Raw genomic sequence first — 60948 nt, forward strand, 5'->3', positions numbered from 1 at the left:
CACCTCTGATCAGTGGTGTCACAATCCTTTCACTTCCCATTAGGCTCCTCACACTGAGGTAAATGGTGAGAGCCGTAAGTCTTCTGCCAGCGACCTTGAAAGTGTGTTTGTGTTTTTGTCAGTGTGTGTGTGTGTGTGATTGTGTGCGTGCACTTGTTCATCCATGTACAATAATTCCCAGTCTGTACGTATTATGTGTTATCTATTCCTCTTTCCTCCACTTCTTTCTCGACAAGGCCACCGGTGATCAGTGGAGGCTAAAAGTTACAAATCACCCTTCCTTCTCAAACATGCCCTCCAACACACCACTACAACAACCCGCACAACTGCGTCCATACACCCGCCCAGACACGAGCCTCCGGGGCACAAAGCTCATTCATGTGACGGGCCGAGGCTCCTGTTGAAGGTCCATCGGGATCAGAGGCAACGAATGGCAATTACTCTTCTGCTTTAATTGCCATTATCATTTTAGCCGGCTGACAGAGACAGATCGCTTGGTGCGGCTCAGTTGGTACTGAAGCAAGGGGATTGTCCATTGAAAGAGTTTGAAGAGAAACATGGTGTAAGCCTTGTGTAAGAATGGGAGAACAGAACATATACCATATATTTTCCAGTGTATAAGGCGCATTGGAGTATAAGGTGCACCCCCAATGAATGGTATATTTTCAAACATTTTCCATATATAAGGCGCAACAGACTATAACACTTTCAATTAATGAACCGAGTTTTCCAAACATAATATATAAATATATAAAGGTTTTCCAAATATAAGGCACACCACCTTATAGGGCACTTTAGTAGAGGTTGGGATTACGCACTACTTCTTCTACGGGGGGAAATGGAGTCGGTGGGTGCTGACAGTAGTTGTGAAACCCATTGTGGCTCAATATTACTTCGCATATAAGGTGTACCTGCGTATAAGGTCATCTTTGATGGTGTGCACGGCTTTTGGTTACGCCTATTTTAAGGTGAAGACGGAATAAAAATGGCTTGAACTTGGTCAAAGCCATCAGATTTCAGCTGAATGCACATGGAAAAGATCATTAAGAAGACACAGTTGTCTGGTGTTGGATAAGAATTTCATTCCAATCCTTTCTGAGATACATATTTTGGAAAATGTAATGACAGTTATTGTGTTCACACTTTGTGGGAATAGTTTGCATGCAGCTCTTTCGATGAGAAAAATGACACAAGAAAACAACAATTAAAGAACGTGAAACAAATATAAAAAATGTAAAGTCTCGTTATATCGATATCGGGTATATCGATAGTCCCGGTTATATCGATACTATTTCTATGCACGCACGGAGAAAATTACATGCAAATAGGGTCGGATATATCGATAGTCCCGGTTATATCGATATTTTTTCGGACTCCCTTGAATATCGATATAACGAGACTTTACTGTAAATGTTGAAATACGTTTGGATTATACATGTTCCATGTGTGGCGGAGAATTTAGTAGAAAGATAAGGATGTGCATGCATAGCCTACCCTAATTGTATGCATGTCTGTGCAGGGGGAAAGGGCAGAGCAAATGGGAGGAAGCATATTAGTGTAACCTACTGTGAAGACTAACAAGCAACACCACTGTGCCGCCATAATTCAGGTCCTGTAAAACTGTCAGTGGAATTAAGAGGACCCCATTATAGGTGGCCGTGCGAATGCCTCAATGCAAAACATCAGGGTCGTCCCTGGGGCCGGCAGCAGCAGATACATTTAGTTACTTAGTAAATCATCTTCAAAGCTCAGTTGGGCTTAGTTGAGGTTACAAACAGACTTTTTATAAATTCTCAAACTAGGTTCATCACATTTGATGCTTTTTAAGGCAGACTACATTCAGTGGCGGGCCGTGGATTTCATCGCTAGGCCTTCAGTAGTGCTATGTCTGAATCAATCCAGGCTGAAAAAAGTGTGCTGTGATTTACTACAAGTCCACTTGAGGTCCACTTTCTTCATGATGTCCATTTTTTCTTGAAAAGTCAGTCTTGAAAATGGTTTTAACAGTAAATCTTCAGACAAATACATTTCTTCTCCTCCTTCAGCCATTGTGGGTTGACAAAACTGCTATTTAATAAACACAATATATTTGCTTATGCAGCTCGCTACCGAAACAGTGTGCTAACTCTGGCTAGTATGCTCTTATGACTAGCGGCTAGAACGTGAAACTAATATAAAAATAAATGTTGAAATAAGTTTAAATTATACATCTTCCATGTGTGGCAGAGAATTGGCTATGATTGGCTAGTGACTAGCCAAGCATGTGACTAACCAATCATAGTTTGGGAAAACTGTCGTTTCCAGCACCTTCCAGCAGGCCTTGGGTTGCCAACTCGAAATCTGATTGGTTAAAGCAACAGTTTCATCGAGACTTATTTTATGCTCCAGAGCTTGAAGAACTAATTGTGAAGGTGTCCAGGTAGATTTCTGACCTTGTTAACAAATGATGGCAGAAATGCGATTGGTTCAAGGCTTAAATATGATAACAAACATCTGGAAGCAGCGCAACAGGGGAAAAGTAATATAAGCTGAAATACAATGTAAAATTATTTAATAAGAATTCATGGACAAAATATGATTAACAACGGTCCGTGATTCCGATATTTTTAGGTCAGCAGAGAGGGTTTTGCAGGCCTTGACGGTCAGCCACTGGCTTCAATGTTCTCGCATCACTATAGTCTGAAATTGTGACAACGAGGCAGATGATGAATGAAAATATATGACCAAGCTGTCCGACCTGAGTCATTGGTTTGTTTGTTGATAATCTTCTATGTTGCCTACTGGCATTAAGACAAAATCCATCAGGACTGTTGACAAGCAAGGGATTGTTGATAGAATATCAAGGGGATTGGATACTGGTGGCTTGCTTGGTGGTTTGAAGGCCTCCGCCTCTTTTCGAGTAAAGAAGATGCTTGAAGGGAAGTCTCTGTTTTATTTCCAATATGTGAAAAATGAAAACTATAAAAGGAGTGATAATAAAAATAGCACTATGAGTGGACAGGCCCGACCAGTCCATTACTCAAATCTACTTTGGGCGGCGTAGTAAAAATGTGCTGCTCACTGCAAAAGCATGCATCACCGCCAGCTCAAAACAAATGGGCTGTCTCCCACGTGTTTACCTCCAATTGTTCAAGCATTGGTGGGGAGAGCTACGACCCGTCCGAACGACTCAGGCCTGTCCTTCAGAATGACGACAGACTACTTTTGAGGAGATAGCATTTGAGAGAGACACCAGATGCATGCAATAACAACACCGACGGGGGCTACTGTTTTTCGGGGCGGCATGACAGACAATAATGGTAAAACATTCTAAACGAATTGCATCTTGTATTCACATTAATTCATTTTATTCCCAAAGTCAATTCAATAGTTGTTTTATGGGTAGATGAATTTGAAGGTGGAAAGGTGTAAAATTACAGTGGATATTTCTTGACCTTTTTAAAATAATCTTCCATCATTTCTGTCTGATTCAAGGCTAGACTTTGACAAGGCCGCACAAAAACATTTTATTTTTCAAGCCATTCATAAGTTGCCTTTCTGGTATGTTTTGTCCTGCTGAAGAACCCAGCCAAGTATGATTCAGCCACAGGTCACTGAGGGCCAAAAACAGTGGCGGGCCGTGGATTTCATCGCTAGGCCTTCAGTAGTGCTACGTCTGAATAAATCCAGACTGAAAAAAGTGAGACTACCATTAGCCAGGAAATAACTGACCAACCTTACTTAATGATGTCCATCTTTTCTTGAAAAGACCGTCTTGACAATGGCTTTAACAGTAAATCTCCAAACAAATCAATTTATTCCACTCCTTCTGCCATTGGACGTTGACAAAACTGCTATTAAATCAACACAATATATTTGCTTATGCAGCTCGCTATTGATACAGTGTGCTAGCTCTGGCCAGTATTCTCTTGACCCTTGTCACTTGTGATCAGATCAGTATTCATAAACTGTGATTGGTTGGCGACTAAACAGTTTGTACTACACATTTGATGTGATAGGGCCCGCAGAACTGATTGTGAAGACGTCCATGTAGATTTCTGACCCTGGTTACAAATGATGGCTGAAATGTGATTGGTCAAACGTGTTGGATTTTTGGTATGCTATTATGCCAGCAACAAGACCTTCCAAAAAGTTCAGCTTTTGCCTAGTCGGTCACTAGAATCTGTATTTTTTTATATTATATACAGTAAAGTCTCGTTATATCGATATCGGTTATATCGATAGTCCCGGTTATATCGATACTATTTCTATGCACGCGCGGAGAAAATTACATGCAAACGGGGTCGGATATATCGATAGTCCCGGTTATATCGATATTTTTTCGGACTCCCTTGAATATCGATATAACGAGACTTTACTGTATATATATTATATATATATATTTTTTTTTTTCTTTGTACTTTTCCAAGGTAAAACGAGCCTTGATGTTCCATTTAGTTAGCGCTTTGCTTTCCTCAATTGAAAAAAAAATCAACAGAATGTTATGTTACAGATGTTATTTAATGACATCTTGGAAAATATGCAAAAAAAAGTCCACATTTGAGAGTAGATCAAATACCTTTACATAGAATAAGAAATTACTTTCAATTTAGCTGAGTATTATTTGAGTGATTAACTCATTCACTGCCAGACATGCAAAAAATTTGTCCACTGCAGTGCTTTGTCATTGTCACTTGAATTCCAGGACCCACAGAATATTGAGTTTAAGGACTACATAAACATTCAATACAATGTTAGAAACCTTAGACTCTCTTTTTTCATCAGATAAAAAAAGAGTTAATTCCTAAATTGTATGGGTCTGGAGTTATATGAGCTTGAAATGAGGGTGACTGTCCAAAATACAATGCAATAAATACACATTGGTTTATATAGCGCTTTAACAGCAACTGTCGCTGGAACATAGTGCTTATATGGAAAAAAAGGAAAAGCTGCCCCTTGTGGAAAAGAAAAAAATGCCAGATGCCATGGCCAGCGCTTTACCGGCACCCAAGCATGAAAAAACAAAACCCGAACAAATTCTATGTCATATTTTCAATTCCTGAATAAATTTGTGAATGGCAGTGAATGAGTTAAAGCATGAAGAGGAAAAAAAGGAGTATGTAAACACATCAGACAAGACAGACTGTGAGAGGGAGTGTCACTGCCCTCCCTTGTCTTATTGACTTCTTAGCTTAACGGTCCCTGGGAGCGGGTGATTGAAACATAAAGCATTGGTTCTTAATTTAATGCCTCTGCATGTTTTCCACAATAATCAAGCTAGCTGTGACTGTTTTCTTTATTCTTTATTTTATTTTTTTTCTCAGAATGGGCCATTAGTGGATCATTGGGCCTCTGCGCCGTTTGAGGCTGTGGCCTTTGCCGCCGTCATGGCGCAGCTTTACAGTTTAAGACGAGCAGTATCCTTGTGCGACACAGCTGGGCTTAATGACACAGATTCACTCTCAAACAACACTCTTGATGAAGACGCCTTCTTCGCAACGCGTCCGTTCGTCTCCAGCGCGGTCATTAGCTGGGATGGGCCGCGCTAATGACGAAGTAGTTTACAATATGGCACGGCGGCATAATCACCCTCCTGTCGTCATTTTGTGAGAGAGGAAGCTGCCGTTTTACAGCCTGTAGCTCTTTACACGTTATCCATCTGAAAGATGACACATTGACAGAGATAAAGGAACAAAATTTCTGTAATGGGGATCTTTAAGTGCGGATCAAATATCTCCTTACATCAAAACCGTTCGCTGGAGGCTAAATGAGTGACACCTACTCTCACTATAAGGTGCTGACGGATATACATGTGTACAGATACAGTGACACCGATACAGTGAACCCCTGCTTACGAACCTTATTGGTTCCCCGAAAGTGAGTGTAAGGCGAAAAGTTCGTCTGCCAAACATTTATTTCCCATAAGAAACCATTAAAAATGAGTATAATCCGTTCCCTGGTCCCAATAAAACATAATTTTCTACTAAATAAGCCTTTAAACTACACAAAATATACCTTATTGTATGTATAATAAATGTGCTACTGTATTGTAATTAAAAAAATAAACTGGATAATAAAGTTGTTTGATTTACCTTTGTGATGGTCATTGATGTAGTTGCCTCTTGATGATATCCAAGTGAAGGTGTCGTGTTTTCTCGATGACAATATCCTCTCTCACACGGTCCCCTGCTAGCTGCTTTTCGTTAATCCAAATCAACAGAAGTTTTTCTACCTCTTCTATTGCCTGAGACCGTTGCTTAGACAACACAGAAACACCCTTAGCCACACGTAGCAATGGTCTATTGGCACTAAAACGCTAAATCACACAAACGCACACCTCGTTCGTGTTTCCCGATGATCTCTTTCTTCTGCTCGACCGTAATTTTCTTTTGCGTCCTCTTCGGCTTTACACTAGCCTGTGGTGGGGTCTTTTTCGGTCCCATAGTGTCAAAAGTACTCCACTCAAGAGCAAACCGCATCTGCACTCAAAGGGGGTGTCGAAAACTAGTCCGCCAGCCACCGTAGCGCTGTGTGGTTTGGTTCGTTTGCCGAAAACTTTTTTGGTATGCCAAAATTATACACTCGCGATAAGAGTCACTACATCGGAAATGAAACGATGAAAATACAATGTACAAAATACAATAAAAACATCGAAAGGGAAAAACAATTGTGAGAAAATCAGTGAGATTAGCATGAGATGGAATACGTGTCATGGACAAAAGTGGCAGTGATGCATGAATTTGGTAGTGCATTGAAATAAAGAGAGGAAATGTATATATTTTATTTGAAAACATTCAACTCGGAGTGATATGGCCAACATCAATCACACATTGACAAACAGGCGGCGTATCTACCCCGTCAAGGATGACGCCTCATACTGATGTCCAAAAACGTTTATGATGGAACACTGTGACATTTATCTTTATTAACTAATGTGTGCGTGCTGAGAGCACCTTTGTTTTCACCGAAATGATAAAACATTGACATTCATTCTTTTGTGTCGCCTCAAGGCATCAATAGACGATCAAAGCACATACGAAAACATGTGATCGTATATTGTTTTAACTAAAGAAATTTCTCAATCCCAGGAAATCCTCCATTTTGTACGACTAAAGCTAGGACACAGCTGGCTAGCTAGCGTTTAGAAATGAAGGAGAAAGGATGCCCATTTCAAGGTAAGATCAGAGCATTGTCATCAACTGGTGAGTATTTTTACTTTATTTGAATGTTATTGTGCCGATGTGCCATTTTATATTTAATGTGGATGGGTACAATTCCGGGTTGAGTAGACGCTAGCGCATCTCGCTGCTGATGCTAACCTGCAGAAAAAAAATGTTTCTTATCCTGTGCCTGAAAAGTGTCCTTGACAGTTTTGAAAATCACTTATAAATACGGTAAAATCTCGTTATATCGATATTCTCGGGAGTCGGAAAAAATATCGATATAACCGGACTATCGATATATCCAATCCTGCGGGCATGTAATTTTCTCCTTGAGTTCATATAAATAGTATCGTAATAAGCAGTACTATCAATATAACCAATATCGATATAACGAGACTTTACTGTATATATATATATATATATATATATGTAGGGCCAAAACTAACAGCAAATTGTAGTTTGCTGACGAAGCCTCTTGGATGAGAAGCGAAACGTCCGACACCTTCAAAGAAGTACAGATGACGGCTGAAGAAACCTTTTCATTGAGAGAAACATGAAACAACTTTACAATACAACATGCAAATAGATTAGAGCAAATAAATTATATTTTTGTTGTCATGGCAACCAATGACTTAATATTGGCACCAGTTACAGGCGGGTTAATACATCTAGTGGAGAGACACCCCCCCCCCCCCCCGCCCACACACACACAAGTGTAAAGTGCAAATATAAACATCTTGTTCTGCTTTCTTCATTCAGAAAGTATGGAAAACTTTTAAATCATGAATTAGACTACACCATTCTTTTTTTTTTCAACATGAATGCTTACAATTTCCAGCGTCCCTTTGGTGGCTTCATTCTGACTAAACATTTTTGCCAATGTGGTGAAATCTCTACATAAAATTGTACAAAAAAAGCTTTTCTGTATAACGGGTATGTGTTACTGAGTGTGTTTGTGTGTGTTGGGGATGTATTGGGGGCATCTTTGTGGCATCTCGTCGTCCAGATGGATGACTTGTATGGGGAATGTATTTATTTTGCAGCAAGGCGACATCGGGAGATTTGTTATTCCCTGGCATTGCCGAGTTGTTCACATTGCTCCACATCCATGAAACCATATTTCATCTGCGCACCCCCAATCCCAAAACAGATTTATTTACAGAAACCACCCCCACCACCCGAGGCACACATGCACACACACACACACACACACACACACACACACACACACACACATGTGTGTGTGTGTGTGTGTGTGTGTGTGTGTGTGTGTGTGTGTGTGTGTGTGTGTGTGTGTGTGTGTGTGTGTGTGTGTGTGTGTGTAAATCCCTTACACACCCTGTCCCCACCATGTCGCAAAAACGTGCAGTGTGTGTGTAAATCCCTTACACACCCTGTCCCCACCATGTCGCAAAAACGTGCAGTGTGTGTGTAAATCCCTCACACATTCTGACGCCACCATGTAGCAAAAACGTGTTGTGCATGTGTATGTGTGTGTGTGCGCGTCTGTGTGTGTGTGTTAGCAGGACCTCTTAAAAGCATTGAAACAGGAATGTGTGTGTGTCTGTGTGTGTGTGTGTGTGTGTGTGTGTGTGTGTGTGTGTGTGTGTGTGTGTGTGTGTGTGTGTGTGTGTGTGTGTGTGTGTGTGTGTGTGTGTGTGTGTGTGTGTGTGTGTATTAGTCACAAGGACCTCACAAAAACATTGCAACATGAATGTGTGTGTGCGTGCATAAGTGTGTGTGTGTGTGTATTATTTTCATTTTAATGGTTTCCTGTGGGAAATTAATTTTTGGGATACACACTTTTCGCCTTACACACTCTGGGAACCAATTAAGGTCTGAAGCCAAGGTATCACTGTAATTCCCAAGTTATATGTCAGAGAGTATTTAATTTGACACTTTATATTTGTTCTTGTGATTTGGAGTGAAGTAAAATTGTCAACTGTGTCATATTGCATCGTGTTTATGAAGCACTTCACATTTGCCATTCAATGAAACTATCAGAATCAGGAAGCCTTTAATCATCCCTTCAATGGGGAAATTTGCAGTCCGCAGCAGCAATTTGAAAGGGGATGATTGGGGGAGGGAGATAAAAACAAGATATTCTAAGCATAATAAAAATTGTCAGAAAACTGAGGTGTATACTGTAACTGTGCAAGACTGTTTCATTAAACAAACTGTACAGAATGCACATAATATACAAACTATGCACAAACTATTCAAAACAGTTACAGGTAACAGTAGATCTAAAATTGTAACAGACGGCGGTCTGAGGCTGTGTTTCCGGAAACAATCAGCCAGTAAATAAAAGTACCTTTGCATTACATGATGTAAGTGAACATGAGAGCTGCTCCTGCGGCTTTAGAGTAGGCTGGGCGTGGTCCAGTGGTCAGGGAAATGGCCGGATGACCCGAGCTATGCTGAGTCATGTCCCAGGTGAGGGATAGAACTGCATCCACTGGGCTCCGGGACGTGCACTTAACCTGCAGTAATTACTGGAAACAACACTGAGAACATGACCAACATGGACCTGGTGGGAGCCGGATGGAAGTTTTCAAATTTGCCTGAACTACTTGAGGCTCGCCGTGATGATGAGTGACAGGATTGTAATGGCGATCGGAAAGTTGTTGATCAAAAGGCTTTCGATACGTTCGGTATGAGAAATTGGCATTGCGTTTGTTAAGATAATATCAAAGGATGGCCTTGTAGAAATGGGGGCCTGTACCGTTAATATCACAGGTGTTAAAATCAAGGCCCGGGGGCCAAATTTGGCCTGCCACATCATTTTATTCGGCCTCTGAAAGCGAATTAAGCATGTCAAGTGCCATGATGCTTGTTAAAGTCCGAACTAACATTTCATTCATCAAGGAGGAGACTCTGCTGAGAAGTTGCGCCAATTCGGCAGCACGAATATGCCAGCACTGTTTTTGATTTGGGAGAAATGACAGTGCCATTTGACTGTCATCGCTGGACAGCTCTGCGGCGATTGTGCTTTTTTTGCGCCTGTAATGGGCAGCATTTTCACAGCCCCGCTTTGTTCAGCGGAAACGTCAGTGCTGTTGGACAGTCGGCGGCTTGGAATTGAAGCGGATTTACATGGGAGAGGAGATGTGGGACAGTCTCTTTTTGTCAATGGATGCTACAGCTTCGTGTAGCAGATGTGCACATTCCACCATGACGTACCTGATCCACTGGTGAAAATAATGCTTTGATCCTCTCCTCTTTCATCTAGAACTGCTTCATACCAGAATGAGGGTGCAGAAAGTGCTTAAAATGGAAAGACTGTCTGTGTCTTTTGTGTTGTGTCACATTATTTGTTATTTAGCTTTTTTTGGTTGTTGTTGTTTTGGCTTCAAGATGGCGCCACGAGCCTTATAGCAGGTCCTGTAGTTAGTTTTTCTACTTCTTCCTTTCCTTTCCTCTTACTTTCATCACTTTACTGTTGTGAAATGTACATTTCTCGAGTGCGAGACTAATAAAGGCTAATCCAATCCAATCTAAATTGTTGTATGTAAACCACAATAAGAGTTATTCTTGACTTGGATGGATGGATGGATGGATGGATGGATGGATGGATGGATGGATGGATGGATGGATGGATGGATGGATGGATGGATGGATGGATGGATGGATGGATGTGTGTACATGCCTAGATAAAGCACATTACGAGTGTGATTCAAGTGGAGACAATCCCAGATGACTTCAGGCAACAGGCGCACTACACTCTGAACCAGTTACCTCACACATACAGTCACATACAGTATACCGTAGAGACGATGACCAATGATACACACATTTACCCCGTCACCGAGAGGGAACCGATCCCAGGCTCCCCGCACACAGGTGTACACAGGTGTACTGTATCAGTACTGTACCCATACACGTATTGGTATCAGTATTAAAAAAGTGCTGTTGAACATCACTAATATTGATCATAGAAAATGAAGACAGAAACATTACCCTGTATAAGGAGATGGAGTATGAAAAATGGTCTTAGGCAGGAAAAGGGAAGCATTACGAGTGGCAAAAAGAGAGGGCAAAAGAGAGTAGAAGTCCCTGGAATAAGAACCAAGTGGCTGCTAAAAATCATTAATCTTGTGGGGATCTGTGTCAGCGAACGGCAGCGACACAAAGAGCTCTCGGAGCAGCCAGGAGAGCGGCTCACTGACCCGGACCCAATTGGCTGAGAAAGGCCCACCAGGCTTTAATAGACTTTTGCTGATCCGACACTTGTTTGCTGGGAGCCACAAAGAGGCGATTGCGCCGGCTGACAGGGGCCTGCAGGCCCGTGGGCTCCCTTCCTGCTCCATGATAAATGACCTGGGGTGGGCAGGGCCAGGGCCGGAGGAAAGGGGTGAAAGAGTGTCGCGGCGAGGAGGTGACCCACGCAGCCGGTTCGCCGTGGTGGACACGGGGAGCGAAAGATCAAGAAGATAAGAGAGGAGAGCATTTAAATACTGTATTCCAAAATGAAATTGGAAGAACCTAATATTTGGAAGTAGAAAAACATGACTTTGTCAGAGTGTCCACTCTGACGAAGTCCATCCAGACTGTCTGTAGATATCAAGTAGACAGGATGAACGTAATACAACTACACAGATAAAATTATAAATAATAAAAGAAGAGATTCATCTAAACAGAGAATGTGATTTTAAATAGGTGGGTTTTAAGACGGGATTTGAAGGTGGGAAGAGAATCATATTTGTCTATGTTGGGAAGTCCACGACGGTTTTGTACTGGAAACAAACCAGACAGTTATGCACATTATTTTCATTTCTATGAGTGAAAAAAAAACTACAGCAAAAATACAGATTTGTTGTTGCTTTTTCTTTTTACTGATTAAATAATAAATAATAAGCCAACACTGTATGTGTGCATACCTGTCAGCCTTGGCTAGTAGTTGCCCTTATATATATGATTACAATACTCATATAAAAGTTGTAGTATGCTGTACATTATTTGAAATGATAAAAATAGCTAACACAAACAAAAATACAGACATCATATCGCGCATGCACACGTTATACTCTTATTAATCTGACTGTAGGCAGTGATTAAAAATCTATACGATTGATTATATGATTGATGATTGCTGCTTCTTTGCCGTGACAATAGTAACGATTATTAGTAGCGTTATTATTGTCGTTTGCTACAAGATAGTTGAGACTAACTGGATTTGAGCCAAAATCGATCGGATCACAATTATATTGTTTTCCCCTGTATAAAAGTTGTATTGCGCCGTACATTATTTGAATTGATAAAAAACATATACAATACGGGGGAAACGTATAAGTTGACAGGTATGTGTGTGTGAGGTTTATTTTATTATATTGATAAAAAGACAAGCAAAGCTATTTGAAAAAAAAAAATATCCATTATAATGTCATCGTACCCTCCTATATTTGTGCTGCAAAATGAGCACGACTACAATAAGATAATGTGGTGGTGACGTTGGAGGTGCATGCATGCACGCCATTAAGTACCACTCATCATTGAAGTGCTGGCAGTGACGAACCCGACCACTAGGGGCGCCATGCCACAAGAAATAAACTAAAGCGCTCTTATCCAATACTGTATGGATAATCGCTTAGTTGGTGGCAGCAAACGTGGGCTCGAAAAACAAAATAAAACAACAACAAAAAAAGAGAAATTATCTTTACCCTTTAATCGAAAGGCGTTTTATATTAATGAGTTGGAGCGAATTTGCACTTATCTCACCTCTGCGTTGTTTCGGTATAAGAGAGAGTCGTCGTTCGTCAATTAGATCTGATGCGGCTTGCAGTCAGTCGGCAGACTCGCCCCTGTTTACACAGACGGCGACTTAATAATGCATGTTTTCACAAAGATGGTCGATCAGTCTGGAGTAAACAAGAAAAGCCCGAGTAAGTACACGCTGTTAATGGCCAATTAAAACCATGATGCAAAAAGGGGGATCGTATATAGCTAGCGGTAAACTCAACTTTTAGGGATTGGGCGTGTATCTTGTTACCGGACAAATAGACTCGTGATGCCAATGAAGAAATTAAATGAACACGGGGGGCGGGGGCGGTCATTCATATTATTCAATGATGTAATTTATTTGTCAGTATATGGTGTTAAGGTTGACAATAGTAAATACATTTTGTCCCGCGATGTTTACTTCTCTAGCGTTAAAGCAACAAACAGTGTGTGCAGCGGTTCGTCGTGGTTCACCTGCCCGACTCTCGGCCTTGAAACTCGGCTTCCTCCGGGCGTCGGTCGGCTTGCTGTGAACGGCCATGAGGCGACCACTTTCACACCATCACAGCGGTGGAAAATATGACTGGAAGAAGAAAAAAATCAAGTATTCCTTGTAGCGATAACAACCTGGAGTATCCAAAATGGTTGGCGACTGTTTGTGTGCCGGTCAGTCAAAGGTCCAACTTCGGTGCTCCCCAAGGGGGGGCCTGTGTTACAGGTGCGTTCACGGCACATGTACGATGTGAGCCCCTCAGTCGCAAAATGTCGAATGGCAGCGGCAGCCTCCGCATCTTCAACTGCTCAAGGCAATTTTAAGGCGGATTTCATTTCGTGTTATTCATTCCTAAAATCAGTAGGACGGGATTGTAATTAGGAAGCGAATAAGCAAGCATCGACAGTTTTTTTTCACCCCCCGCTGCCCATAAGCACACACATCACCTAATAGATCATTAACCACCGATGTGATGCTGACACTAATGTTTGTTTTTTTTACATCTGGTCCCCGTATAACGGCCACTGTTATTACTGGGGAGGGAGAGTCTGTTTCAGACTCGCCTCCACGTCGGACCGTAGTTGGGGAAACCTGGACCACCAAAAATATAAAATCAATAAATAAAAACTGGGCCGTCGCCGGTTCGGCCTTGTGAAAACGACGTTTGAGGTCTACGCAGTTTGATGCTTTTCGTCGGTTTGTTAATTACGACGCACGCCTGTAGGAGCCCGCAATAAATTTAATTACCTTGACTTGTGTGAGTGTGTGATTCTAAGTGTAGGAATTAATGCTGTTGTTTTTTATTTCTTTATAACATTTTAAATAATAGTATGCTAAACAAAAAATAAAAAAAGCAACGTATTCATAATGTAGCACGATACTGGATATGGACAATTTACATAGTCTATCACCCTAGTTAAAAGAGCCAAATATCATACATAATTTGTCAATAAATTTCCATGAATGATTGTAGTACGCGATGTGATGTTTAATCAAATGATTCAGCGTGATTTAAATTATAGTTTGAAAACTACAGAGAAGTGAACTATCAATCCTGATTGTTTCAAACTTTAATTTCGATTTCAACACATCTAATAAAAGAACTACTTTGTAACGAAATTAGTTAATAAAATATTAAAATGCACAATATTCGAAATGTGTTATACAAACCAAACTAATTCGTGTTTTTTTTCATTGTTAGCTGTGAGTCTGTTCAAACGTGCCTTTTTGATCTCACTTGCTCGGATGCGTAGGGATGTCGAAAAATATAATTGATAATTAATTGATTTAGTTTATGGACATTAATTTCTAGGATCAAGTTCAGCAGACATAATAAATATTTTCATGTTTAATGTTGACGTGACGTCATGACACGGCAATATGTCACGCCCAATGTGCGACACTTATGAACTCGCGGGATACCGAGATACGTGAGATAAATTCGTGAAAAAAAAAAACGAAATCAAGTGCACGATTAGTGCGTCTCCATACTGCAAAATGGCTGCTCCGGTTGTCCACGCAGGGGCAGCCTTGAGCCTGAATTCGACTCACAGAGTGGCCGAGTCAAACTGAGGGTTGACGTGGGGATCACTCGAAAGACACGTCCGGAACATCATCACGACGCCGCCTCAAACTCATGCATGAAACATGTATGTGTTTATTAGTCCGTGTTTGTTAGTAAAACTGACAGACAGACGGACGGACAAACGTATGGATGGATCGATGGATGGAGACATGGGTAGGTAGATAGATAGATAGATAGATAGATAGATAGATAGATAGATAGATAGATAGATAGATAGATAGATAGATAGATAGATAGATAGATAGATAGATAGATAGATAGATAGATAGATAGATAGATAGATTTAATCGAAGTCATGCAGGTGGCGTCATTTGTTATTGTCATAATTGCCACAATACTTATGTAAGGTGACCATCGTGTACTTTTGCTAGAATATGAAACAAGCAATAGTAATATAATATTAAAGGAGTACACTAAAGGTGACAATCGTTGGTCCGAAAGTTCATCAGGACGTGTTATGAACCTTTTTTGTTTTTGTTTTTTAAGGTGAGGAGAAATAAAGCAAACAAGAGGCGCTGGTGCCTCTGTCCCACCTTCTGGCCGCTCGGTCAGCTGACTGTTCCTTTCTCTCCTCCTCCTCTTCCTTCGTCCTCTTTCCCTTCCTCTATTTCAAGTCAGGGTCCGGCTCTCATTGGAGGGTGGCGCGCTACGATCCCGCCTTTGGGCGCAACGTCACCTCGCGCTATAAGGATAAATCGCTGGCTGGCTTCAAGCGCAGTCTGCTAGATACTCGAGTTGAAGCGGGGGGGAGAGAGAGAGAGCCGCGTGAAATCTCTGCGGTGCAGAGCTTCTCAGCGAAAATCAGACGCCCTATTTAATCTGCTTACTCGTTCCCTTTATTTTTTATTTTTTTCCTGGAGAAAAAAGAGGATTTGCCAAGAAGTTGCAACGAGGACTGGTTTCCGTCTCGGCGAGAAAACTTGGTATATCTTTCGTGTTCTTATTGATGTTTTGAAAGTTGTTGTGAATGCACATCGACTGAAAGGGACTGCTTGTGCACAGCGGCCGCTTATTTTTGGTTCTACTTTTCTGCTCGATTGTCAATGCCAGAGCAGACGTCTACATGATCCAAACAGTGAGCAGAACTTAGTCTGAAAGTTTTTTTGTCACCCCCGCCCCTCCTGCGCCCTTTTCACCCCTCAAGGTGTTTCATGCTACAGCAAGTCATCGCGCGGCGTCGGATGATCCAAAAGAACAACTGCATGAAACAAGAAAAGAGAGAAGAGACGCTGATTCACAAATCCGTTTTGGCGACGCTCGCAAGCTCCTTTGCGTCCCTGCAAAAGAGTCGCGACGGCAGCATGAGCGCAGAGATGAACATGGGCCCGGAGTTACCCAGCAGCCCTCTGGCTCTGGAATATGTCAACGATTTTGACCTGATGAAGTTTGACGTCAAGAAGGAGGGTTTGGCCGGCCTGGAACGCGGAGGAGTGCGTCAATGCAACCGCCTCCAACCGCAAGGCTCCGTCTCGTCCACGCCGATCAGCACGCCTTGCAGTTCGGTGCCGTCGTCGCCCAGTTTCAGCCCCACGGAGCAAAAAAACCACCTGGAGGAGTTGTACTGGCTTCCCAGCGGAGGCTACCACCAGCAGATGGATCCCCAGACTCTCAGCCTCACTCCGGAGGACGCAGTGGAGGCCCTGATCGGGGCGACGACCCACGGCCACCCCGCCCCTCCACACGTCCAGCAGCAGCTGCAGCAGCAGCAGCAACACCAAGGCGGATTCGAAGGGTACAGGGGTCCGCATCACCACCACAGCCACCACGTCCACGGTCAGCCCCACCACCACCACCCGTACGCGGGGGCTATGAGCCACCACGCCGAGGAGTTATCGGCTCATCCGGGAGCGCACAGCCACCCGCACGGTCAGCATCATCATCACAGCAATAACAATCAAGACCCCGACAGCCCATCCCCCGTGTCCCCAGAGGCCCACCCGACTCTCCACCACCACCGCCACCACCACCACCACCATCACCACCACCCGCACGGCCACTTGGGCCAGTCGGGGGCGCACCACGGCTCGGCGAGCGGAGGCGGCGGCGGTCTCAGCGTGGAGGAGCGCTTCTCGGACGACCAGCTGGTGTCCATGTCGGTGCGGGAGCTCAACAGACACCTACGCGGCTTCACCAAGGACGAAGTCATCCGTCTGAAACAAAAACGTCGGACCCTGAAGAACCGCGGCTACGCGCAATCGTGCCGGTTCAAGCGGGTGCAGCAGAAGCACGTGCTGGAGAACGAGAAGACGCAGCTGATGAACCAAGTGGAGCAACTCAAGGCAGAAATCAGCCGCCTGGCCAGAGAGAGGGACGCCTACAAACTTAAGTGCGAGAAACTCGCCGGTTCGGGGTCGGGGCCCAGCGGTGGATTCCGCGAGGCGGGATCGACCAGCGACACCCCTTCCTCGCCAGAGTTCTTCATGTGAGCACCAGCAATGACACGAAAGACACCCCTCACCCCCCAAAACAAAACAAATTGACCGATGACCAGAAACTGATTAGGAAGGACTCCTGGACAACAAATCGATTTGAAGAACAGTGATGGTCTCCTCAGGTCATCACGTGCCCACCAGGTAGTCTTAGGAGAATCTATGTGAACTAGACTTGCCTGTTGATGACATTTTTCAATTCATCCCCTCCGAGAAAATCATCCCCAGACGAACCAAGTCCACGTTCTTAAGGCTTTTTACCACGTAATCTTGCTGTTAAATGGTCGAGCACCCAGAAGGCCTGGCGTCTCTACTCTCCCTCTAAAAAGCCAAAAAACAATCAAAATCTCAAATTTTATGCAATTCTGTCAACTAACCAGACACCAGGGGAGGACATTTTATGCAACATCTCATTGATTTCTTGCCTGCTTGGTTATTATTATATTCCAATATATATATATATATATATATAAAGAAACGAAAAAAACATGCATTAAATATTAATCCTGCATGCTGGACATGTATGGTAATAATTTCTATTTTGTACTTTCATTATCTCGTGTATATGAATAAGAGCATGTTTTTGATCTGCTTTACTCTATAGTTTTTATGTTGGGGTGGGGGGGAGGGAGAAAAGCAGCGGGGACAGAACAGCGGGACTGCCTGTGTAGCATCATATAGCGTCATATGCTCGTGGCCGGCGGGGATTGTTCGGGTGGGGGTAAAATGGGTGGGGGGAGGGGGGTATTATTTGGCCTTGTAAATATTACGCAACCGCAAAACTGCACAAGATCGAAGAGGCTGGTTTGAACTTTCTTTCTTTGTGTTAGGTTTCTCATTTCTACTATTTTTTTTGTTTAATTATTCAATTATTATTTTCTCATTTTGCGGGACTGATTGAGAGAGGAGCGCACTTTTGTTCCATGTTTGGCTGTTGAATCAACAACAAACTTTGCAGCGGGTGCACTTTTGGTTCATTATCTTTTTTTTTTCTTTTTTTGGGGAGAGCAAGTTTTCATTTTTGACATTTGCACAGAATCCCTCCCCCCTACGGGAAAACAATCGGATTGTTTTAGATTGCAATGCAAAAAATAAATATTGCCTGGAGTTTATGGCAAAGTTAACTTTATGGGGGACGCAGATTACACGATTGTCTATTTACTCGTTAAAATACACACTCAGGGTGACATTTGGTCACGCAATAAAACGTGATTTTTTTTCCCCACCATATTTACCTTCTGATTTGCTTATTGGTGATAAAGAAACAATAAAAAATCGATTGACAGACACTTCATTCGAGCAGTGAAGATTTATATCGTATTTTTTTTCTTATTTAGATTTTTCATAATGCAAATTGTATCATTTTTGTTGTGTTTTCCTATTTTTTCTGCAGGTCAGGGAAAAAAGGGGGAATCTGGGTAGTGCAAATGCTCAAAATGAAAATATTTTTTAATCTTTTTTAATCAAATATTTTATGACGTGCTGATTTGATTTGCGTATGTTATTTCTTGATGATTCTGGTTCTGCTGGCCAGATGCATAGTGACATATTTTTTTTATTTTAATGATTTAAATTAACATATTGTCAGATCATATGGAATAAGCATGATGCTTGCATTTGAAAGTATTGTTGAAAAGTCATGCATTGATCAATATTTTGCTTTTCTTGATTCAACTGTGTTGAAATCCAACTGAAACTGCAGCAGCGGGTTGTTGTTTTGTTTTCAGCATTGTCATGTACTTTATCATATTGGGGGGGGGGATCGATTTCCAATCTTGTTTATATGAATAATAGAGTTAAACACTTCCAAAAATTGAACTGTTCCATTCAGGCTGGTTTCTGTTTTGTCTTATTTTGGGGTTGTTTTCTTTTTTTTGTGTGTGTGGAAGAAATCGTTTCCTATTTTTGCTTATTAAAGTCATTGAAATGGCAATATTCCATCTCAGATTTTGTATTATTGCAAGTCATTTATTTGATGTGATTATTATTATTATTATTATTATTGCACATCGTCATCATTGAACCGTTTATATCAACGTAAAGCGTTCACGTTCCAATTATAGCGATGATGATTCGGCAGTCACAAAAAAATACATTTTGGATATTCTACATTTATTTTTCCACATCATTTGCACATAACTTGCACATGATGTGTTTATGGATTTGACGGTACGGTGGAAAGGGGGGGGATGCCGTTTGTGGCCTCTGCTAACTTGTGCACAATCCTCTGCTGCATGGGCAAAAATGCGATCTTGAACTTGTAACACATTAAAAAAAATAAAATCACCCCCCCCCCCGGATTTACATTGAGGTGATGAATCGTATTGAGGGTCGTGCATGGCTGTGAATACACTTTGAAGCTCAATTTGGTGGGCTGGGAGGGGAGGGGGGGACAAGGTTCTATATCTCAACGCCTGCTGAGGTTTTACGAATGTGATCATATATGTTGCCCATTGGCTCATTTTTTTAATTAATTATATTGTGACAATTATAAATGACGTGAGGTCAAACTCACACACACACACAAGCACAGACACGCACACACACGCACACGCACACACACACACATAAAATTCGCGCATTGCTGACTGTTTATTTTTATAGTATTTTTTTGTCGTGAAAGTGATTCAACAGTATGAAATTCTCAACTCGCTTACCCAACGCACATAACGTCGAAAAAAAGCAGTACAAACAGCAAGTTTTAATGTGAGATCCTGGTGTCGGGGTATAGTCTGCACAGTGTGGCGTTAACATTCTCATACATGTTAAGTTTCAGAAATCATAAATCGGGAGATTTTCGTACTTGCGACGCGGTGGTGCGTGTTAAAATAATGTGAGCGTGACACTCAATTAGAAGTAAATAAAAGACAAAAATGCTTTCAAGGTGTATTTATACATTCAAGTAGTATAAAATGTATTTTGGTTTTATTTTCTTTTGTTTCACCTTACAAATGAACTGTCTGTATTGTGTCCATATTTGTTTTTTAAAGTGAGTATTGTGGTCAAAATCGGGAGTCTCCTGACCTAATCGAGATTTAACATGTATGACATTCTCCGTCCGGATTCTGCCTTTTGCAACGTGTGTGTGTGTGTGTGTGTGTGTGTGTGTGTGTGTGTCTGGGGGAGTGGGGGGGGGGGGGGGCAGTGGTGCGGCTGTATGGGCTGAACCAAGAAAAAATACGATTTCACACTCTTCCACGTCATGTTGAGTGATCAACACTGAAAAAGGGGAAGGTCCTTTCTAAATGTGCACTTTAACCGTGTGTGTGTGTGTGTGTGTGTGTGTGTGTGTGTGTGTGTGTGTGTGTGTGTGTGTGTGTGTGTGTGAGAGAGAGAGTCTGTGTGTGTGCGTGAGTGTGTGTGCGTTTACTGTTTTTGTTTTACTAATGTTTTCTTGCAGAAAAAAGGTTAAGAGTGAACGTTTAGATTTACAGTCAGTGCAGTATTATTATTATTATTATTATTATTATTATTATTATTATTATTATTATTATTGATGGGTCTGTGTAAGCTCTCAGTCGTACAGGAGTGGGCCATCGATGAGCAGGTTTCTTCAGCGTCATCTGTACTTCTTCGCTCCTCATCCGAAAAGCATCGTCAGCGAACTAAAATTGTGCTGGTAGCTCTGTCCCTATATATATATATATATATATATATATATATATATATATATATATATATATATATATATATAGGGCTGTGTCATGAAAATAGCAATTTTAGCACAGCATCTGGCAGTGAATGAGTTAAAAGACCAAGACACATTGACTTAAAGGACAACTGACGCCTTCGGACAAGTTGTGTCCATAATTTGTAAAATTTCACTTCAAATGACTTCGACTGAGCGTATTTTACAAAGATTCCACGGCATATAGTTATATTTTACGTTTTAAGACTCGCGCTGAATATTCAGGAAGTCTTGTTTTCGAGTTGATGACAATGCCTGACATGACATCACGTCTGGAACGCCCCTGACCGAGAAAGCGATACACAATGCATTTTGGGTACTTTGTTTGGTCTGAAAACTGTTGTTGGCGAAATTAGAAGGAAAACACATAAATAACACGATGGTGAATTGAATGTGTTGCACCAAGACTACTATTTCATACTAGTTGACAAAAATTCCCAGCAGACAAATCAGCCAATTTCCAACAGAGCTTGGGCGCCACCTTGTGCATTTTCCGGGATGCTACATTGGAGTCCTGAATTGATACGGGAGGACTTCTTTAATCTATTGCAAACATGTATGCTTTCCTCTTCAGAACTATTTGAATCATATCCATAACTGGATGAGTAACAAGAAAGCATCTTCTCCGAATCTGAAGCCATTGTTTTGATTCTAGAGCAAGGCAAGACTTGCTGGCGTGACGTCACGAACAAGGGGGCGGGACCTTCTGAAACTGGCAATTTCTGGTTTCATTTTGAAGTCGTTTTTGGACACTTTAAGTCATTTTTATTGGTGTTTTTCATTTGACTAAAAATATCAGCCTGTGTGTTTTGGGTATTTTAGATGTTATAAAACATTTTTCTAATGTCAGTTAGGAAACAAAAATGGTGACGGTTGTCCTTTAAAGGAACCAACAATTTGCACCAAACAGTATAAATTGGAAACAATCATATCTAGTTGTTCAACCGTTGCTGTCAATTCTACACACAGTCACATACAGTAAAGTCTCGTTATATCGATATTCAAGGGAGTCCGAAAAAATATCGATATAACCGGGACTATCGATATATCCGACCCTGTTTGCATGTAATTTTCTCCGTACGTGCATAGAAATAGTATCGATATAACCGGGACTATCGATATATCCGATATCGATATAACGAGACTTTACTGTATTATGTGACTATCACATGAAATCACATATTATGAAAATACATCAGACTCGTTTGTATTATACAGTATATTGTAATATCTCAACTTGGTAACAGTATCCCTGAAGCACAGGACCTGGTTTAGCAATTTCCATCATAAGAACAAACGATCCAGCAGAAGTGTGTCGATCCATGTGGTGAAACTGTAGAAGAAGAGCAAAAAAAGGAACAAAGGTGACAAGGGAGAGAAGACGAGAGCGCAAGGCTCAGCTCGACACAGCTCAACGGAAGAGCCAATGACACGGTGACCAGGCTTTTGTAATGATTTTAGTCTCTGATCACACATTCATGCACCCCTGCGGAGATCCTATCTTCATTCAGGCTCCTCATCCTGTCCCCAGCAGCATCACCGCTAAACTGGAGCCCAGACTTTTCAGCCGAGTTTCTAGAACGTGAGGTCGTCTGTTCTCCAAGTGTTGGCTTTGCTAATGTTTGAGTATTTCACCCTGTTTTCTCCCTGTCGCCGAACAGCATGAGTTCATTTGCCTATTGCATCATTAGCAAGATGCTCATTGTACAATATACATTCCCCGAGTCCACATGCGGTGAGTTTAATTATTGGTTCTAATTCTTTCTGTAAACACTCGCACAGAAAACCAGTCCAGGTCCCCGCTTAAAATGTAATGTATTAAGTAGGGGTAATGTTCGTCATGTTCGTAAGTCGGGGACTGTCTGTAATATGATTTGAGATAATGTTTTAGTCCAGAAAGTGTTTGAGATTTGGATGATCTAATGTAGGAGCGGTACTAAAAAAATTTAAATGTTATAGAACAACATAATTAATTTTACAACATGTGTCTGATCTCTTCATCATCCATTCCAAACACAGAACACATGGCTCACATGTGTGCTAACCCCTGGCCTGTCGGCCATTCCTCGGCTGGAAGGTAAATAATTGAATGGATCCATTAATAAATAAAGTGTGTGTGTGTGGGGGGGGGGTGTAAGGAAGCGGTAGAAGGATCAGTTTTTACAGTCACCAAGCGATGAGTGGCACAGTAGCGAATGGACTTCCACTCTCTCGTCGCTCACTCCCACTCAGCCGTTAGCCACAGTAGACTGTAGAGTCAGGACTCATAGCAGGACATGCCATTTCAACACAGATCCACCCCTCATCCATCAGGAAAAGGCAACTTCCTGTTCGGATACTGAAGCGTGATATCAGGCGGACTTCACACCTTCGCCCCGACCAATAGTTTTACCGTACGAGCCATAGTAATTTTCAATGCTGGCTATTTTAAAATGGAAAAAAAAGGACACCACTGAGTGAAGAAGACAATAAGAAGTGTTGGTTTTAAATCTTGCATGTTGAATTTTAAAAGAATCCATTATTAACCTTTGAAAGGTTCAGTAGTTGTCTAAAGATTACCCTTCTGGGTTAACAGCCAATTCAGATATCGGCATGCTTCTTTCAGGTAAAAACTGTCAACATCATTTGAATGTACTCGACAGCCTTTAGATGTATAGATTGAAATAAACTAAATAATATACTGTATAGATAGATAGATAGATAGATAGATAGATAGATAGATAGATAGATAGATAGATAGATAGATAGATAGATAGATAGATAGATAGATAGATAGATAGATAGACAGGGTCTCACCCACCTACTGCCTGATGACGGCTACTCTTGAGAGGATAAGTAGATCAGTAGTAAATGGATGGATGGATGGATGGATGAATGGATATGTCAATGTCCAACAACTACTGTAAATGAAAACATGCTGCCCTGAAATCCCAGCTCTAAATGCCCTTTCCCTCCACTAATTCACGATTAATGCTTAACTTTCTTTCGGACTCTTTTAAATCTGCTCCTCTTGTTTTCTCGTTCTGTGTGCCTTCTTCTATATTTTACAGCCTGATCTCTATTTAGATTTCCTCGTTTGGAGTTGCCACAACGTTCCTTGCTGCCAACATCTGTAAGTGGTTTGGAGGCAAGAGACACGATGGAAAAACATAAAAAAAAGTGAGAGAGAGAGCAGCGCTGTGTTCTACTACTGCACTGTGATGGAATGGAGACTGTGAAGGGGATCGAATCTGCTCTGGGATCATCGGCCTCCTCGGGAGCCAGGCCGGGCTCAAATTAAAAAAGTTGGCAGTGTTGCTTGTTATATCTACGAGGAGATACATGTTAGTAGAAATTTGCTGATATCATTTACTCTTGCGGCGGTCTTCATATTCCAGCGCAGTATGAAACAGAAACATAGAAGCCACATTAGACGATACTTCAGACTGCCGGCGCAAGAACGGCGTTGTTGCGACACAGTTGTTTAAGGTTTACTGGGGATTGACCTTCATCACGTGTCAGGTTTTAGGCAGATTGGATTTAAGATGCAGCACTTTTAAAGAGATTATGTTATTGTAAGAGATTAGAGGAAGTAGATACATTGAAGGGAGCTAATGAGGGGGCTCTCCCCTCCCTAGCTGCATGCCATCTTAAGGCATTGCTTACTGTCCTTTTGATAATGCACACGACAATGCTATTATTGTGCTATTAGCGGCCTTATGGCATTTATTTTTCAAATTATGTTGTTAGTAGTGTGTGACATACCAAGTTTCAGTGCTGTTCATTTATTTGAGGGAATGTGGGTGCTGTTTACTGTGTCAGTAAAATGAGTGAAATGGCGAAAGGGGAGAGTCAGAGGATGTGTGTGCACAGTAGGGTCTCATTAGGTAATGAGGGTGATTACGCTGCATTAGGTAGCGGAGACGCGAGGCAACAGCCACAGGGCGGTAGGAGAGTGGAGAAACATGCGTCTGTGATTTGTGGCATAAGCACATACCATTTAATTGAGACAAGCTGTCTCTGCGTCCTGATTGGTGCAAAGCTGTCCTCTTAGTGTCTGCTTGGCCCTCGCTGTCCCTAACTCAGAGGGCAGAAATACAGATGTGGTGCGAAAGGATTGAAAGGGAGTGTAGAAAGGTACTGGACTCAGAGGTAGCCACAGTTCAACTTGGAGAGCGGAACACCGCACCGTCTTGACTTTTCTGGGTCAGACCATTGCATGTCGAAGAAGTAGAAGGCGGAACTGTTGTGTCTGCGAAGCAAGTAGCTAACTGATCGTGGTGCGAAGCTTCATCTCAGATCAAAGACAGCACATTTACTGGCAACGATGAGCACTTGAGCCCGCCCTAAAGGTGCCACAGGATTCCCTCTACAAGGCACAGTGCTGTCTCCTACATGTAAAGAAGTATTTTTACCCTGGATAAAGTGCTGACCCAGTCTCAGGTAATTACACCCCTGTTGGGCTTTGGCACAGACATGTCAGGGCAGTGCTGAGTGCACCTTACACCGCAGCGATGGGTAAACCACACTCATTGCACTCATTTACAAGTGAACACAAAGGCTGGCTGCAAATGAGAGTTGGGAAGTAGGGCCTACCTTGGCAAAGTCAAGAAATCTCTCTCTTAGGCATCCTGTCAACAGTCAAAATGTGCGCGAGAAGCTAAAAAGAATATTGATAGGTATGTAGTGATTGGAAAAAAGTGGGCAACGATATATCAAAGTGCCAAACAGTGGGATTATGGTAAAGTGCCGCCTGTACGTGGTGCATTTCCTGGCTTGAGATTCAAGACAGTAATCCCTAAGAGGGTTAGGCATGTTGTAATCACTTGAAACACAATAAGCGTGATCAAGACACATCAAGATTTGTCGTCATTTATAGAAACCAAACCAAGGTTCTCTTGACAAGGCTGCATGTGGCGATGCTTCAATACCATTGGGCGATGATTCTTACGTTGGTTTGATACATTTAGTATGTTTTTGATGAGTGTAATACTGTACAAATCTGAATCCACTCGTGAAAGTATGTGCAATCTGTAAACCGGCAAATGGCCAAGGGGTCTTTAGGGCATTTGAGTTCAGTTCAGTCTGGTTCACTCCCTTCGATTGGAGCATTTTGGATGCTGTAAATCTTTTGACGTTAAACATGCAATGAGGATGCTGAATGTTGTTCTTCTGGACTCCTTCTCAGGTCAGAAATGTGTGAAAGATGACTAACTTGCTGGAACTTCTCATCTTGAGAAGTATGAGGAATCAATGACAGGATTTGTTTGAACAATTGCTGATTTCTTTGGGCCTTTCATCTTTCATAAAGGTTTCCTGAGCACAACAAGAAATTAATTTTATAAGGAATATATTTGCATAGTTTAGACCACTGGTGTCAAAGTCAAGGCAGCGGTGGCTAAATCATATCATTTTATTCGGCCCGTGAAAGCAAATCAAGCATGTCAAATTCTATAATGCTCTCTAAATTCTAAACAACAATTTCAAATTGTCATATGCAAACCACAATAATAGTCATTAATCTTGACTTCATATTTGAAAACTACAGTAAAGTCTCGTTATATCGATATCGGATATATCGATAGTCCCGGTTATATCGATACTATTTCTATGCACGCACGGAGAAAATTACATGCAAACAGGGTTGGATATATCGATAGTCCCGGTTATATCGATATTTTTTCGGACTCCCTTGAATATCGATATAACGAGACTTTACTGCATTCATTAATCAATTTGTTTTGCACTCTGTATGTAAAATTCACAACGGTCCTTGAGAGAAAAACGTACCTACAATGTGGTCCGCGGCAAAAAATGAGTTGGGCACCCTTGTTTTAGGCCCATTGGCATACACCATCGTGGGTTTGAAAAGTTCATTTTTATTATTTGGATTGATTGATCACTCATTGGTCATTTCAAACCGCGTATTACAGTACCATCACAAAAACTTGTTTGCCATTTTTATTTTTGCTTTTTACGTCATTAAAGCTTATTTGCATTGGGGCCTTGAGGTTTTCTTGATGAAGATTGTTTTTTGGTTTTATCACTGATTTGAAGGACGTATCGGCACAAAAAGAATGGTATCAACGTCGCTTTCATTTCTGTTGTGATTTTGAAATGATTGGTTGGTTGATAAGTGAATTAAATCTATCGATTGACAAATAAAACTTTTGTCATGTAGCAGAACAAGACAAAAGCATCAGCCTTCGGCCATTATTTCTTTCGTGCGACTGAGATAAGTTTTGGAAATAAGGCCCACGATTCAAAATGTCTTCAATGAGACAGTTTAAAGACGGGAGCCAGTGAACATGTGTGCTTTTCAGACTTTGTGAGCAGAACAGGAAACCTTGAGTCTGTGTTGTCTTTACTTTGTCCAGAATCTATGTATCGTCTCTCCCGTTAAATGCATGTTTGATGGAAACTATGCGCTGTGTGTTGCGCGTTAAAGGGAAATGGTTGCGGTCAGACCATAGTCCTTGACAGAGGGGGGAGGAAAGCAAAGAGAAGACAGCGGAGGGGTGAAAAAGAAAAAAAGTGCTTGAATACAAAGGATGATTCTATATCAGTGGCGGACCATCAATGCCTGCAAAGCCTTCTCTGCTAGCCTAAAAATGTCTGAATCACTGACTGATGTTAATTATATTTTGTCGTTGAATTCTTTTCAAATAATTCCTGTTGCTCTACTCGCCGGTTATGACCAAAACGGTATAAAAATCATGATAAAAGAAGGACTCCAGTGGTTCAAATGGGGATAGAAATCTAATCTTATTTTACACACACAGAGTCTAACCAATCAGATTTTGAGTTGGCAACCCAAAAGGGGTACCAACGCCTTCTTGAAACTGTGATTGGCTATTGACTAGCCAATCATAGTTTGCGAAAACTGCTCTGATCACAGAAATCTACCTGTACGCCTACACAATCAGTTCTGCAGGCTCTGGACCATAAAAATCAATGCGATGAAGCTGTTGGTTTAACCAATCAGAGTTCGAGTTGGCAACCCAAGGACTGCTCGAAAGGCACTGGCAACGTCAGAGTTTTTGCAAATTATGATTGGCTAGTCACAAGATTGGCTGGTCACGACCCAATCATAGTATTAATAGGCGCTTGTGACAAGAGCATACTGAGCAGAGCTAGCACACCGTATCGGTTGCAAGCTGCATAAGTAAATATATAGTGTCGATTTAATAGCGGGTTTGTCAACCCACAATGGCTGAAGGAGGAGAAGAAATGGATTTGGTTGGAAATTTACTGTTAAAGCCATTTTCAAGACTGACTTTTCAAGAAAAAAATGGACATAATTTAGAAAGGTTGGTCAGTTATTTCCTGGCTAATGGTATCCTGCAGTGGACTTGTAGTAAAATAACACCACACTTTTTTCAGTTTGGATAGATTCAAACATAGCACTACTGAAGGCGTAGCGATCGAATCCACGGCATGCCATTGTTCTCTATACAGTACATATTTTCTCTATTGGGTACGTGCAAAAAGGTTCCAGCTGAAGTGCACTTTTTGGTCTATGCTGGTGGGAATGTGCCACTGCATGTTAATTCTCCCTTCACGCTTGCGTTGACGAACACAGAGCCACTAATTGATGCTAAACAAACTGCTGACCCACACTCGGGATGAAAGTCTGTCTCTGATACACACACAGTATCACACATTGAAAAGCTTCTGCCAAACTCGAAAGTTCAGATGCAGAAAGCACATGAATTTTTTTTCGGTTTATTTTTAACATTTAAGCGCAAGTGCAAATGTACATACAAGTTACACGCCGGCTGTGTATGATTTGTAATTGTCCTTATGGATTTTGAGGGGCATTTTGGAGAGTGACTTTGCATGCCATAGCGCATGCTAGTAAGTGAGGGGTGTCCTCACACACACACACATGCACGCACACACACACAGACACACACACACACAAGCATGCACACACACACACACACAAACAAACATAGACACACACACACAGACACACGCACACAGACACACACATGTACGCACACACTCTTGTTTCAATGTTTTTGTGAGGTCCTGGTAAGTCATACACACACACACACACACACGCACACACACACACAGACACTTATGCATAGACACACATATTCTTGTTTCAAAGTTTTTGAGGTCCTGGTACTCATACACACACACACACACACACACACACACACACACACACACACACACACACACACACACACACACATTCTTGTTTCAATGTTTTGTGAGGTCCTGGTAACTCACACACACACACACACACACACACACTTATGCACGCACACACATATTGTTGTTTCAATAATTTTGTGAGGTCCTGGTAACTATATGCACGCACACACATATTGTTGTTTCAATAATTTTGTGAGGTCCTGGTAACTCATACACACACACACAGTACACACACACCCTTATGCACGCGCACGCACGTTCTTGTTTCAATGTTTTTATGAGGTCCTGGTTAACTCATACACACACACACACACACACACAAAATGATGCCTCTGCGGAGGTCACATTTCCTTACGTCTCATCACGGATGGATCATCTCGTAACCTGCTGCATGGAGGGCAAGTGCATGCACGCAATGCAGCATGAAACAGAGGGAGGGTGGAAAGGAGTGGGCGAGAAGTTATAACCTGAATCATTTTCCATAGATTCCCCCTCGTCTCTTGTCTTCTGAGTCTCTCCCTCCCCCAGTTGCCCCCACTCCCACCCACAGAGGAATCCAGTCCCTCCGTTGGGATCTTAGCCCTTTGAAGGTGATCCAGAATTGTGTTTCTGTGCCTGCACGGCTGTTCCCCTCATGCCACCTGCACTCCCTCCGCGCCGCCCCCCCCCCCTGGGGTGGGGTGGATCCCGCTCAACATGCTCCAAATCCAGGCCTGGATGAAACACCGCTGAAGGCCTCACATGATGCCACGCTGTACCCCGGAGAGAACGCAGGCACCCCGCAAAGGCAGAGGACAAAGGAAGCCGCATCCACGGTCATGTTCTGTGATTAAACGCATACGATTCATCGCTTTGCTTTTCACAAGCTTGTTTTTTTTTCATCCTTACACCTCCTCCCTCATTCCAAGCCACTTCCCCTCTGCTTTGCCTTTGCTTCCTCTCTCGGTCCCAAGGGCAAACTCATCAAACTGGTTCCTTTTGGCACAACAGGAACACACAAATACGCGCAGGGATGCCAACATGACTTCTTTAGTCAACAGAGGGCCTTTCACTTTCAAGCCCTCAGAACCGGGCAGCAGAAGTCGGTGATTGATAAAAAGGAAGAGGAAACAAAAAAAAGGCAAAAAAATGCAGATAAAGAAAGAAGTGAAGCAGAGGGATGTGCATTCCTATAGCTCGCCTGGCTCTTGAGCATGCACAGGAGACATGTTGCTGGCTGTTCCCTTTATTATCCCCGAGCAACATTGGCTGGCACACCTTTGTGTGTGCTCTTGCGCGTGTGTGTGTGTGTGTGTGCGTCAAACCAAGGCAGACATTGCAATTTCACTTACAGTACTACTTTTATCACCTATACTGTATGTGTGTGTTCTCAACCATAATAACCAGAGGAACACACACTTCCAGTGTACTGCTTTCAATTAAAACTAAAGAGCTTTCAGAACCACAAGGATCTCTTGCCAAAACGTGCGGCACGTTTACACACAAGCACATTTACACAAGATGGTAATTTATCTTTTTTTGTGACACAGCACAACATAATTGCAATCACATGATGTGCGGGGGCCCAGAATGGTTTGGCGCTCAAGGGAAATTCAGGTTTATGGCCATATTTTATAATTTGGTTAAATAATCCAAAAAATACAGTAAAGTCTCGTTATATCGATATTCAAGGGAGTCCGAAAAAATATCGATATAACCGGGACTATCGATATATCCGACCCTGTTTGCATGTAATTTTCTCCGTGCGTGCATAGAAATAGTATCGATATAACCGGGACTATCGATATATCCGATATCGATATAACGAGACTTTACTGTAAGTAAATCTGAACAGGAAACATCAACAAAATAACAGTATAATAAACATTACCGTATTTTCCGGTGTATAAGGTGCACCCAATAGCCTTGATTTTCTTCACAAGACCACCCTGCGCCTTATATGCAAATTAATATTGAGCCACAACAGCTCTCGCAACTACTGTCAGCAGCCACCGATTCAATTTCCCCCTCTAGAAGAAGTCCTGCGGAACCCCAGCCTGTACTGTAGCGCCTTATAATGTGGTGTGCCTTATATTAGGAAACATTTTATACATTTATATGTCTGTGTAAGCTCTCAGTCGTACAGGAGTGGTCCATCGATGAAAAGGTTTCTTCAGCCGTCATCTGTACTTTTTGTGAAGGTGTCGGACGTTTCGCCTCCTATCCAAGAGGCTTCGTCAGCGAATTAAAGTCTTAGTGGTCGTATCGGCCCTATTTATATATCCCTAATGTCCAGACATGGCGGCGCTGGACACAGCTATGATAGGTCCCTACTCTCAGGTTGGGGGTGGGGAGCAGAGGACCACTCCCTGTGGCTCCACTGATTGTTCCTGCATTCCTGACTAACGACTGGCCTGTTTGCCCCACTCCCTCCGGTATCACCTCATCAGCATTACGAATGTTGACTAACCTGTTTTGTCTAAGCAACTATTTTGGATGACATACTTGTACTTTAGGGGTGTCAAACTCATTTTTTTGCCCCGGGCCACATTTTAGTTACAGTTTCCTCTTGAGGGCCGTTATTTGGGAAAACTATTACAATGTTTCATCTCCTTCACATATTACATAGTGAGTGCACAACAAATGAATGAATAACACGTTTTCAATTCTGAAGTGAAAAATAATGACTGTTACTGTGGTTTACATAGGAGAATTTGAAATTTTGGTTTGGACTTTAGAAATTTCACAAGTTTAATTTGCTTTCGTGGGCCGAATAAAATTATGTATTAATTAGTATCAAGTAGTAGTCTTGGTGCAACACACAACGATTCACCATCGCGTTATTTATGTGATTTCCTTCTAATTTCGCCATCAACACGGATAAACACGAAGTTTTCAGACCAAACAAAGAACCCAAAATGCATTGTGTGTCGCTTTCTCTGTCAGGGGCATTCCTTTAGTGACGTCACGTACGCACTCGTCACCAACTCAACATAGTGAGTGCACAGCAAATGAATGAATAACACGTTTTCAATTCTGAAGTGAAAAATAATGACTGTTACTGTGGTTTACATAGGAGAATTTGAAATTTTGGTTTGGACTTTAGAAATTTCACAAGTTTAATTTGCTTTCGTGGGCCGAATAAAATTATGTGCCGGACAAGATTTGGCCCCCGGGCCTTGACTTTGACACCAGTGCTGTACTTGGTTAGATGCCTAGATTGCCATTGCTCATGAGAGTAATGGCCAAAATCGTAATTATTTATAACCTGTGTTGCACATAAACACAATTTGCAATATATTCCTCTCTTCCACTGTAACTTTCATCTTCATCACCTTCGAGTGACATTTCCATGTTTCAGCCCTGTGACATCACAAGGGTCAGGTGTGGGAGTGTCCGCTGTGATGACGAGCTTTCGGTGTGTGTGTGTGTGCGCGTGCCAGTGTAGCCCTGGGGATTTGTGTCTTAAACTCCATATTCATGACACATCACTTTGAGGATTAGAAGGGCATCATCAGATCGAGGGGCTTACAGAAGCGCGCCTACGCATACACACACACATACACACACACGCACACATACACACGCACGCACGCACACACACACACGCACACGCACATGCACACGCACAACCAAAATTAAAAAATTGACACAGAGAAAAAAAATTGGCTCAGCATACAATACATACCGTATTTTTCTGGTGTATAAGGCGCACCCAGTAAGCACCATATAATGTGGTACGCTTTATATTTGGAAAACTTTTATAGATATTTATATTATTATTATTATTATTTTGGAAAATCTTTTTTTCATTCATTGACAGTGCGCCTTATCGGTTCGCCTTATATATGGAACAGGTTTGAAAATACAGTAAAGTCTCGTTATATCGATATTCAAGGGAGTCCGAAAAAATATCGATATAACCGGGACTATCGATATATCCGATATCAATATAACGAGACTTTACTGTACAACATTCATTGGGTGTGCGGCTTATACTCCTGTGCACCTTATACCAGTGTCTGAAATAAAGTCTGCCCAGACGTCCGGGGCGTGCAACTTTTACGCCGGGCGTACAACTTACAGAACGGTGGCCAACAAGTTTTTCAAGAAAAAAAAAAGACAGATTTTTTTTTCAAATCAAACGTTTGCTTTATTCTGATTTCAAAATCTTCGTTCGGTTTGAAAATGTCGGAATTTCGGTTCGTTTGGCAATTTGCATACTCGGCAGCCAATCAGAAGTCTGCATCGAATAACTAACTTTGTGCTTCCGGTAGCATTTGCATACCATTTTCCAAAGTAGATGCACAAGGAACACAAGTGGATAAGTGGTTAAGAACCAAACCAAAACCTCAGCCCCAGAAGAAAGATTCAAAAGAAGCTAACAAAATTTATGATGCTACAAAACATAAACGTACATTAAAAGTATCGTGGAAAGAGGAGTTCACGTGGCTTGGAGCAGACGACGCAACGCAAACATTGCATTGTGCAACATGCCAAACAGTGTAGGGACAAACGACAACAGGAGCAAATACATCAGCAAAAGATATTTACCATAAATTAAGCAAGGGAGCATTTGTGGTAGATACATTTTAAAGTGTTGTTTTGTTATATATTCTGATTATCAATCCTTTATACTTTGCAACAATGGTTTTTTTTTTGCGATTAGTCGTCTTATTGTGATTCAAGTGTGAAAAAATGGGGCAGCCAACTTTATGGCTGGGCAGGCAACTTTTCAGAGTTGTCTGCCCTGGTGTCTTTTTCAGACACTGCTTATACACCGGAAAATCCTCTTCACAAAGTTGTTTATCCATTCTGAATAAAGTGTGTGTTCTTGCTTTCTTTATTACAGTTCCATCCATCTATTTTCCAGGCTGCTGTATCCTCATTAGGGTCACAGGGGGTGCTGGAGCCTTTCCCAACCGTCTTCGGGCACTAGTCGGGGGACACCCTGAATTGGTTGCCAGCCAATCGCAGGGGACACAAAGACGAATAACCATTCGCTCTCAGAACCAGGGACACTATTTTTGAGTGTTCAATCAGCCTACCATGTATGTTTTTAGGAATGTGGGAGGACACCGGAAGACCCGGAGAAAACCTACGCGGGCCTGGGGAGAGCATGCAAACTTCACACAGTGAGGGTATTGAACTCATGACCTCTGCACTGTGAAGCCAGCGTGCTAAGCACCCCATACCCCAGTTGAGATTTGGATTTTTTTTTTAGAGCAGGCAGGGTAAATGGTTTGTATGTTAATGTGTTTACTTAGCCCTGATATCGCTAATATTTGTCTCACACCGCCCGTTCAAACACTATGCGTTGGACTTGTGAGTGTCAATTAAGACCCAAATTGTTTGAGGTTTATTAAGGCCGTCGTAATGTGATCTGTGGTGGTAGTGATGGGGGTTAGAAACAGTAGTAGTGGTGTTACTGCTGACAGCGGGTCTCTGTGCTGTGATTGTATAGTTTGTGGCTGTGTGTGAAACCATGCATGTATGTGTGTTCTTATCTCCCCGCGGTCGACAGCAGCAGGAGCATCAGAGGAAGCGCAGACTTTCCTTCCTGTGCCTTTCACACTGTCACAACACACTCTGGCAATGAAACTCGTTGGCTTGGTCCAATTTATACAGCAACCGAGTGAACTCATGAGTTGAGAATGTACAGTGGGTCTGTGATAACCAGGAGAGTGTACATAGGTTTATTTGAAATGGCGGGATACATTCTGCAGGTGTCTGGTATAGCAGTTGAGGTGAAAGGCGTAGAAAAGTATGCCGAATGAACAGTAGTTAAGGCTGTGACCACGAGGAGGAACACCTCTCGACCTGATGTTTTGCACCTGCAGCTGGCCACACAGAGTGAAACAGACTCCTTCCTGTTTCAGTCTGTTTCATCCTCAAGAACTGCTCCGGCCCTTATTTGAAGACTGTGAATGTGGCAAACCGAGGAGTGCAATAAATGAGCAGGTGTTAGCGCATGCTAAATGGCTCTTTCGGTTATTCAAGGGCTTAAAGGACAACCGGCACCATTTATTTTGTTTCCTAACTGACATCAGAAAAACGTTTTGTAGCATCTAAAATACCCAAAACATGCAGGCTGATATTTTTTGTCAAATGCAAAACACCAATAAAAATGAGTTAAAGTGTACCAAAACTACTTCAAAATGTATCAGAAGATCCCGCCCCCTTGTTCGTGACGTCACGCCAGGACGTCTTGCCTTGCTCTAGAATCAAAACAATGGCTTCAGATTAGGAGAAGATGCTTTCTTGTTACTCATCCAGTGATGAATAGGATTCAAATAGTTCTGAAGAGGAAAGCATAAATGTTTGCAATCGATTAAAGAAGTCCTTCCAGATCAATTCGAGCCGTCAGGACTCCAATGTAGCGTCCCAGAAAATGCACAAGATGGCGCCCAAGCTCTGTTGGAAATGGGCTAATTTGTCTGCTGGGAATTTGTGTCAACTAGTATCAAGTAGTAGTCTTGGTGCAACACACAACGATTCACCATCGCGTTATTTATGTGATTTCCTTCTAATTTCGCCATCAACACGGATAAACACGAAGTTTTCAGACCAAACAAAGAACCCAAAATGCATTGTATGTCGCTTTCTCTGTCAGGGGCATTCCTTTAGTGACGTCACGTACGCACTCGTCACCAACTCAAAAACAAAACTTCCTGAATATTCAGCGCGAGTCTTAAAATGTAAAATCTAGCTATATGCCCTGGAATCTTTGTAAAATACGCTCAGTAAAAGTCATTTGAAGTGAAATTTTACAAATTAGGACACAACTTGTCCGGAAGCGTCAGTTGTCCTTTACGTCTTTTAACTCATTCACTGCCAGATGCTGTGCTAAAATTGCTCTTTTCATGACACAACCCTGACAATGCAACGCATCTTCACATTGGCATTTTGTGGAGTTGCAAACCAATAAAAAAAGGAAAAAGCTGGAGGTAGAATTTTTGAAGCGCTGGTGTCGAGTGCTGTCACTGGTGAGTGCGACCACTTCCCCTTTCAGCTGCGTCAAAGCAGGAGGAGGATCGCAAATGCGGCTTTGTGGCGACTGTGATTGCGAAGTGAACATAACAAACAGCTCAATGACTAACCACACTTCTGTGTCTCTTAGGGTCCTCTAGTTTGCACTTGTTTTTTTTAAATCACTGGAAGGACAACAGTGAACTGCAAAACGAAGAAATCGTCTGAAAATGCAAAATAAAGTAAATACTTGAATGACGAGGATTTGGGGGACATCACTAAGCTATGTTTCAGATTAACCCAATAAAGGGGTCCAACAAGAAAGCAGGCGCTAAACATGTTTGGATGACATTAAACAACTGAAAAACAGCGCTTAGTCAACGCGAGTCAACTGAGGACTTGGAATAATATACAACGTTTAATTATATTACTATAAATGCAGTGGCGAGACGTCAGGGCCTGCACAGACTGATAAATTATATTTTGTCCATAAATTCTTATTAAATAATTCCAACATGTCTTTCAGCTTCCTTTCATTGCTTTTCCCATATTGCGCCGCTTCCAGATGTGTGTTTTCGTATTTAAGAATTTAACCAATTACATTTCAGTCATCAGTTGATACCAGGGTCAGAAATGTACCTAGACACCATCACAATCAGTTCTGCAGGCCCTCTGTCATTAAATGCGTTGTCTGTAGCTTTAAGTAATGTCTGTTGCTTTAACCAATCAGATTTCAAGTTGGTGACGGGCTGGGGCCTGCTCACAGGCCTGGCTCACGTCAGAGTTTTCCCAAACTATGATTGGCTTGTCACCTGTCAATCATAGTATCACCAGCTGCTAGTGACAAGGGCATACTGGCCAGAGCTAGCTCATTGTATCGGTAGCTAGCTGCAAAAGCAAATACGTTGTGTTGATTTAATTTCGGTTTTGTCAACCAACAATAGCTGAAGGAGGAGATGAAATTGATTTTGTTGCAGATTTACGGTTAAAGCCATTTTCAAGACAGTTTCATGACAGTATTTCCTGAAGTTATTTCCTGGCTAACGGGACCCTCTGATAAATCACACCACACTTTTTATTGACAGCTTGGATTGATTCAGACGTAGCATTACTGAAGGCCCAGGGGTGATACGCCATTGTATAAATGTGATGCAAAGTATACACCCCAAACACACAGTATACTAGAGCTCCTGGTGGATGTAAGGATGGCATGTAAAAGTAATTTCAGCAACATTTCTCTGTGCATTCTGGTCTAAGTAGAGACAAATCTTGGAAAATGTGAAATATAAATTTCTAATCTGGACCCAGACAATAATTTCTTAAAAAAGCATTTACACTACTATACTATACTATACTATACTATACTATACTATACTATACTATACTATACTATACTATACTAGTATAGTATACACTATGTTTGTCCTTCCTACCTTGCGTGTTCTTTTGACGTGAGCAACCATACAGCTTCGTTCACCTTTTTGCCGTTAAATGGTTACTCCGCCTGGCGCGTCTCCAAGGCACAGCGTCTGCTGCGCCGGGGCGGCGAGTTTGGTGGAAAGTCATCTACCATATTGAACAAACATGCACGGTGAGTCCTCCGGCTTATGCAATCGTCGGGATCCGACGGCATTTGCGCCACAGCGCCCGTTTATTGTCCAGGAAAATAGACCCGATAATTTATGTGAGATTTAATAAATGATGGCAGGGGACACAAACACTTCTCTGTCCTTTGGAAAGCAGGTGGCGTTTTTTTTCCTTGTCTTAAAGACTTAAACTGACTACACAATGTGGAAAAAAGAGGCCACAAAGATGAGCATGACCAAAAAGCTTGCAGGTGGGAAGAACAACATCTCAGTGTTTATTTGTCATAGAGAGCCAAATTGTATTAGGGAAGAGGATCTGAGAGAACGAGAGGGAATAGAAATTTGAAGAAGGTCAGATAGGTAACGGGGTCAAGGTTATTGATAGCTTGAAATGTATAAAGAAGAATTTTAAAGTTGACCGGGACCCAGTGGAGCTCTAGGAGGATGGGGGTAATGTGGTGAAAGGATGAGGTTCTGGTGATGATCCGGGCTGAAGAAGTCTGGACGAGTTGAATTTTGTGGAGAAGTTTCTGAAGGACAACAAGGAGAAGTGTATTGCAATAGTCAATTCGGGAGGTGACACGATTATGAATGACGATAGCAGTGGTGTGACGGTGAGAGACGGGCGAAGACGATTGATATTGCGTTGGTGGAAGTACGCAGATTGGGTTAAGTTATTTATATAGAAGTGGAAAGATTGTGTGCTATCAAGGATGACCCCTAAGCTTTTGACCTGATGGGAGAACGGTCGAATTGTCAATAGTGAGAGAGAAACTGCTAGCAAGGGGTTTGGTGAGTGTGTCTCAGGAGTTCGGTGAATCCTCCGTTGCAGAGGTCCACCCCTCAGTCTAGTCTGCAGTTAGTCGGCACAGTCATTGAAAAAAGGCTTCAATGAATGAGCATATGAAACTGGTGTGGTTCGGTGCCTCCAACAAGATTAAGACACATTGCCCTAGAACGAAGACTCGTGAATTAAAGTCATTTTTTTTCTGATGACTGAGGTTTTGGTTGCTTATTTCCATCGTCTTTTCCCCCAACAGCCAAAATAGCTGTTGCACAACGTTCATACCAGGAGGAACGCTGTTTCTTCAAGTGAAAGGAAGGGCGTGTGAGTGTAAAATAACACCCATAACTAAACTAAAAGAAGAGAACAGATGGAGAAAGAAAGTAGGAAAGAAAGCGGGAGATGGAGAAGGGGTACCCGGGCGGGTGTTCCAAAAACCTGTCAAGGTATTTCCTTTTGCAAACACAAAATTTGCGGCACTTTGGAGAGCGGCGTGCCAACACTCACACATGCAGAGCCTCCAACACATAACAGCTGCAACTTTGATTTAACGCATACTTTGATTGGGTAGGTCTCAGGTTGACTCCCTCATCCCTGCGCAGTCGTGACTGCGGACCGCCGCGCACACACAAGCACGCTAAACTTAATGAGCCGTACAACACGCTAGGAGCTCCAATGTCCCCTGACCCCTGCCGCCAGTACAGTATGTACACCATTCCGCTTCCTTCGCTTGACATACGTCTCATCATTCCTGATTCTACCATGCATGTGGCTGCATGCTCTCATGTAAATATGCACACGCAGCTACGCACACATTGTGTCCCATAGTTCTGTCATAACGCCAACTCTAGTCCACGGCGTGTTTACGTAGCCTGCTGAACCAAGATGAAGAAAGAGCATTGGAGGCATGGGCCAGTGCCATTTGTCTAAAGGGGGATTTCTCGGGACTAACAGGAAATGGACCAATATAAAAAAAAGGGGAAAAGATGGATGAAAATAAGCAACCAAAACCTCAGTCATAAGTGAGGAGACAGACAGAGAAGTCATATGTCCCAGGGGTCCACATGACCTGGGACGAAACGTGGGAATCTCCTCACAGTTCCACCACCAGTTTGTTCACTAGAAATGAATGTTGGGCCAACAGCAATAAAAATGTTGCAATTTGACTCTGGTAAAAGCTACATGTAGATTTGGGGCTCTCAACTGTTTTTTTCCCTACCATTTATTGGATATCACGGCAAAACAGCTTAGTTTGTGTGTGTACTCAAGTTGTTGTGAAACATTTTGCTGAGTTGTGGGAGTCTGTGGCTCACATTTTGCCCCTTGGCCATGGGCAATGTTAGACCTGTCTGGTCTTTGTGCTCAAAATGAGCATGCGTGAATCATTAAATATTGATTTCAAACTGCTAATTATCCTCAAGTAACCTCAGGTTAAGAGTGAAAAAGCAGCTTCTGATGGTTTTGTAAATACTTGTCATGCATTCATTGATTCAGTTTGCACTACAGTAAAGTCTCGTTATATCGATATTCAAGGGAGTCCGAAAAATATCGATATAACCAGGACTATCGATATATGCGACCCTGTTTGCATGTAATTTTCTCCGTGCGTGCATAGAAATAGTATCGATATAACCGGGACTATCGATATATCCGATATCGATATAACGAGACTTTACTGTATTTTCTTAACGTCTGTGTAAGCTCTCAGTCGTACAGGAGTGGTCCATCGATGAGAAGGTTTCTTCAGCCGTCATCTGTACTTTTTTGAAGGTGTCGGACGTTTCGCCTCCTATCCAAGAGACTATTTTCTTAAGAAACGGCATAGGCTTTGAGTGCTTTCTTTGCAACACAAGAGAACGCTAGCTAGCTAGCTAGGTAGGTAAATAGGTAGGTAGGTAGCTAGGTAGAGAGAGAGACAGACAGACAGACAGACAGACAGATAGATAGATAGATAGATAGATAGATAGATAGATAGATAGATAGATAGATAGATAGATAGATAGATAGATAGATAGATAGATACTCTAATTCGCTTATCGTCACCAGGGTCCCTGCCATGCCGTCATCAGGCAGTCGGTGTGGTTCACCTTGAACTGGTTGTTTTGAGGGAAACAGTTGGGAGGAAACAGGAGTACCTGTAGAAACACACAGAGGTACAGGGAGAACTTTCAAACAAGAAACCCGGAGACGGAATCGAACTCCGCACCTCCGCACTGTGAGGCACACGTGCAACCAGTTGACCAACTTCAATGTAATATAGTGAGGGGTTTATTATGTATTTTGGAAGCAATATCACAGACCAACTTTGGTCAATTCTTCCTTTAAACAGCAAAAGTCTTCCAGGAGAAAAGAACACATGTGTTGAAAGTTTATGAGATGTGTGTTATTTAGTTTGCTAACAAGTTATGTCTTGTTTCCCCAATGTTCCACATTCATGTCATGTCAATTCAATAAGTTTTTTTTTTTGTTTCCACCTGTTTTTGTCAATTCTTTCCCTTGCGTCATCCATTCAGCTCCCTACAGCCACTCTTGTCCTTTCCAGGTGTGTCTTGTTTTCTCATCAGTTTGATTGTAAACTGCAAAAAGAAAAAAAAATCAATGGAATGCTTGGAGTTACGTTGTTTAGTTCCTTCCATTTTTTCCAGTCCTGGTAAGTTCCTTTGTGTTGATTCTGCCGTCCTCAGTCATGTCCTGCAATGTTTTATTTTATTTGGGTTTTTTTCTGCCTTGTGTCTCTGTGAATTGAGAACTTGTTTAATTTGTTATTTTTTTCTGCCCAGCACTGTTTCTTTCTTACATACTTGCACTATGTACCGTTCTTTATGAAACATTTTTGCATAGTTATACATTTCAGACCTCTGACATTTGTATTATGCTTAGAATATGGTTTGAGAACAATTCATGGTTAGGGTTACCGTTACATCATAAATTATGACAATCGAGTCAGCTATCAAGCTACCTATTTGCTATCTGTTAGTTATCTATTAGCTAGCTTTTAGCTAGCTATTGGCGGTCAAGCTGACTGACTAGCTATCTAGCTAGCTAGCTATTTGCGGTCTATCTGGCTGGCTGGCTAACTATCTAGCTAGCTATCTACTGTGTTAGCTATCTATTAGCTAGCTTCCTATCTATTTGAGTTACTTCCGGGTTGAGTGAACGCTGGCGCGTGTGGCTCCCTCACAGAAAAACGTATCCTATGACTGTAAAGTGACCTTGAGAGTTTTGAAAGGTGCTTATAAATAAAAGGTATTATTATTATTATTATTATTATTATTATTAGTAGTAGTAGTAGTAGTAGTAGTAGTAGTAGTAGTAGTAGTAGTATTAGCTCTTCACCCCTCCCCCTGTCTCCTTTCAAATTACTACTGTGGATTACAAATGTCCATGTTTAATGTATTATTCTTCCCACCATTGTGTTTGGCTCTTTGTTTTTGTAAATAAATCTTTCTTCTTTAGAATCATAATTTGCTAACCTACATTTTGATCCTCCACCTTTTGTCAGAAAAAAAATCTGTAATTTGGCGAGAAATTTGTGGACAAATTAGTCTATCTCCTGATCATATATTGAAAAAATAGGGCATAAAAAGATCTGACTTGCCATTTTCCAAATTGTATGACATTTATGGGACACTTATGTTCATTGGTTTATTTTTGTTTTCCTTTTTAGGACACAACACAATACAAAATTATGTTTTTTTACTAAGCGGCTAATGATAAAATTCAACAGCAAATGCTCACCTGTCTTTTGAAACTCATGGTGGTCTCAATCATGCTGATTTACAGCTAGGTTCTTTTCTGCACTAGTTGAGAGAAAGGACCAGGTGCCATGTGACTCCCCTGAATTACTTTCTCCCATGCACTCTTCCTCTGGACCCACCCACCTAAATATTGAGCTCATTTGCCTGGAAAAATGAAAGGCAAATAACAGAGCTGCATGTTTTGGTGTGACTGTGTTACTTCGTATTTGAAGCAGGTGTGTGTCCAAACAGTGAGCATATGTGAGTGTGTGTGGGAATGTGACTTGAGGTTTGCATTTAACTAACAGAGGGGGACTTCTAGCCAAAGAATCTGGCCACAAAAACCAAACCGGCTAACCTCAGGATCTGGGTGGCAGCTCTGAACCTCGTCGCTTAATCAACCAATGCGTTATACAACCTTGTGGCCTCAGCTCATAGGAGCAAGTTCAAAACGGGACAGATCTTCACCGAACATATGTGTTTACTTTTGCGACTTTCTCACACGTACTCAGTTCAGGAGAAAAGACAGGTGAGAGAAGATATGACCCTTCACCTTGCATCATCGAACCGGACTGCTTTGTGCAGACAACTGTGTTGACCTGATCTCAACCCTATGAGGGACCCTGATGTCACTGCCAGTTGCTGCAGTCGGGCAACGCAGTCCACAACAGGTCAAAAATGCAATTGAGCTGCGACCTCCTTTCTGTGAAACTGAGGCGAGAGCGGTATGCAATATCCATCCTGTAAATTTATAATTGCATGTTTTTGCTGCACAAAGCGACAATTACACACAGTCAAGCGCTTGTTTCACCCACCGTAGCAACACACATGCTAACCATAATGAAGCTGGGTTTTAATGACTTACGACTGCTTCGCGTGAGCAGAAATTGCAACAGCCAGACGCTACTATTAAGATATGACGGTATAATCAAAACAATTCAAAGTGAAGACCTGTTTCTCATTCGTAGTCGGCGACTCTTTCCGAACAGTGTCCTAAATTAAGATGACCGTTATCAAATATACTTCAATTTATACTTCATGTTACTATAAAAACACATTAAATCAAAATATATTTACAGCACTTTCTTTTTTACATGGAGTTGAATATATATATATATATATATACAGTAAAGTCTCGTTATATCGATATCGGATATATCGATAGTCCCGGTTATATCGATACTATTTCTATGCACGCACTGAGAAAATTACATGCAAACAGGGTCGGATATATCGATAGTCCCGGTTATATCGATATTTTTTCGGACTCCCTTGAATATCGATATAACGAGACTTTACTGTATATATATAATATATATATATATATATATTATTGTTGTTTTTATGTTACTTCCAGGTTGAGTGAACGCTGGCGCGTGTGGCTGCCACTGCTCACCCACAGAAAAAATATGCTGTGACTGCAAAATGTCCTTGAGAATTTTGAAAGGCACTTATAAATGAAATGTATGATGATGATGATGATGATGATGATTATTATTATTATTATTATTATTATTATTATTATTATAAAAAATGGATGGATGGAAGAAATAAGGGATCATAGTTAGTTTACTTTTATTCGTTTTAACTTGTCAACACTCTGTTCATTTCAAATGTGTGCATTTTTATTAGCGACTGTTACCGAAATCGAAAGTATTTATTAAAAAAAAGGCGTTCAAATATCACAGATGCTCTAAAATGAGCGATTCCCATTTTAGAGCTTTCCCACTCTCCGCAGGGTGCAAATTCACGAGAAGGTGACATCTGTTTGTTAGTTCAAGCTTACTAAGCGGCTTTATTCACAAAGAAATACAAACACATTTAGTAAATATCATATGAAGAGCAGGTTTTTTTCTTCAAGTTGGTATGATACCTTATATGTATTTCTATAATTTATTTATAATTTATTCAATAAAAAGGCTATCATATTTTTCAGTGTACTGGATAAGGTGCACCCAAAAGCCTGGATTTTCTTCAAAAGATGACCCTGCGCCTTTGGGAGGAAGTGAGTTCCAAAGTTTGGGGGCAAAGCAGCTGAAAGCTCTGCCCCCCTCCATCATGCTGAGATGGGCAGGGGGGCACACAGAGGTGGAGGAAGGAAGAGGATTTGAGGGAACGAGAGGGAATCGAAATTTGAAGAAGGTCAGATAGGTATTGGGTGGCAAGCTTATGGATAGCTTTAAATGTCTAAAAAATACAGTAAAGTCTCGTTATATCGATATTCAAGGGAGTCCGAAAAAATATCGATATAACCGGGACTATCGATATATCCGACCCTGTTTGCATGTAATTTTCTCAGTGCGTGCATAGAAATAGTATCGATATAACCGGGACTATCGATATATCCGATATCGATATAACGAGACTTTACTGTAATTGTAAATTTTTGTGCCGATTGACTGACTAGTGCACTCTTCTCCAGGAATGTATTTTCAAGTGGACTCATTTGCATAAGTAGGTCATCGGTACTTAATGAAGACGCTTTGTCCTGACGCTAACAAGGTGTAGTGCGGGGGCTAACTTTCATTCACGCTTTCCTTTCTTCCGCCATCTCTGACGTTCGTTCAATCAGCGTCACGTTTGGGCGCTCCCCTTTTCTGTGATTTACGAGGTCCCAGGTTCATTTAAAAGCCATTGTTCTACTCTGACAGACCCACGGGCCCCGCCGTGTTCTCACTTGTAGACTGTGCACACGGACTTGCACAGCTGCCGCTTCCTCTATCGCTCACACACACACACTAACACTAACACACACAAATGGCCCATCTATCATGAAGCGATGCAAGAAGAGATTAGTATCTCAATTACAAGATTAACCCAGAGATGACCAACAATGGTCAATCCAGGGGTGAGTTTGAAACCAACAAATGAGAGAAACAGGAAGAGGAGTGGACACCTTTGGCTTTACAGAAGTAACTTCATTGTGAATGAAAAAAAGAGCCAGTCTTACTGTCAGGAATAAACTGATTCAGTGCTTTGTTCAATGAAAAACACATGATGTTTGAGTCATAAGGCTGAAAATACCTTCGGGCTTCTAAATTAAGCTCACAGAGCTATGTCTTTTGTCAATGAAAGTAAGACTTGTAAGGTCACGGAACAATATTAGAAATGTGAAAGTATAATTCGCAGAATTATAGTTTCACAGAATACAGACGCTCCCCAATTTACGACCATTCGAGTGACGAATAACGGTACTGCAAACATTTTTGTGGGTACAGTATGTCAAAAATGTTCGGACAGAGATGCGGTAAGTTAGATTTTGTATTGCACGCCTTTTTTCGGCCGACCTCGCTTGTGTTTGGCTGCGTAGAGTATGTGGGCGGGGAGGAAATGCCTCTTACCATTTGATGCTCTGAGGAGGAAGCACCAACCTCGCTTACGATTGGCTACGTAGAGTATGTGGGCGGAGTGGAAATCTCTCTTCGCAGTTGACGCGCCAGGAGGACGCAATGCATAAAAAAAGTAATGGCACGTAATTCAGTAATTACATGCCAGCAGCTTCAGTAATGGCTTACTGAAGACCCAAGGATATATGTCGTCATACTGCAGTAGGTGTGAATTTATTTTACAACTGCATCTGTGTTTTATACTTTCACGTTCAGTGTTTGACTTAAAGGACAACCGACACCATTTTTTTTTTGTTTCCTAACTGACATCAGAAAAACGTTTTATAGCATCTAAAATACCAAAAATGGCGTGTTTTGGCTGGTATTTTTAGTCAAATGCAGAACACCGATAAAAATGAGTTAAAGTGTCCCAAAACTACTTCAAAATGACGCTGGAAATTGCGAGTTTCAGAAGTTCCCGCCCCCTTGTTTGTGACGTCACGCCAGAACATCTTTGCCTTGCTCTAGAATCAAAACAATGGCTTCAGATTCGGAGAAGATGCTTTCTTGTTACTCATCCAGTCATGAATATGATTCAAATACAGTAAAGTCTCGTTATATCGATATTCAAGGGAGTCCGAAAAAATATCGATATAACCGGGACTATCGATATATCCGATATCGATATAACGAGACTTTACTGTAGTTCTGAAGAGGAAAGTTTGCAATCGATTAAAGAAGTTCTTCCGGGTCATTTTGAGGCATCTGGACAGAAATGTAACACCCAGAAAATGCAGAAGATGGCGCCAAAGCTCCGTTGGAAATGGGCTGATTTGTCTGCTGGGAATTTGTGTCAGCGAATATCAAATAGTTGTCTTGGTACAACACACAACGATTCACCATCGCATTATTTATGTGTTTTCCTTCTAATTTCACCATCAACATGGATAAACACAAAGTTTTCAGACCGCTTTCTCGGTCAGGGGCGTTCCCTCCGTGACGTGACGTCACGAATCGTCACCAACTTAAAAACAAGACTTCCTGAACATTCAGCGCAAGTCTTAAAGCTTAAAATATAGCTATATGCGGTGGAATCTTTGTAAAATACGCTCAGTAGAACTCATTTCAAGTGATTTTACAAATTATGGACACAACTTGTCCGGTGGCGTCGGTTGTCCTTTAAACATACATGCCATACAAAATATAGCACTGAAGCAACTGATGAACAAATTCACCTTACAAACAACCGTTCAGAACATATCTCGTTCGTAAGGTAGGGAGCGTCTGTATAGTCTACACATTGACAAAAAAAAGACAACAAATATCCACATCGTGTCACCATATGTGAATGCAATTTTTGCTATGAGGAAACTGAAAACAAAGTTAAAACCATCAGCAATTAAGAAAGGCAAACGCTCCTTTCAATGCTGAACGCGAACAATGTGTCTGTAAATTCATCAAGGCACACCTGTGCTTGATTAAGTGTGTTTGGACTGCAAATGCAAGACAGCGGAGAAGGCAGAAAAAAGGGGTGGTAATTTAGAGAGCATACGCTTTATGAGAGCAATCATCTCCAATAAAAGTTGCTGGGAAATCTCCAGCCCACCACCCCAGGCACTCAAACAACCACAGTTGCATTTTATCTTGATACACGTGCACCTATGTGTTAATTCTAGGATTTATATTGGGAGCTAAACAATTTTTAATCCCAAAGTGGGCAACTTACTTTAATTTTGGGAGGCTGAGGAAAAGGCGGCCTCCCACAAAGTGGGCTGTATTGAGTTACAGCCTCTGCTCCGCCTTTGAACGGGAGATTAACTTCTCGCTCTGAGTTCATATTTTCACTTGGGGCTGCCTGTGGTCAGACGGAGGTTGGCGGAGAAAGAAAACACAGCACATGAGGGAGGGGAAGGCTTGGTGAAGATATAATGTTGGGATAATAAATCATATGCGCACACAATAAAAAGCCATAAAGAGTTGCGTCGGCGACCAAGTTATCGAGCTGTTGCAAATTCATACACTCTGCTAGTCTCCGATGGAGTTGCAACGAGCAGATGGTGGAGTTTTCTGTCATTGCCACATCATTGGAGTAGTGAGTAAAGTTCTTTTTGGAGCAAAGGTCACATTTAGACGGACTGTTCGAAACCTACTATTCAATACATTAACAAAGAAAACATCAGAAGAGCATAGGACAGGGGTCGGGAACTCGCGAGTCATATATGGCTCTTTTGATGATTTCATCTGGCTCACCGATAAAACTAAATACATATTCTGGCTTTTCCGCGGTTTATTTCCTCTTTGGGCTGCAGTTGGCGGAAAGCAGAATTTTGATTGGATGATACTGACCGAGGTTGGCGGAAAGCGCAATTTTGATTGGATGATACTGGCCATTCATGTTGAAATAGGTAAATATCCCTTGTAAATAAGCCCGACTAGTAAATAAAAAGACTAGTATTGTACACTTCAGGTTGGAATTGACAGAAGGATTCGCCTTTGTGAAGAGAAAAGGTTCTGATTCTAATTTGCAATGAAACAATACCATTGATGAAACAGTCGAATGTCAGTGGCACTTTGACAAGCCCCATGCTAACGTTAGCATTGTTATACTTCTGCGGGAGACAGCAGAAAGCAAGTGTGGAAGCTAATGATCCATGTGCAGGCTAGCTAGCTATGCTAACTTCGCGTATGGACCCGGCAAGTTGACTTTTATTCCGATCGTTTGGCTGGATTTATACCAATTATGAGGAACGGACAACTATCACAAAGTTATTTTAAATAATACATTCTGACATTTGACAGTTGAGTGAATGTGTGTGTGTATGTGTGTGTGTGTGTGTGTGTGTGTGCTTGCGTATGTGTGTGTGTGTGTGCGCGTGCGCGTGTGTGTGTGTGTGTGTGTGTGTGTGTGTGTGTGTGTGTGTGTGTGTGTGTGTGTGTGTGTGTGTGTGTGCTAATATGCATGACATACAGCATAGATGAAATGAATGTTCTCTCAGACCCAGCGTGCAACGCACTTATAATGTGGCTAAAAAAAGACAGACAATTGACAACAGACAATACATGTAATTTCTGAATGTAAAGTGAGGTAGTGTCGGATGTAAAGTGAGGTAGTGACGTATGTAAAGTGAGGTAGTGTCGTATGTAAAGTGACGTAGTGTAGTAACTTCAATCAAAGCCTCGTTTTTGCTCAACATACGAACTAATCTTATTGGAATTGGTAAACCCCAATTACGGTACATGTACAATTGCAGTTGCAGTATATTAAAATGATATCGGTAGAGGAAAAACACAGTGACCTGAGGAGCAGAAATAACGTGTCAGTATCTCCAGAAAACTGTCGGAAAACATCTTATAACCTTAGTCCTGCTGGTTTTAGAGTAAGTGGGATGCTGACAGCTTTTTGGAGCACTTGTTCTCTGTTCGAACGGGCCAACTGTTGTTATCAGACCTGAGACAGCCCATTGGCATTAAGTTCAACTAGTGTGCGTGCGTGTGTGTGTGTGTGTGTGTGTGTGTGTGTGTGTGTGCGTGCGTGTGTGTGTGTGTGTGTGTGCGTGTGCGTGTGTGTGTGTGTGTGTGTGTGTGTGTGTGTGTGTGTGTGTGCGTGTGTGTGTGTATGAGAAGGGCAGAGAGAGGCCCATTGGGTAGATTAGCTGCAAGACAGCAGTGGTGTGTGTGCACATTGGCTAGAATTTTGTACTTGTCCGTCACATGTGTACGGTACACTCCTCTTATGTTGAACCCTGCTTATCTTCTTCTCCTCTTAATGTCTGAGTAAAAGTCAGTCTTGTCTTGTTTGAGAGAATTCACCTGGTGAAATACATCCATGCATGTATTCTGTAAACGGAATGCTTTTTAACTCATTCACTCCCATTTCCGAATTTATTCAGGAATTGAAGTGTGACGTAGAGCGCCATTCCCGACTTTGTTCGGGTTTTGGGTTTTTTTTTTTCGCGGGTGGTGCAGATAAAGCGCTTGTTAGACCTCAAGCAATGTTTTTTTTACTTCCACAAGGCGGTAGCATTTGCCTTTTGTACAGCCGCCACCATTTGCATCACATGTTACTCCTGAACCAAATTGCTTGGGTGCAAATAAAGCACTGGCCAGACCGATGGCAATGTTTCCCCTTCCATAAGGGGCAAACATTGCCCTTTTTTTTCCATGTTAGCGCTTTGTTCCAGTATTTTTAAAAGTTTTGGAAAGTTTTGGAAAGTTTAGGAAAGTTTGGGAAAGTTTTGGATTTTTTTTTAAGTTTTTGAAAGTTTTGGAAAGTTTGTTAGGGTTAGGGGTGAGGGTTTGGGTTTGGGTTTACAGTTAGGGGGTTAGCGTTCGGGGTTAAGGTTTGGGGTTAGGGTTTAGGTTTAGGAATAGGGGTTAGTGTTATGGATTAGGAGTTAGGGTTAAAGTTGATGTTAAGGGTAAAGCTAAGGTTTGGATTTTTTTAATCTTTTGGAAAGTTTTGGAAAGCTTTGGAAAGTTTTGGGAAGTTTTGGACATATTTGGAAAGTTTTGAAAAGCTTTGAAAAATTTTGGAAAGTTTGGGAAAGTTTTGGAAAGTTTTGGAAAGTTTGTTAGGGTTAGGGTTGAGTGTTCGGGTTTAGGGTTCAGGGTTAGGCCTAGGGGGTGAGAGATCGGGGCTAGGGTTAGGGTTCGGGGGTTTGGGTTCGGCGGTTAGGGTTTGGGGTTAGGTTAGGGTTAGGGCAAGACCTCTGGCAATGTTTTCCTCTTCCACAAGGGGCCAGCATTGCCCTTTTTCCATGTTGGCGCTTTGTTCCAGCTTTAGCTGTTATTAAAGCGCTGTATAGATTGTATTGTATTTTGTAAATCCACCCCCATTTCAAGATCGTATAACTCCAGGCCCATATATTTGTTTCTGATCAAAGAAGAGAGTCTAAGGTTTCTTACACTTTATTGAATGTTTATGTAATCCTAAAACTCAATTTTCTGTGGTTTCTTGAAGTTGACTGAAAATGACAAAAACCCTGGCACCGTAGTGGACACATTTTTGCATGTCTGGCAGTGAATGAGTTAAAGAATTTTGTTGTAGTTTCACCCTGCTCAACTCAATTTTTATGGAAGGGAGAGGTGGTTTTGCACCGTAAACTTTGGACCACGACACATCAAACGCATCACTCAGAGCAAGTCAGCGATGGAGAGCGAGGATCTGTCTGAAATTCGTGCAAATGGAATCTCGCTGAAATGTGAAAAGAACGTCATTCTGGCTAAATGTTTCCAAATTGTCAGAACATTCATAAAAATAACAAGCAATGTTCCCAACTTGTTTGACGGCAATGTAGTATTTTCATACTTTTGGTACGCAATCGTACTAAATTCTAAGAACATGCTCATCTCAAGCACTTTATATGCGCTCTCCACATGTATTCAAACTTGTTTTCAATGACAGGGTTGACGAACTCACTAAGTTTAGAATTCTTTTGTGGTTTTATGTTTGCGGATAACGGGAGAAGAGAGTATTATACTGAATGCTTTCTGAAGTCGAAACTTATCTATCTGTGCAGGATTGGATGAAATAATGGAATAATACCTATCGATGGACTAGCGTACCTGAATTGCGATGTGGGTCCCGACTACCTTTAGCAACGACATCTCTGTGCCAGCTGGCTGGACAGTAGGGGGGTCACTGATCCTTTAGAAACTTTCAGCTACTTCTTGGGTTCATGTCAACGGCTCCAAGTTTCATAAACACTTCTGTTGTATCCATGTAGGGGGTGCAGATAAAGCGCTGGTCAGACCTCTGGCAATGTTTTTCCCTTCCACAAGGGGGCAGCATTTCTCCTTTTTTATTTTAGTGCTTCGTTCCAGCTTCAGCTGTTGTTAAAGTGCTATATAATCCAATATTGCATTGTATTTTGGACAGTCGCCCGCATTTCAAGCTCATGTAACTCCAGACCCATATAATTTAAGAATTCACTCTTTTTTTACTGATGACAGTCAAAGGTTTTTTATACTACATTGAATGTTTATGTAAAACTCAATATTCTGTGGGTACTCCAATTTGAGTGACAATGACAAAAACCCTGGCACTCGAGTGTACACATTTTTACATGTATGGCAGTGAATGAGTTAAACATTGTTAGCCAGACATTTTGGGGCAAATTAAGCCATTTATGTGTGAAAAAAATCAGATTTGTAATGCTGATCTGGCTACAGAACAAGCGAAACGAAGGAAATTGAAAAAGACAAAGACAACAAACTTAATGAATGGCAATGTTTTTTTATTTGGCTCAAATTAAATCATATACAGTCAAACCTCTGTTTTCGAACGTCTCGGTTCTCATCCCATTCGGTTTTCAAAAATGTCCTATTTTTTATGCCAAACTGAGTGCATCTGAATGCATCACTCGACCCTTCGCTTCCTTATACGTCACTTCCTTATATGTCACGTTTTCGTCATTGTGACCGACGCATTAATATTGTTGTTGTTTTATTTTTGCGAAAATACAGACATACAGTAAAGTCTCGTTATATCGATATCGGATATATCGATAGTCCTGGTTATATCGATACTATTTCTATGCATGCACGGATAAAATTACATGCAAACAGGGTCGGATATATCGATAGTCCCGGTTATATCGATATTTTTTCGAACTCCCTTGAATATCGATATAACGAGACTTTACTGTATTTGGTTAAGACCTCCTGAATAGTATGATTTTAATTGCCCAAAGACAGCTGGTATAGGTGCCAACACGCCCGGTTGCAGAAAGAAAATTGGTGAAAATAAACGTTTGTTTTTACAAAATTTTACACATGACCTGCTCTATTATTAAGATTTTATCCGGTTTTATAAATAGTTAAAAAGATGTTTTCTAGACTTTCAACGGATTAAGATTTTTTTTACATTGATTTTAATGGAAAGTGCTGTTTCGGTTTTTGAACAAATCGGTTTTCGAACAGGTTTCTGAAACGGATTATGGTCGAAAACCGAGGTATCACTGCACTTTAGACTGAGTATGAAAGACAAAGTGAGGGACGGGAGGGAGAAGTAGGCCATGACTGAATGGTGGCAGTGTCGTGTGTTTGATGTTCATTTGTGGACATACAATAACCGCCTGATTGGACAGCTCCAAACAAAATGACGTTTCTCTATACGCTTTAGTTTGGGAACAGAAAGTAATAAAAACAAAACTATTTTTTAATGTGTTTGTTTGGATATTTTATTACATATTTTTATTTGTCATTAATTAAGCCCTTTCCTTCACTCTTATTAATTGAGAAGCATTTCAGAGAATGAATGTGGTTCCCTCTCCAACATTTGTATACATTTTACCAAAGCTACTGTTTACTTCCCCAGCTTTTAGCTTGAGGGAAGTTTCAACACACACAACATGCTCACGCTTTACTTGTATATGATTTTACACAGAAAAACAAACTGAGTGAAAATCTCCTCTTGAGATTTCTTGTTTAAATGTGTAAAGAAAAATACACACACACACACACAAACACGATGCAGGCATCTCCAGGCATGATATTTACAAATACTGCTCCCAAATGGGACGACTCACTGGGGCTTATAAACAGTTGTCCGTGGGGATATTCCACAAAATACACATACGGGGTTGTATAAAGTGTGTGTAGGAATAAACTAAGGGTGAAAAAGGTCAGCATCAGAGCACAGGTGAATGTCTTGGACCATCATGAGCAAGCCATTCCAATTTGACTCACCAGTGAATTGAAACTTGTAACATTCTTTATTAAGTGATTATTACCGTAATTTCCCACGTCTAGTGTTTATGTTTTTATTTTTTATTTACTTGCTGATTCCAAGGATGGGGGCTTTATTTGTTTGTTATTTTGTTTGTTTTTGACTTCAAAATGGCACCATGAGAGTCACAGCAGCTCCTGTATTTTGTTTTTTTGCTGCTGTGAAATTTCTCCATTGTGAGACAAATAAAGGCTAATCTAATCTAATCTAATCTAATCTAATCTGACTTCACAATGTATGGAAAACAGTGAACAGTCTTCAACAAAAAGAACTTTCAAGCTGTTTCCATCCCTAGTTAAAGTTAACATATTTTCTGACGTATAAGGCACGGAGGAGTATAAAGCTAACCCCCAATTAATGGGGAATAACGTTTTCCATATATAAAACGCACCGCCTGTAAGGCGCGCCTTAATGAATGTAAACATGTTTTTCCAAATAGAATATATAAATATACAGTAAACAGTTTCCATAAGGCTCTACAGTTGGGGTTACGCACTATAAGGGGTGGGTTGTGCTGGGTAATGTAGTCATGGCTTCTGGCAGTCGTAGTGAGACCAGTTGTGGCTCAATATTACTTCATATATAAGGCGCAGGGTCATTTTTGGAACAAAAAGAAGGGTTTTGGGTGCACCTCATACACCGAAAAGTACAGTAATCGTCAAACTAAACAGAAAGACCATTTCAACTATGGCTGTGAACTTGGTTGCAAAATACAACAGTGAAAATTACCCACTGAGTCTTTTATGCTGAGACCTGAAGATGACATATACAAAATGCAAAGATAGCTCTGATTCACATGACAATGCACAGCAATGAGCATGAATTCGTCCTCGTATACAGTCAAGAATGGACAAACATCTGCGCATTTAGAGGTATTTGCTGGGGCAACAGGGTGAATTTTAAGTGATACTACCTGGAGAGAATGCTTATGCGGCATGGTACAACACAGCACATTTTCGCAATGTTGGTGAAAATGAAATTTATGGACGGGTGTGCAACAAGGTGAGGCCTACAACAACCGTTCTGGTTTTATAGGCCGTGTTAATGCTGTACCTCCTGTTAAGAAAGCTCAAGAAATGCACACACACATGCGTGCGCTTGCAAGACCCACAAGAAAGGGAACGCACGTATTCTGACAGAGATCCCAATTAAATGAACATGTCCACATGCGCACTTTTGGATATGCGATAAACTAGGAGACATGTTTCACATTGACTTGCATTTTGAATCAGACCAAGAGGCTTCAAGCTGTTTAATTCCCCTAATAGTTGAACTACACTGTCAAATTGAACATAAAACAAAGAGTATTACACCTTGTGTATTGAAAGCAATCACACAGTTTAGGGAAGCCAGTAAATGACAAAGATGACATCCAATTCAATGACATCCAAACCAGTAGCATTGATGGTTGTGGTTTAAGATATATATTTAAAATATTGGACAAAGTTAACTTATTCACTGCCATTCACGAATTTATTTGGTAATCGAAAATATGACGTAGAGCGCCATTCTCGATAAGTTTGGGTTTCCATAAAGCGCTGGCTAGACCTCTGGCAATGTTTTCCCCCTTGCACGAAGCCCTTTTTTTCCCATGTTAGCGCTTTGTTCTAGCTTCAGCTGTTGTTAAAGCGCTATATAAACCAATATGTTTGTATTGCATTGTATTTGGCTCATCCGCCTCCATTTCAAGGTCATATAACTCCAGGCCCATATATTTTTTTCTGATCAAAGAAGATAGTCTAAGTTTTCTTAGGCTTGATATAATGTTTATGTAATCCTAAAACTCAATTTTCTGTGCTTCCTGGAATTTGAGTGAAAATGACAAAAACCCTGGCACCGTAGTAGATGCATTTTTGCATGTCTGGCAGTGAATGAGTGAAATAATTGTGTTATAGTTTTACCCTGCTCTACTCAACTTTTTTTTACTGATGAAAGAAGAGAGTTTAGGGTTTCTTACACTTACATTTTCAAAATCAACCTCTCCCACCACCTCTTCCAAAGAGTACATTCTTATCGTAAACAATTGATGAATCTAAAATAACCTAAACAAACCATTCACAGTTTTTCCATATTCATCTGAGTTAAGTGTTGAACCTGAACACATTGCCCCCGCTGACACATTTGAGCACACTGACACAATTACCAGCTAGGAGGCAAAGGGAACGACAGACAGGCTCCAGAGCATAATTGAACATGTAGCTGCGCAACCACAGAGAGTTGGCAGGCGCCCGGGGAGAGGACTGAGCTCTCAGGGTGAAGCCTGCAGGCCAAGTTGTACCCACAGCGCCCCCCTTTTACCATCATCTGATTTTTCTCTACAACACTTAACACCAGACCGTTCCTTGCAGGATTTTTGAGTCATTTATCAAACCAACTCTTGTTTTGGTAAGATTAAAGCTGTGTCCACCTAAAAAAAAAATACTGTGTCTATAAACATGCATACAATGTACACACAATTAAACCAGCATGTACAGATATGCACAGAATTCACTGGCAAGCTTTTCCTGTCAAGTTGTGGTCAGTTTGCAAGAAAAAAGAAGGGTCAATCTAATTTTGGAAACAGTGTTCAACCCATCAGTCAAACAGCATCACATCGATGGCAAAACACTCCAAGAATTTGAACGCTCATGAGTGCGTCTTTGAGAGCAAGCGTGAAACAACAAACGACAAGGATTTTTGTTTTGTCGGCTTTTATGTTAAGATGCGTAAGAGCGGCGTGTATATTTGGAAGGTTCTGTGCAAGCCGCATGTAACAGATGTGTGGTGCCAGCATGAGTTATGCTAACACCCGTCCGGTATTTACACATCCCTTCCCTTGTACAGTACACTCTTTCACTAACTCACTTTGAAGAGGCTTACCTAAACAAGCCTTCGTGGCATTGACCCAACTTAACTTGGGCCTGACCACACCAAAGGCTGTGAGTTTGGAGGGGAAGAGGATGGTGACGTCTCTGCTGGTCTGTAGGATAAATATTAGGAGGCAGGGAGAGTGAGAGAAAAGAAGAGAGAACGAGAGAGAGAGACAGAGAGAGAGAGAGAGAGAGAGAGAGAGAGAGAGAGAGAGAGAGAGAGAGAGAGAGAGAGAGAGAGAGTGTCAAAGAGAGTGTCAAAGAGAGAGTCATAGACAGAGTCAGACAGAGATAGAGACAGAGACAGAGACAAAGAGAGAAAAAGAAAGAGTCACAGACAGAGAGAGAGAGACAGTGAGAGAGAGAGAGTCAGAGAGAGAGTCAGAGACAGAGTCAGAGACAAAGTCAGAGACAGAGACAGACAGAGAGACACACAGACAGAGAGCGAGACAGAGAGACGGAGAGACAGAGTGAGAGAGAGCGAGAGAAAGAGAATGAGAGAAAGAGAGAGATAGAGAAACTCAAAAAGTGTCCAAAAAGTGTCAAAAAATCTCCATACAAACTTCAGAATAATAGCATTGAGTGCCAATGATTGATCTAGAGAGAAAGGGAGAGAAAGGGAGAGAAAGGGAGAGCGAGAGAGAGAAAGAGAGAGAGAGAGAGAGAGACAGACAGACAGACAGAGACTTTACGATCCGAGTTTGCATGCCGGCCCTGTGCCTGTGTGGGTTTTCTCTGGGTACTCCCCACCTGTGCCCCCACATGCATGGCCGGTGCATGGTAGACTCAGAATTGTCGGTAGGTGTGAGTGTGTGTGTGGATGGTTGTTAGTCTGGCAAACAGTTCAGGGTTTACCCCGCTGACTTGTCTCCGCTGGAATAGGTTGCAGACCCCCTCCCCCCGAGGCCCTTTTGACGATAATACACATCCAAATATGAATGAATCAATGAATATTCAGTCTTCGGTTGAAAAGCGAATAACCACCACCAGACAATTGCTAACGCTCCAGTTTTACCTCTGTAATCAACATTAGCACATGGCAGCCAACAGAAGTCAGTGGAGCAGCACCGCTTGCCTATTGCCATCATTGTTCTGCATTGAATTACTTTTATGACAAGACTATGCAAACACTTCTCTGCTTTTTATGCAGCCATTTTAAATTAAGCGTGAGTACACAGACACAGCCAAAGCAACAGCCATTTCACTGGCAAATAAGTTTGTTTTGACAGACAGATGAAATGCAATTGGAGGCAGTTGCCGGGAGGATAATGATTAAAATCATAGTGCGTTTGCGTCATGCACAGACACAACCCGCCCTCTTCTCAGTTGAGAGAGAGCAATTGGAGGAGAATGTACTCAACTGATCTGCATTCAACATTTGCCAAGCCACCACAGCGCTTGGGTTGAGTGACTATCTGAACATTTGTGTTCAGCTCAAAATGGGAAGTCGCCCAGCACTACAACAATCTGGAGGGTTGTGAAACACAACTCCTTTTTTACTTCTGCATCGGCTGCATCCTGTTGACGGGTCGAGCCGAAGAACGTGATTGTGACTAGTGCTGAGTTAACCCCAAAAAAAGAGAAAGTCTTTATGTGCAACTCTTAACATTGGAAGGTTTCAGCACGTTTGAATTGTTACAGAATTGAGAGGCTACTGTACATGTGCACTTATCGTGACTAAGCTGAAATCCAGACGGTTGCTGTGCTGGAAATCAGTACAAAGCGGCGCTTGTGTTTGCTTATCTCCTCATACAGAACTGGAGAGAACCATTTGAAAAGGTGTTTAGGCAAAGAACTTAATTTCCTAACAGGACCAGTGGAGAAAAACAACAGTATGATAATGCATCATTACCCGCGATTTGCTGGTAACCAGGTCGGGTTTACCCCACTTTGTGCCCAAAGAGAGTTCGGATAGGCGCCAGCAAGCCTTGTGAGGATAACCTGATCGTAAAATGGATGGATGGATTCATCAATTCTATGATATAAATGGATTAGCCTTTATCAGTCTCGCAGTGGAGACATTTACATTTCACAGCAGCAAAGTGATGAAAGTCAGAGGAAAGGAAAAGAAGTAGAAAAACTAAATATAAGACCTGCTGTAAAGTCAGCCACTCTCGTGGCGTCATTTTGAAGTCAAAACAACAACAAAAATCTAAATAACAAATAATGTGACATAACACAAAAGAAACACAGTCATTCAATTGATTGTTGTTGTATGAAACAATTCGAGATGAAAGAGGGGATAACGCCTCCTTCTTACCAGTGGATCAGAGACATCATGGTGACATGTTCACGTCTGCTACAAGCATAACCTTGAAAGTAAACACGAAGCTTTAGCATCCTTTGATGAAAAGAGATTGTCTCACATCTCCTGTCTGACGTAAATCCGCTTTAATTCCAAGCCGCGACAGTTCCACATATGCATTGGCACTCTGCGTTGAGACTCCTCCTCAGGGCAGGCTCTTTGAGCCATGCATCCACCCAGCCGCAGACTGTCCTACAGCACCGACATTTCCGCTGAACAAAGCGGAGCTGTGAAAATGCTGCCCAATTGAGGCGCAAAAAAACCACATTCGTCCCAGAACTGTCCAGCGATGACACTCAAATGGCACCGACATTCCTCCCAATCATAATGCAGTCAATTTACATAATACTGTCATGAGAAACCGAGACACCAACTTGTGTCGAAAAATCACTAATATATGTGTCGAATAACCACTGATGTGAGTGAAAACAGTAACGTTTTAATGGCCGACTCGCATAAATGCCTTCATCAGTTTTGCGAGATGTAAAATGATCAATTGGAACGACAGTAAGTTACAATGCAGCAACGTTGCACTAAACATACTTAAAGCTTTGCTGTGTGAACTCACGTATCAGTCGGGGTGAACATATGACCAGAATCATACCACAAAAAAAAAAACAGATTAGAACTTTTAGAAGCTTTAGAAGTGACTTTTTGCTATCCATTTGCACTCTCCTTTGGGTAATACATTATCATCCAAGAATTCTACGGCTTTTTTGAAGTTGCTGTAAATGATGTGAGTTTAGGCAGTCTATAAGTTCAAATGATAAGATTAAAGGGGAAGACATTCTTAGTCACGCGGATATGAAAAGATGGAACCGCTTATGAAAACAGATGTGAGTAGAGACACAATGTCTGACCTGAACTGCATACATTCTCAACTTGTATGTTATTTTTCTTCATTTCAGGAAGTGCATTTCAAACATCTAAAAGATTTACAATCATAACTTTTCAAATGACGGTCTACAAATCTGACTTACATCCATCTGAGTCGTGACTGTAAAAGACACCCATTCTATGCTTTTATCGGAAGTGAGAGCACTCAGTCATCTGCCTCTCTTCATCTTCCTTTTCATGACTCCAACTGACCTCTTCCTCATTCCGTGCCTGAGTCACTCGGAGACAGTCGGTTAACGAATCTTACGACATCGAAACTTGATGCTGATGGCCGTCACATCATCGTTCCAGTGGAAAATTTAGAGATTTCACTCAGCACTTTGTCAAAACCGGCTCTTACCAGACGGTCCCGAAGAGGAGTCACATTGTCAGAACCAGAACAGGAAAGGAAGAGTGTGAACTCATGGAAAGGATGACAACACTTATGATGAGTAAAGGAGAGTCGAGCTAGGGGAAATGTCATAAACAATTAAAAATACACAGCAGGGAAACTGGTAGGAATCTGGCAAGAGCAAGTTTGAGATATTTCTGCTTTGATTTTCACAATCACGCATCCACTTTATAGAATGCAAAAGTACATCATTACAAAGAACTTTGCTGACGCAACGGTTCAATTAAAAAAAAAAAAAAAAAAAAAACATAAAATAATGTTCGAAAGCTAAAATAGCTCCAATAAATGATCTGGCTGATACTCTCAATATATAATACTAACATGTGTTGTATTATGACCTATTCCTGTGTAGTGCATGTTATTTACTTTTTTCTGTTTTAACAAATGTATTTTGATATCTTGAATTTGTAAAAAATATATCTAGAAATATTGATGAAATATTGATGAATGTGCATGGAAACTGGTAGGGTTCACAACATGTAATTTCTTTTTTAATTATCGATGAAGTGATTCCTGACAAAAAACAGAAAGTTGAATTGTGAGTTTTGCAAGGTAATTATGCTAATGTCCCAAAGAAAAAAATGTTTTTAAAAGCAGAGACATTGAATCTTTTGCAATGACCACGTATATCACCTGACCTGAATCAGACTGAACACACCTTTTACTTAAAGAGAGTTTATTTGAAGACAAATCTGAAGACAAAATCTCCCAAGAACAAGCAAGAACTAAAGACAGCTGCAGTCGAGGTCTGGCAAAGCAGCAATAGAATTCCAGTGTCAGGCGGTGCACTTCCAGACAAGTTTAGCATTTGTGTTTCAATGAGTCCAAGATTTATTTTAAATAATAAAGTAACAATTGGTATTTTCATGGCTTCCAAAGTGGTGAACTACACTCAAGCATTTTGGAAGTTTTGCTGTAGTATTAGTCAAAGCAATGTGCTTATGTTTTAAAGCTAATTGCTCAAATATTACACAAGCTTTCACCAAATGGAAGGCCATTTAAAAGACTGAAAACTAAATAAGCAAACAAGGTCATGCGGAAATGCATGAATTTGCTAAGCAGACAAGCTCACTTGCAGTCCACGTTCCTTGAATTCCTTCTCCTGCATGAAAGGACAGATGAGGAAGACCTTCTTTCGGTTCCTTCAAATAAACACCGCACTCACAAGGCGTGCGTGTTTGCGGGTGTATGTG

At 41.5% G+C, this 60948-nt stretch overlaps 1 protein-coding gene and 1 long non-coding RNA gene across 2 annotated transcripts; one reads left to right on the forward strand and one right to left on the reverse strand.

The window, feature by feature from the left end:
- The first annotated feature begins 15665 nt into the window (after positions 1 to 15665).
- Positions 15666 to 19312, forward strand: mafba (MAF bZIP transcription factor Ba). The gene is made up of 2 exons (XM_088990919.1): positions 15666 to 15861; positions 16083 to 19312. Exon 2 carries the CDS (start codon positions 16090 to 16092, stop codon positions 17362 to 17364), a length of 1275 nt encoding a protein of 424 aa, XP_088847045.1. The 5' UTR covers positions 15666 to 15861; positions 16083 to 16089; the 3' UTR covers positions 17365 to 19312.
- Positions 19313 to 37833: 18521 nt separating this feature from the next.
- LOC148902783 (uncharacterized) lies at positions 37834 to 58623 on the reverse strand. Its single transcript, XR_016114322.1, has 4 exons — positions 58423 to 58623; positions 40996 to 41097; positions 40236 to 40656; positions 37834 to 38267 (listed from the first exon to the last, which is right to left on the reverse strand). It is a non-coding gene; the product is annotated as an uncharacterized LOC148902783 (long non-coding RNA).
- Between the last annotated feature and the right edge of the window lie 2325 nt (positions 58624 to 60948).

The sequence above is a fragment of the Hippocampus bargibanti genome, linkage group LG01 (genome assembly GCF_051943395.1).
Source record: "Hippocampus bargibanti isolate YZ-2025 linkage group LG01, ASM5194339v1, whole genome shotgun sequence".
Classification (NCBI taxonomy): domain Eukaryota; kingdom Metazoa; phylum Chordata; class Actinopteri; order Syngnathiformes; family Syngnathidae; genus Hippocampus; species Hippocampus bargibanti.

What these genes read in the sequence shown, in the direction of transcription:
- mafba (XM_088990919.1), top strand. Translation starts at nt 16,090, where the DNA reads ATGCTACAGCAAGTCATCGCGCGGCGTCGGATGATCCAAAAGAACAAC.